This window comes from Cyclopterus lumpus, chromosome 11, assembly GCF_009769545.1.
Source record: "Cyclopterus lumpus isolate fCycLum1 chromosome 11, fCycLum1.pri, whole genome shotgun sequence".
Taxonomy (NCBI): Eukaryota; Metazoa; Chordata; class Actinopteri; order Perciformes; family Cyclopteridae; genus Cyclopterus; species Cyclopterus lumpus.
The window spans coordinates 16,432,428-16,493,375 of record NC_046976.1 but is presented as its reverse complement, the minus strand read 5'-3'; the positions used below and the strand labels follow the sequence as shown (position 1 = coordinate 16,493,375).

General features: G+C 41.6%; 2 protein-coding genes across 4 annotated transcripts; both read right to left on the bottom strand.

The window, feature by feature from the left end:
• Positions 1-971: 971 nt before the first annotated feature.
• Positions 972-25,043, bottom strand: LOC117739272 (septin-7-like). Of its 3 annotated transcripts, none has more exons than XM_034545581.1 (15): positions 24,878-25,043; positions 21,941-21,942; positions 18,464-18,566; positions 13,348-13,454; positions 8,312-8,412; positions 8,096-8,230; positions 7,468-7,585; positions 6,921-7,013; positions 6,669-6,765; positions 4,756-4,807; positions 4,348-4,473; positions 3,931-3,951; positions 3,157-3,292; positions 2,912-3,057; positions 972-1,933 (listed from the first exon to the last, which is right to left on the bottom strand). In XM_034545581.1, the coding sequence occupies exons 1-15, from the start codon at positions 24,909-24,911 to the stop codon at positions 1,897-1,899; spliced, it is 1,308 nt and encodes a 435-aa protein (XP_034401472.1). In that variant the 5' UTR covers positions 24,912-25,043; the 3' UTR covers positions 972-1,896. The 3 variants fall into 3 exon arrangements, with proteins under 3 accessions (XP_034401472.1, XP_034401473.1, XP_034401474.1); XM_034545582.1 differs by having other exon boundaries at positions 18,464-18,563; XM_034545583.1 differs by lacking the exon at positions 3,931-3,951.
• A 20,187-nt stretch (positions 25,044-45,230) lies between these two features.
• On the bottom strand, positions 45,231-58,938 carry lrrc3b (leucine rich repeat containing 3B). Its single transcript, XM_034545795.1, has 2 exons — positions 58,829-58,938; positions 45,231-48,140 (listed from the first exon to the last, which is right to left on the bottom strand). Exon 2 carries the CDS (start codon positions 47,992-47,994, stop codon positions 47,212-47,214), a length of 783 nt encoding a protein of 260 aa, XP_034401686.1. The 5' UTR covers positions 47,995-48,140; positions 58,829-58,938; the 3' UTR covers positions 45,231-47,211.
• Positions 58,939-60,948: the final 2,010 nt, after the last annotated feature.

Below are 60,948 nucleotides of genomic sequence, written 5' to 3'. Positions count from 1 at the left end.
CTTGGAATAGGCCTGCCCTTAACAAACGTACTCAACAATCCATTAAAATATCAGATAAAACGAGCTTACTTTGCACTAAAAACGTCATCAGTGCCAAGTTGGAAGCTATGAGCTCAGTGACTCTCAGACTTTGGTGCACTCTGCTCCTGATAAAGCCTAATCTGACTCGTTTTGGCAGTATGGCAGAAGATGCTTTCAGTAGGTGAGAGGCTATGACAACACGAGCCGAGGGTGAATCCTTCACGCGGAGCAAATGAGGCTTTTAAGTGCATTAGGAGAGAAAACAGCTGGGTCGTGGTTAAAGTCCAGAGAGACACCGATAAGGCTGATCAAAGGCTCAGGAAGTCCCCGAGCTCGCCATCAGGAGGCCGCTCAGCACGGCCTCCTGCTGCCACCTGCTGCACGGGACCTTTGGGCTGCTTTTGTCAACATTCGACGGGGTTCTGAATGATCATCGTGTCCACTCACTCGCATCAGTGACTCATTTAATTTGAGAAATATATGATTGACATGGGAAATGAAGGAACAACTGTCCTTGACGTCGTCATTGACATGCATTGTGTACTGCACTCTGTGGAAGCTAATTTAAGATCCTGTAAGTCATAATGAGATACCATCTCATAATTATGACTTACCGTCTCATCGCAGAGCTCTGTTATTAAAAAGAAACGTTCTGCTAATAATAGCGACGGTCTGTTTATTGAAACAGTTTATGTATAGAAACAGTCTGGGAATCATAGAAACGACCTGTTACTCATAGCAACGGTCTATAATTCATAGACCGTTGCTATGAATAGCAGACAGTTTCTATTATTCATAACAGTCTGATATTCATAGCAGAGCTGTTATTAAGCCTGAAACCGGAGGAGTGAAGGCCGTTATAGCGGCACAATAATAACACATTGGTGTAATATTTGGGTATACATATACCTGTAATGTAAAATTCTTTGAAAATGTGTAGTCATGTTTTGTTTTTTTCACCCCCCATCACAATTTTATTATGTAACTTCTTACAATAAAAACAAGACATTACAAATTACAGATGCAGAACACAAATGGTGCTAAATGTGCACACGCTTTCCACAACACCCCTCCCCCCCCCACGGAAAGATTAGTTTCTGTTGGAAATTATTCGTAAAATAGAATCTGCACAAAAAGTTCAAATAAATTCACGTAAAGCACTTCGAGAGCAGTTTCTAGACGTTGTTACACTCAGCATGAGTGAAGTCAGGAATACACGTTTGGTTTCCAAAAAGAGAAGGATGGAAAACACCGGAAACAATTAAACAATCATTTCTATACCAGGCCGATACGAAATGGAAAAAGAAAAGAAAAGAAAAGAGCAAAAAGTAAGAACATGTTACAAATGTTTGAAGTGGAACACGGCAGTTCATAGTTATACAATTTACATGACAGGAGATGGAAGAGCAGACCACTCGGGAGGAGTTTAAAACGCAATACCTAAATATGTGAACCGAAAGATACATACATATATATAAAAAAAAAAACAGTGCCTGAGGTGAGCTTCGGCCTGACACCGGACGTGAAAGGCCGACCTCTTGGTTTGGTTTTTGGCATTAAAAAGGGTGCAGCGCAGAGCAGCATCAAACATTCCCCAAAGTAGAAGAAAGACTGAACTGTTTGTCATTAAGTAAAAACACCAGTTGTGTTGTGTGTGTGTGTGTGTGTGTGTGTGTGAATACACTTGTTTTTTGTGAGCAGTGACCCAAAACAGGCCCGCACACTGGTTCTATACAGAGATTATTACAGTTATTTATTGAAGGGACATGGAGGATGAGCAGACAACACTGCCCCCTGGGCTTTTACAGGAGTATTACACAGTAATGTTGGCAGGTTGGCAAAAAAACAAAACAACACTGTAACGTCAAGAAGGTCCTAAAATATCTTCTTCTTTTTGTTCTTCTCCAAGGTCCTGTGAAAACCAGAGGACAGAAGAGCAGTCAAGACACAACTGGGCATGCAAGTACAGCATCTTTTAAATCCTTTGGAACGTAACATTCCAGTTATTTGCGAGGCATTATGCTGCGACTGATTTGATTCGTACTTGCTGAAGAGCCATGAAAAGATTGCCGTGGTGGTCAGGTTAGTACGAGTTTTTATATACGCGTGAACGACGTGAGCAAAGCGGTCATTTGTGTGCGTTTCAGTGGCATTTTGCAGGTGAATTACACCTTTTAAAGAGCTGGTCGTTCGTGCTGAATCCTAAAAGCCTGTCCAGACTTTACTGGAACGGATGAACTCTGACACTATGGATATTATAGAAAATACTAAACACTTTTTTTTTTGTGGAAAGATATTTACCCCCCGAAAATATATCTGTTTAAATGTGTACACAGATGTGAAATATCATACAATAATATTAGCAAATTGGTTAGTTTCTTTGTGTTTTCATATTTTAAATTATTATTTACTTCTATCTACGTGTTATAAATTATTTTTATACATCAACTTGTTTTTCTATTTCTTTTATTACCTATTCACGTTCAACCAATTCCTACTTTATTATGCCAATCTGCGATGAATAATATGATTTCACTCAGGAAAAACAAAAAAAATATAGTACAAAGTATAATGAAATCATAATAATTGCTTAAAAACATATTTGCCAGTGGACTTCCTGCCTCTTGCACCAACATGTCAAGAAACACGGCTTTTTGCTTGCAAACAGAAGTTTTTAGTTGCGTAAATCAATTTTCTTTACAAACTAAAACAATATTTTCAGTTTTTAATATTCACATTTTGAGGTGTTTTCTGGTTCTCTCTTAAAGTCTTCAGCCTTGTTCATACTCAAGCTTCAGGGCCATCTCCCGTCTAAAGTCTTGTGAAGCCAAGATGACCCTCCTTTTCAACCCTTATTGATCACACACGGTGATCAATAAGGTGCATTTACCTGGAGTTGTCTAGTTTCTGCTGGTCCAGAATCCTCTGCTGGGCCTCCCAGCGTTCCTTCTCTTCCTCGTGCTGGCGACGTCTGTCCTCCAGCTCTCTGTGCTGGGCCTCCAAGTTCTTTTTCATTTGCTCCTGACGCCTCTGGAGCTGCAGGGACACGGACACGTGGTCAAGAGGTTAACCAAGCATCAATAAAAAAGGAAAAACACTCAAAAGGATAGAAAAAAAAGAAAATGATTAATTTACTTCAGCCTCAGAGTCTCTGAGCTTCTGCAGCTTCTCTTTGACCTTCATCTCAAAGACTTGTTCCATTTCTTGTTCCATCTTCTTCATCTTGGACACGTGGTCCCGTCGCTCCTCCTCCATCTGGGCTAGAGGGCTCCTGGAGATACAGGCCAATCATCATACAGACAGCACACAGTGGCAGGTGGAGGAACACACTGCTGCAACATTGTGAACCCCCCCCCCACACCCCTCCCCATACAAAAGCTGACTCTGACTGCAGAGTGATGCAAAGGAGAAGAGGCAGGATCAGAAGAGGAAAGCCCCGGCTTACTTTGTTTATGTACAACTTCACTAATATGTTAATGTTAAATGTAAAGAGAGACGAGTGAAAGTATCTGTAACAAGTGCGTGTTACCGCGGGTGGTATCCCCCGAGCACAGAGACAGTGTCAAGTTATTAGTAATTTCTTCAACATGGAATAATGAGAAATGAGTAAGGAAACTGCAAAGCAAGAAGACAAGCCAGATGATGCTTGAGAGCGTGACAATGATTAGATATATTAGACGCCATGTAGAAACCCATAAGATATGACATTGTCACTACATTTAACGTTATTCTAATCGTTTCATTCAAACAGACGAAAGCATTTCAAAGCGTTGCAGGTGAGAGAAAATAAATAAATAAATAAAAGGAAGGGAGATCAAAAAGGGAAACATGAAAACGGTTAGAGATAAAAAAAAAAAAAGTGAAAATGCATTCTTTGGAGCGATGTTGAAGAAGTCGAGTAACACTTACATGCCGTCAGACGTCTCAGGTCTAAAAACAAACAAATGCACAGACTCTTAGCATGCCGCCATGAACCATGCATTAGCTTGAGAGAGGGTGCTGGTGGTTACTGACAGCTGCAGCCGGTGGATTACGAGTCAGATGGTGCCTCAGTTAGTTCAGTCAAACACAACAGATACTGGGGGGCCGGTTAGTGTGTGGGGGGGGTGGGTGGGGGGGGTTAGTGCTGGCTTGTTTGGGCCAGGAATGGGTTTAAAGGTTTTGCCCGCTTCAGTGACAGCTTGCAAACTTTAATCTGTAGGTCGCTGCAGACTTTGACCCCCGGTCCTGTAGTTCCCTTCATGAACAGTGAATCAGCAGCACTATCCTGTGAGTTCCCATCATAAATGTGCTTTTCAACAAACCAAACATCTCTGAGGGACTTACTTGGTCAGCTGTCCCTTGCTCTTATTGTTGTCCACTCCGTTGTAGGTGACCGCGGCGAGTTTCCTGCTTCGGTAGTTCTCGTAGTGGACGTTGTTCGTCACGTCCTTAAGGTCCTGCATGTGGGTCCTGCACATTTTTTTTTTTAAATAAGCAAGTGTTCTCACACTAGAAGCAGCAACTAGATTCGAGTGAACCTCCGCTTGATATTTCAACGCTTTAATATTTAAAATATTGCACTATGCTACATTTCAGCTCGGAGCCGAACTCCTCTTCTCACTCCTTGAGCACTGCATTGGAAATTGGAGAAACCTAAACTGTATCTCCGTCGAACCTGCACAGTTGAAGGTACGTTTTCTGAACTAAAAGCAAAACAAATTCTAGCCAGGTGCTTGAGATGTTTCTGCTCACCTGATGAGCATGTTCCGCAGGATTGTGAAGTCGCAGTGCTCTCCGTTTTCCACTGTAAGAGACAGACGAGAGCTGCGATTAGAACACGGGCCACAAGCGCAGCAGTCAGACGATAACACAAACAAACCATTTGGGGGAAATTAGCAAAAAGATTACATGGAAGGACAAATTGTGGGTATGAATAACTTTGAATAATCTTGTTCTTAGTTTGTCTAAAAATGTTCGTACGGTGAAACACCATGTCGCTGAATTAATACGTGGTTAATAATGAGGATTTCTTTCACACGGTTTTTTGATTTATAAAATGACACTCAAACACACTTAACATGTATGCCTTCTGGGAGGAGACCCTTTTGGGAGGAGGCTCTGGTGGCAGTGGTCAACGGAGAGGAGCTGCCTGTAGGAGTTCCCTTTGGAAACTCATCTCGTATCATTTGCCCTCAAGGATCCGTTTGTAATTTCTCACAGATCTTGGACTGATACATGCTCTCCATTGGAGCCATCTGAGAAGCTTGAGATATCTGTCGGTTTTCAACAATTATTTTCTAACATGTATAATATGTTCAGAAATATATCTCATATTTGAATTACCTAGACTTTGCAACATTACCCAATATCCTCTCATTTGCATGCTCTTTATGCGTACCATCAGGATTATGTATTTGTGTGTCCGGTTATATCTTTTACTCATGGATATCCTTTTATTGCCTTTTGTTGGTTTTAACAGACTTGATCAGGCTTTTCAGGGCCCTGTGGTGGCACTAATAGATGGCTGTAGTACCTGAACCCATCAGCAGGTGGCATCACACACACCTGTTTGTGTCCCTCCTACAGTAAAACTCACCACAGTCCTCTGGAGTTTCTCTGGACTGCTGTGGTAGAGTGACTTGCATAGCTTCTCAGGGACCTTGCCCTCTTTCCCTCTCCCCTCTCTCCTCTCTCCTCTCTCCCCCCCCCTCCCCCCCTCTCAAAAACAAACCTTCCAAAACTCACTCCCCACGGACAGCATCACTGGCGGCGGACCAGTTTTACGTAGCACTCCCACAAGTCATCCACTAGGCGGTACTGTACTCGGTTCTCAAGCTGTAAATAATCTTTTTCCTGAGACGACAATTTTCCACTTCACTGCCTCCAATTCACTACGGCTACAGTACATACCTCTGTGACGTTCCCACTGTGGCTGTGTGCACTCATCACTTCAAACTGACTATGTAGTCATGCTTCATACGTCTCACCACACAATGTGACAGCTACATCCTGCGTCAGGTCAAACAGGGCTCTCACATCCTGTGCTAAAGAGAGAAAAAGAGCCTCCGGTTTCCCCACTAGTGGGAAAGATGTTTTCTTTTTTCATATGATGCAGTGATGAGGATGAAGCAAGTCATAAAGCTTCATGCTCATCACTCCACAGAGGGACGTGCCATTTAACATATTTTGGCTCTTAAATCAGAAGTAAATTGAAATTAAATTAGTGTTCTTTTGAAAATAGAGGAAGGTATGCAGACAATTGTGTTAATTTGATCTTTGAACGTACATCCAATAAATGTAAATGTTCTCCTCCTTTTAATATGACGATAACATTATAATTATTGACCCTATGTAATATATTGGCATTAAAAAAAAAAATGTTATCCTTGTTTTTTTTAATGCAGTTCTCTTGTTAATGTTTAATTCATATGTGTAAAGAAATGGTTCTTAGGCAACATGTGTTAGATTGAGCACTGCTCTGTGTGCACATGGATTGTGTTACCACTTTGCAATCCATCGACACATGATGTCCGCTCAATAATCCAATACAACAGTGGAAATATTGGTGCGTTTCCATTTGTGTTCAAGAGAGAGAGAGAGAGAGACTCCATTTAGTTGATCAATGTACAGGCTGGGATCAGCCGATGGGACCGTCGACCCCTCACCGTCAGCCACACCCCAGGGGTACTGCCTCCCGCGCACTCGCTTTCCGTTGACCTCGATAATGGTGTTACTACCGATTACAGCCAAGGGTAAACGATCCTGCAGGAGAGGAGGGAGGAGAAACAACTGTTGCATAGCTCGTGCACATTGGCTAAAAATACACTGTAGGATGTGCGCTTCCATGCACAGAGACGACGCGTGTACGACATCAATGAAAACAGTTCAGTGCGACTTAAAAAAGGTATTAAACATACCTTGATTCTCTTGACCATCTTCATCTCCTCCTCATCATCCGTCTCTGGGAACTGGTAGATTCTGATTTTGTGCTCCTGAATTCCTCTCATTATCTGCACACAGCGGAGAGGAAACAGGGAGAGGCGGGTGGAAGGGGAAAACAGTGATGGTGAGCGAGCTGTATGTGGGACAAACAGGTCCAGAAACATCAATAGTCACACTGGAGGCTGGTCAATACGCACACGAGGAGGAAGCTACCTGTTTATCACACACACACACACGTGTCTGTGCATGAATACAGTGTGATGTGTACACTGAAATACAACATGCAAGTCTTCAACATTGGCGGTAAAGTGTGACGTGTACTTCCTGTTTTGTGGGGGCTTGTGATGGATAATAAATAAACAGGACTTGTTAGGGGGTCATAAACAAACTCTCGACAGCAAACCTGGCAATAAAATCAAACAATCCATCATCGTCCATTTTCCTCCCATCAAACACAACAACAAGTCCTGAAAGATGCGAGCCGACCAGAAACGTATACGTTCAGTCACTAGTGACACACACCTGCTTCTTGAACAGCTGACACTCCTCTGGGGTCATTGTGTCGGCTTTGGCGATGAGGGGAATGATGTTGACCTTTTCATGCAACCTCTTCATGAATTCTACATCGAGTGGCTTCAGTCTGAGGAAGGAGCAAAGAAAAGAGACACTTTAATGGTTAGAGTGTCAGTGAAGGGCTCTGGTGTAAGTGAAGCTGCAGGGCTGACACACACACACACACACACACACACACACTTTATTCAAGTTTTTTTTAAATGAAGATTTAAAATGTCTGTTCTAACTACAACAGATTTATTATTGTGCTCATACAACATGCAATTTATGGCACCGAGAACCAGATCCGTTTCGAACCTTGTTTTTATAGCCCATTACATGGAAGATGACATATAGCCCTCTAAGTTCCACTTTACTGCGTCGTGCTGCAGCATTTTCCTTCGTACATTCTTGCCCTTTTGTCCAGTTTGACACACAATCCTATTTAACGGCCCAATTCAACACAGCTGTCCTTATGGCCGAGTACAGTGAACAGATGTAAAGACCCCCTAGTGGCAGACAATTACATATAATATTGTGCATTTAAAAATGGCGTGAGTAACGATCCCATGATCAGTAGGATCCCTGTAGCACCTACCCGTGTCCAGACGGAGTGATAAAATACAGGCAGCACTGCACTCTGCTGTCCGGCATCAGCCGTCTGTTGACCCGGGACTCTGCATTGAGGTACCCCTCAAACTTATTATCAATGTAGTCGATGATTGGCTGCCAGCTGAGGACCACAGATCAAAGTCAGCTGCAGTGATGCAGTTATAGTGATATAAATGAGCCAATGCCAGAAGGCTGAGCTCACCAGTTGCTGTTGTCAATAGTGTCACCAAAGCCGGGCGTGTCCACGATGGTGAGCAGGAGCTGCACTCCTCCTTCCTTCACCAGAACCTTGGACTGCTCCACCTGCAGAGACCAAGAATGTCGACACAAATCGGTCAAGATTGTTGAAAATAATAACAAAAAGGACTGTATAATTATAGTAGTAATAGCTCTGAGGGCAAACGTGATTTCCAACAGGGTACTGAGTGGACTTTAACTCTTCCAAGTTACTGAAGCCATGATGATCCGTTTGATTTACAGAGACAGCGTTATTGAAATGATTGAATTCTGAAGGACGACACTGATCCTGGAACTGTGGTTAACCCTGCCGAGGTCAGCAGCCTTATGATTAAAATTGCAAAGCCACCTTTTGTAAACCTGTGAAACTTAGCAAATGCATCTAAAAAAGTGTAAAACTAGAGTACAAACGATATCAATGGCGAGGGCATTTACAACTCGAATTAATCATGCATCATAAGTTACATGATAAATAATTAATTACGTACTTTAACACGCATCGTGAAGTGACTCTGGACACCAAATTTAGAGTACATAAAATAATAAAATATTGTTTCACAGGAAACATGTCCTTTGACCTCAGCCGGATAGTTCTTTACTTATTCAATGTACTTAAACAAATACACAGACAAGAGCAGAACTAAACCAGCTCTGCAGAACAATTAGCCACAGTGAGCCTTTGATCAGCGTGGAGTCGAGGCAGAACTCGTGATGAGCAGATGAACTTTGATTTTTTTAAAAATCAGCAGATCTGCGCAGCAGTTAGCAGACACACATTGACATTGCGACGCTCCCTAAAATACACACGTCACCTTTGATTTCAGTCCAACCCGGGACCTAATTTGTGTCTCACGTCGTCAGCTCATGAGAAATCCATGAGAGCTGTAAAAGCGATGGCGTAGCTGAATTGTGAACATTTGCCACACGAGCTGCTACCTTACACTTAAGTAGCACCGCAGAATGCCAGTGGTAGGCTTAATGGCCGAGGCTGGGCTGCACCGACACCACATGTCGGTCACACAGCAGAGCCAGGTTCTCGCAACTAAACTTCTCAAACGAGGACAGTCAAAGAACGAGTCGTACGAAAAAGGAGCGCCGAGCTGAGAGTCTCTTTAAAAATAACACAAGGGCTCCGATTCTTCCTTCTCCACCTCCATCGTTTCTCCACCCGTTTTCTCCTCGTAGCGTTTGCTCACACTGTTTTCCTTCACAATCAATCACCCCAGCATAGCAGACCCTTACCCCCGTGACTCCCAGCCACCACTTAGCAGCATCCGTCACATACTGGAATGACTGTCTTTAAACTGACCTCTGACCTCTTGGTGCTGCTACTGGGGAGGCTAGGCTAACCAGACAGACACTACTCAACTGACAATTTTACTTTTTAAAGACCTTCTGAATGCCATTCAATATTATCTCTAGGGTGACAATGAAAGCTGGAGTCGTTCTGGGTCTACGCGGCTTCATTAAGAAAACCGTCTTCACCATATTTTATTAAACCCAAGTAAGTATTTAACCGGCTTTTATTAAACCTAATTTTTTTTAATTTCACCATCTTTTCCTGAACCTAACTAAGTATTTTACGATCTATTCCTCAACCCAAGTGTTTATCAAGTCGGACACAAATCTAACCGGCACGCGATCGGCGACCTTTCAAATGTAGCTGCGGTCTCTCTCTCTCTCTCTCTCTCTTTCTTTCCTTCTTTCTTTCTTCTCTCTCTCATCTAACCCTCTGCACTGTCTCCTCCCCCTTTCTCACGCAGGAGAGTGAGAGAGGGTGTGTCCCTCTCCCACCCCCTCTCCCCTTTCTCTCTCACACTCCTCACACGCACCCTTCAGGTGTCACCAGGTGGGAAGGCAATCTCAATGCAGAGAGATATCGAGACCAGCTTATTGCCAAGAAGCATCGCACGCACCAACACACAAATACACAAATATACAGAGAGTTTGGTGAATGAGGTCCAGCGTCTACACGACTGTAATAGTGAGGCTGAAACACAAAACTATTAATCTAGATGACGTGAAACACAGCGTTTGCTGAAAGTAGGAGAGTCATTTATGTAAAACATGTACATAATCTGATTATTTTTATTATTAAATCTCTAAAATTCCCCTGAGGAAGAAGAAGCAATTCTCCGTTATTAAAAAACAAGGCATGTCTGTGCATTGGCAGGACAAGAGCTCAGAGCACAACACAGTTGGCTGGCAAATCACCAAGTCCCTGTCCTCGTTTGCTCTCCAGCCCCATTGAGCCTTATTAACCAGGAACAGATTAATCTGTCGCGGTTTTATCTCCTGCAACAGTTAACACTTTTTAAAAAATATATAATTAATTGGACTCTGTTACTGTCACTTCCTCTGGGTTTTAAAGAATTCTTTGGCAAGACTTTATTTGGCCAGTTTTTGGTTAAGCGGGAGCGAAAGAAAGAAAGAGAGCTATTCTACATATTTATCGTCTTGGTCCTTTGACTGTATAAATAACAAGCAATAATACATATGCATATTGCAGATTTAATTTTAAGCATACATTCCTTTGGGACTGGAAACCTTGAGGAATCCTAAAGCATTCTGTTTGAAGTCATCAGACACACACACACACACTAAATTTCCTTTAAACTTTTGAGAAGAGCTAGGGAGGAGTAATAGGCAGGTAAACACATTGGAAGCAGTGGGAGGAGAGCAGACCGAGCCCCGCCGTGTGTTGCCAGGGATTAGGAGATTTAGAGTAAATTAGTAGATCACAAGGAACAGGTGACGGGAAGATCCTCATCGTGCAGCTGCTGATCTACTGTACACCAACCACAAACTGCACACGTACAACGCCCTGCTACAGGCAGAGGATGGGAGAGGGAAGCCTGTTGGAGCCCCCTTTCACACCAACAGTATCAACTTTCTTCAAAAGGAAGCTCCAGTAAAGCTATGCGTCTGTGGGCCAAACCCTGATCCTCTGCACCGGCTGAGCAGCGAAGGGCTACAAAGACTGAGGATTCGGGGGCATAATCCCTGAGCCTCGCACAGTCAGCATCGCTGCCGGTGGCAACCGCATTTTGGGGACAAGTGGGCTGAATAAGTCGGCTAACGTACAACGCAGAGGTTGCATTGAGATACATTATCTGCATTTTGGGGAATTTGTGAAGGGGGGTGTGTTCAAGTTACAACATGGTGTTAAATTGCTCTTTACAGCTTCGCTAAAACTCCTGAAATATTGATCCAAATCTTAAAGTATTCCTTCCATAACATTACATACTCATTGCTTAATGTGGTGCATCCTTAGGTATCATGTTTAACACTCCTAAATAGCTCCAATCAGATTTGATGAGTTAATGGACTGCACTTTACAGCGATTTTCTACCTTGATGGAGGGAGAGAGAGAGAGAGAGCACTTTACAAATTTGCCTCATTCAGCCATTCACACAGATGCGGATCGAACCTTCAACCCTGTGATTAGTGGATGCAGCTCTACAAAAACCTTGCCACTCATATATATATATATATATATATATATATAGCTAAAATCCTGATTGGTGGACAGGAAATCACAACTGTTTTCCGACTGAGCCTTATACGGGTCATACCCATCAAGAGACAAAAGGTTAAACTTTGTCCAGAATGAGGCGTTTTAAAACACTACATCAATGCATTAGCCAGTGTGTCACAACATGGTGACGCTCTCAGAGGAAGTCTATAACACACTGGCATTCATCATCTTCCAGTACACACGTAATAAATACATTTATGACACACACACCAAGAAAAGACGACAACCCACTTCCATGTCGCAATATGTGGAAATTAAAAAGTATACAGTCTGAAATCAATAGTGGCGATGACAAGGCAATAAACTATTTCACCAAAATGAAAAGCAATTACTCAAATGCCACAGTATATTACAAAGCTACGGCCTATTATGTCCATTTTTCCGAAACACGTCGCCTTTGACGTGAGGAGCTCACGTCAGTGTTTACACTCGAACCTTGTGGAGCAGAGAGAAGTAAATAGAGTGCGTTTACGGAGATGGTCGAGTCCAATCGAGGGTAGCCACTGACCATCTACACTCTATGCCGTCTTTCCATTCAGCTGTTGACATGACACATGCGCTGCAACTCCCTCAATCCGAATGTATACACAGTATAAACCAGCTTTCCCTGTCACAGTTTACCGTTTCCAATCAAAGTGTAAGAACTAAACTTCCTCTAATCCTTCCACTCAGAGCTCATCATCCATGTGATGCAGGCTGAGTGAAGCACAACCTGGTTCTGTCAAGCAGCATCAGAGAGAAGCCCAACAGTATAAATCAATACGGTAGCTTTTTCATATCACATCTATCTGTTGTTTCTAGTCCACGTCCTTCATCGAAACTCCAGCCCACATAAAGAGCTTCTTTGGAGGCTCACAAGCAAAGCCACACACACACACACACACACACACACACACACACACACACACACACACACATTAGTTTGAGTAATGCAATACATGTTCAAATAGGTATTCCATTTAAAAAAAAGCATTACTACTTAATGCAGGGGAGTGTTAAATGATTTTAAACCCCAATAACAGTCCCACTACATTGCCCAATTTGAAATATCACATAAGGATGTGATATTTCAAATTGGGCAATGTAGTGGGACTGTTATTTGGCACCCAAACTCTGCGCTTGTTGAAGCAGATAAACCGGTTTTCTCTGTCTCACACAAACACGTGGGAGGTTAAGACATCGTTAAGACATCGCCTCACAAAACTAGATCTCATCCAGAAACTATGAAGTAGACGTCTGCAATGCTGAGAGATATTGAAAAAGTAAAGTTGATGTCAGTCAGTGACAGTAAACGATCATGTTTCAATTAACAAGACACACATTTGGCCCTTTATGGGATTGAATTAGTGTCCGAGTCATGTCAACAGAAAAAAGGTAAATCCTCAGTGTACCAATGTGTTAAATAAAATCAGTCAACTTAGGAGGAAAAGGTGTGGCCTATTCCTGAAAAACAAAAACATTACCGTGACAGTTTTTTCAACTCTATGCGAAGGACCCGGGTATTCAGGAGAGTACAGATCTGTCAGAAAGAGGGAGTTGATCAGCGTCGACTTCCCCAGCCCAGATTCTCCTGAAAGACAAACACAGAGCCAGAGTGAGTGGGTGGGAGTGAACTCGAGAGGTGCGTTTCACACAAGACTTGTTTTCTAATCCCCCTTTTCATGCCAGACTGAGGCTCAACATGACACAATCTCCAGATGTGTATCGACTCCATTTCCTGTGCAGTCGTTCCCTGTTAAACATTCTTTACATGTTTTAGATTCAAGACTTTCTTCAGTACAGGAAATGGCTCTCCTTTAACCCCCCTTTTTCTTTTTTTTATAAACAGGCCAGCATTAACACGAGACGAAGGAAGAGGCAGGCAGGGTGGAAGTTCTGTCCTCCCAAATTATTTTCCTGTCTGCATTTCAGGAATCTAAAATCAGAAGAATCATGGGAAGGGAGGAGAGGGGAAGGAAGATTTCAAACTCCAGTCACAAGGAGTTTGAAAACTGAAATTAGAAGCCCAGATTCCATTGTTCTCAAAGAAATCCTCGGCAGAAGAAGCAAACCGAAGACTGAAACATTTTTGCATTTTCCACTCAAAATACTTTGTTGGGTAGCGCTGGGCATCAACTCTCCATACATTGTTATCAACCGAACTGCGTCTGAAGCATCAAATGCTGGCCCAGATATATAAAGCGGTTTGCTTATTCTGCGTTTATGTTTCTGCACTCAGGAACTGTAGTTAAGTAATCAGATACTCTTGGCTTTGGAAGTGATGCTATAGCATTAAGCAGTACGATAGTTAGGCAGGCATGCAAACTTTAGAGCAACTAATCGGTCCACATATTTGCTTGAGTTTTTGGAAGAGCTAAAAAAAACTTGAATAATCGATCGGCAAGACATAAATCTAGACTAATTTTGATATAGTCAATGAAACACTAAAGTCATTTCTGAAGTGAATATGTAATATTGTGGCTCCAGCATCTCACGTGTGATCATTTGCTGCTCCCCCCCCGTTTCATATCACAGTAAACTAAATATGTAGGGGCTGAAGACTGTTAGTCATACTAAAACAAGCAGCTTGATGAAGTCAACTTTAGAGCTGTAATAAAATGTTTAAATGCCTGCAAGAACCTAGAGGGACTGACTGTCGTAATCCAATACCATGAGCAGTGTGGCTGTTCAGATTGGGGTGAGCGGAGGGTAACAAGGAGCTGCCGAACAAAAGATTCAGTGTGCAAGAAGAGGCAGTCATACGACGGCCAGAACACTGCAGCCAGAGAGCCGCGCCTGACCTTTAAAAAGTGGCCGGGGCCAACATGGGCCACCGCTGCCAACAACTCACCCACTCAACGCTGCATGAATAGGGAGGACGGCGAGATGAAGAAAGCGCCACACAAAAGGATCCTTCACGAGACACACTCTCGGAGTAATACATATTTTCCTAAGAGGGTAGAGCCACATTTATCTTGCAATCTCAACAGAAATCTTTCAGCGATTATAGCTAGTCGGGGATGAAACGTGCAGGATCGCTGTAAACATTTCTTTTGGAGGCAACGAGGGAATGGAGAACTCTTGGGCGCTGAAGGCTGATGGCTACCAGGGGAAAGACGGTGGTTTTGTGTGCAGTGGGTGCAACACATGGAATAAAAACGTCAACTTGAATTAGAGACGCCAGGAGCGAAGAACAGCAGGACCAAGGAGACACAGCGAGATCCAGGTTCAAGTCTCGGGCCCAGTGTGTGGAGAGGGAGGATGAGAAGCTCTGGTTAAAAGAGAACCAAAGCTCAAGAGTGATGAAGGTGGTGTGGTGGGTTGAGTGGAGATGCTGGCCATGCTTGGTCAGAGCTGTGGCGGCTTGTTTTTAAAAAAGGGACGGCGTCATGAATCACAAACACTGAAGCATTACACAGAAATGGGGTTGGATGATAATTGTCTTTTACCGACCCTTTTGTGTTTTTTTTTTTTTTTTACCCTTTCCCCACAATTTAAAATATCATTAAAAAAAAAAAGGAGGCAAAAAGCCAATTGTTCCATTGAAGCAGACAGTGAACTAAGTTCCCTGAGCTTTACATGTCGGCCCTATTCTATCCATTATGTTTCCCCTTGGCATTTAACGTGATCTTTGAAAGAAATGTGAAAACATCAGATTTACAAAATGGAAATAATTGAAACAATTTGCATAATTCAGTAATAAAACCTTTAGTTTACAATCTGTAGGGCGCCTAACTTGCACTGCTGGACAGCAGTGGAGGAAGCGGCGCCAGAGATTCAGGAGTGGGTCAGCTGACCGGAGGGCGTATCGCACACCGCTCATTTTCCATCAGTATTTATATTACAGTCGGGTTTTCCAGTGCACTTTGAAAAAAGATGTCCATTGAAAAACAAAGTGTAACGTGCCATGCTGGGATCTCGTCTCGTTCAGTGTACAATGGCAAAATGCATTTCTAATTTCCATGTGTCAAAGTCACTGGGTTTATTGAATAGGTTTTTGGTTAGATGCCTGAATAAGGTCTGCGATTAACACAAGTTACAGAGAGTTCAACATTTTGTTCTACACTATCAAATGTAACACATTACAAAACATCAGTTGTTTTTTGTTTTTTTTTACTTCCGGCAATTGCGTTTAAAAAGTGCATCTGTGAAGATCATCTTAATGAACAAAAAGGGTATGTATCGTGTCGCAGAACTTATTTGCTCCAAAAATCCTGTGAAATAAATCCCATTGCATTTTTGTTTGAGAGAACCAGTGAGATGCTAACATCCACGTTTGCTTACAACAATACATCATGCCTGAAGCCCTCTATTAGATTTTTGGACTTTAAAAAAAAAAACGGTTAATTGATTGTTCTTTTCTACAAGCCCAGTCTGCTGCTTCTCTCGCAGCGCGTCTCGTCGACCAATGAATGGATGACGTTTCCTTGCCATTACATGGTTTCATTCAAATCTGCCATATTGCACCGGGATAAATAGAAGAAGCCGCTCTCTGTCGTTCCATCCGGGCATCCCGACTGCTGCGCCAGAGGAAAACCACTCTCAGCGAGCCCCGCTGGCTAACTGCTCGGCAGCCAGCACACTTCCTTTAAAGGACATTTTCCAGCAGCTGTGTAAACCAAAGGGGGTTTATTCAAAAAGGCACTTACCACTGCATACAAGAGACTGTATGCAGGGGAAGTGGGAAACATTTGGCTTGTGAGAGGGCGCCCGCGTTAGGTTAATTCATTCATTTGATAGGGCTTCCAAGACAATGAGCAGGTAAAAAGAAAAAAGTGCTCCGTTCGTCTGCGAAAGGGAAATTCTGCTCGATCAACATTATCCCTTGAAAGCAGTCGTCTTCGCTCCACCACTCTGCGTTTATGACGGGGACTTTCCCCATCAAAAAAGGGGCAGAAGACAGTAAAAGTTTAACAACGCGAGAGCATGACAATGATATGGAGTGCTGCACACCATATCTGTTGGCAGAGCCATCAATTTCCTTCTTCTTGTGTCAGATTCCGTCTCCTTCTCCTAAAAGCCCCTCTTTTTTTGTTTATGCAAGGGCATTCTTTCCAAAAAGGGGGTACGAGAGAGCTCATTTAACTCTTTGTCAACCAGGACCAAACGCTGCAGCGGCTCACATCAAGGTCAGTTCCTGCAAACGTGCAAATCACTGCCAAATATTGACTTTGACCAACAAATGGCTCTGGGCCACTTTCGCGTGTCACGTGTAACAATAGCTATCCCCCCACTAAATACACATTGAAAAAAAAAAAAACACATACTGGGTTATATTCAGGGTTCTCGCCATGGCTCGGACATTTAGTTCCCACTGCATTTGCCAAAAACACATTTAAATAAAATAGTATTCTGGTACTCTGCAATTTATTTATGCTACTTTCTCTCATTTATGTAGATATTTTAAATATAAACGATGTCATAGGATTAAATGTCAGGATGACCAATCAAACATTTGCAAAGGAGACTTTCAAGCAGTAATTAAATTACTCTTTGTATTAATAAGTATTAAACCATTTACAGATTCCCTTTCGTCAGACCCTTTACCTTGTAGTTTTTTATGTGATGGGTGGCCACTTGGTGTGTACTAGTTGTATATGTGGTATACGCCCATATTAAAAGACATTAAAAACAAATAAATTCCTGTTGTGTTCATACTTTCCTGAGGGCGTGGGGCCGCATGGTTTTCACCCCATTCATGTTAAATGCCTTTTTAATGCTGTAATGTCTAATAAAGTAAGCACTAAAATAGGAACATAAATACTCCGTCTCTCTGAAATATAGGTCTTAAAATTACATATCTCATGAATTCCATAACCGGTGGGTCCCCTGTCAGTAAAATGTGTTATATAACACGACAACCCCCCCCCCCAAAAAAACAAAAACAATAAGGAAAAGCACATGCACTTTGCCAATTACACTTCTATTCTAATTATACGCTGCACACAAAATTGACACATAACAGCCTCTTTCCTGAGAAAGCACAGCAGGGGGAAACTCCATGACTACATTGAAGCCAGAAAGAAACGGGAGTGATCTGGTTGCCATAGAGACGGGCCCTTTAGCCCCGGAGGCAGGCAGGCGCTGATAGCTTATGAACCCAGGGAACAGGATGTGACATCGCGCAGGCATTCAGAGCGACTTCCTGCTCAGGTAGCGCTGGATAACGTGCAGCAGAGCGGAGCGGTCCTATGGGTGCGTCTCCCTTTTGAATCAGCTGCTAAGGTTTTAACTTTGGCTGCATGAATGGAATGACAGGAAACCTCCTCCCAATCACAATATAAAAGACACACACACACACACACACACACACACACACACGCACGCACACACGCAGCAGTAGTAGCCAGCTGCCGTCACTTTCAGCCGTGACGTTTCTGTGAAACTAGGTACTGCGCAACACATGAATATACATGTACAGTAGGAACTACAAGTTCTAACACAGACAGAGGTTTACTTTATGTAGAGATAAATATCTTTTAAGACCTTCACACTTGATTAAGCAAACAGACTGAGAAACCATTACCCTGTTTGACACATGTATCAACTGTATGATAACAAAGACTGAGGGGGAACAAAAGTAACAAGAGAACGACTTACCCACAACCATGAGCGTGAACTCGAATCCTCTCTTCACAGATTTTCTGTAAATTTGGTTGGGGAGGTTTGCAAACCCCACATATCCCTCCAGGTTCTTTGGCTGCTGTGGACCAAAAGTAAACATACAGGAAAATGAGCTCAGGTTGTGGCACATTTGTATCATTTGCGAGCTCAGATTTCAGACGGCACTTGTGAGACCGCTTACTTCTACTGTAGTGCCACAAAAACTAAATAAATACACCGTGCCTGCTTAACCAGCTCATTTGTATTTGAGCAAGTTAAGACAGAACTAATCTAACTTTGAGTGGATGCACATAGCCAAAGAAACCGGCGATTATCTACTGGGGGAATAACACATCTTTAAGCTTGGTATAATGGAGTGAGTACACCCAGTTTGGAAGACTGAGATGTGGTTAAAAGCTCCAGAATAATCTAGAAAGTGGACTTTGTGTTTTACTGCTGCTACTTTACTGAATTATTACTACTTAAAAAGGGGAACATTGCACAATTTAAAATAAACTAATTTATTTGAGCTGTAGTTTTTACTCGATTCGAACAAAACAGATGGAAAGAAAGCTAGTTGTTGAACAATGACGTCTAATATGAGCGGATGATGTATAATCTTTACAACCCAGAGGCCTTGCAGGCTGATGAGAAATAATTAGAGTACTTACAGCTGGGTTGGAGAAGGCCAGACAGGTTGGTGAGAAGACAATGATGATGATATGGGAAGGCAACGGTCAAAGGCACGTCCATGAGGCATGAACCAAAACCAGAGAGAAGAAAAATTAGTAAAAGTACACACAGCATGATCTTTGATACATCAGTCTGGCTCACTGAGTTACTGTCGGAACAATGGAAACACTTAGAAAGGCTTGGATATGGTTTTTCAGTATTAATGGATCACGAGCCAAAAGAAATGGTCAGCCAGTTGTTTTTAGTGCAAAGTGTTTTCACCGTCGGATGCTGTGGGTTCCCCCTAAGCGCGGGCATTTTATCCAGTTGGTTTATGTTAGAAGCAAAAGGGTTTGATCCTGACCGGTTAGAAGATGAAAGGGGGAAGTTTTAAGTTTTGCATTCGCCCAGCTGGACATTCATATTTCATAACCACATCTGCTACAATGAAGAACCCAGGTTTCTGGTGGAAACTCTGAAAAACACAGTGCGAGTCTGATTAACAGCGTCAGTGAGTGAAGATGGTTTGAACCGACTGTTAGCACATTACTGTACTATGGGTCAACAAAGTCAGACCTACGGTAGAGCAACTGTACAGTTTCAACTAGATGTCATTTCCTGTGTGTTTATAGGAGCAGTCGCCAGTTAATGTGAGAGTTTAAGATGATGCATCCTCCAAACACACACGCACACACACACACACACACACACACGCACTTTTCCCACTGCTTCCTGTGTTGGAGACTGTTGACGAAAAGCAGAGGAGTCAACCGATCGGTCTGAAACACGCGAACATGGCTGCATACATCCCCTAATCTCCAATGTGATGGGATATGCTTAAACAAAGACCAGATACAAATAGTGACAAGAACTTTAAGTCACACTTTTTGCATTAAGATGATGCTCCAGGGCAACACTGTGTACTTTCACATGCTGTGCTAGAAATACCACATGCACAGAAGAGCTCATATACCGGGTACTATCCACAACTTTTGCAAATGGAAAAAACAAAAAAAGAAAGAAGGGTTCCAGTCGAGCGGTGCCGTACCACACAGGGGAAACAAGGCTTTACTCTTTTACTATAAATCACAGAAAGAAGAATTGGAGGCCACGTGTGGCAATTACAGTGCTTTTACACAAAGCCAATTAAAAAGTAAGTAAAGCAGTACTCATTACATAGTTATAATCGGCAAACGTGGAACAAGTCCCACTCTCTAGAAGAGCGTCAACATCTGTGTCTGCGGCTGAAGCTTCAAGCCAGTGTCACCGACAAATGAAATCAGTGCAGGAAAACAAGGCTCCAGTAACTGAAAGAAGAGTGCATGATGCATTTAGCCGTCAACAATGCAGCGAGTCTCCAGGAAGCTGCGGTTTACTAGCCGGTGCAACTAGCTCAGAGGCTCTGCATGTGAACACAGCAGCAGAGAGGATACGGATGCGTTCTGACAAACCGCTTCCCACGACCTCAGGAGAGCTCAGACATTTGGTGCATCGTCCCACACTGCTATTCTTTTGCTCCGATCGCAACGCTTCGGTAGAAGTCCCAAGTTAGATTTTTCGCCTTTAAAATCGAGTTTCAGGAGATTCCTATAAAATGTCAAAAGGCAGGTTTAAGCGTAGCTATTTCAACACTGACTGTTAGAGGGCTATCTCAAGGACACTTCGACATGCAAACTATGGGGAGAGTGGGGATCGAACCGGGTACCTTGTGGTCGTCCTGGAACCACAAGGTACCCGGTTCGATCCCCGCTCTCCCCATAGTTTGCATGTTGAAGTGTCCTTGAGCAAGACACTGAATCCCCAGTTGCTCCCCGGGCGCTTCACTGCAGCCCACTGCTCCTTAATAACTAAAGATGAGTCAAATGCAGGTAAAAATTTCCTAACTGTGGGATTAATAATAATAATTATAATATACCAATTCCTATAGTGTGCCACTTTGACTTGTGGTATGTCTGGTGTTCTTTTGGCCGCTAACTTGACATATTCTTACCGACAATGATACGTCACTGCTGTGTGCTCGTAAACACAGCATGCCACTTGTGTTGCACTGACAGATGCCACTTTTCATCAGCAGGTACCGAGTTAAATTGTTGGCTTATGCCGCACTGTTACACCAGAAGATAAACACTCATTTGGTAGCTGTTGCCGATGTGATGAATGTAACTTTTCTGGTAGCCAAACTAGTAAGACTAGTTGTGGCTAATTATCAGCTCTTTGTGGTAGGAATAGCCAGCGTATCCTTGGACAATGCTAGCTACATGCCATGTTTATTTAATGTAACAACAAGTATCTGCCAGTAGAACGAGAGCCACATAACCCAGAAGAATGGCTTCATGGCACTAAAAGAAGAACGGCACCATCAGTACTTTGGTGAATTATCTGAAAGTTGAACACAAGTAACAATATATCCTGAAGCTGCCAGAATTGAATCGTCAATAATGTATCCTCTTCAAGATGGCAAACAATGCAAAACTCATGAGTTCCTCTATTCATAGAAATAACTCAATTTAGTCAAAGCTAGACCACAAACAATTGACCAAAACAGATGCTACACTTAGTCCTTGCAGCTTTCTTTTTTTTTTAACATCGCTGTAAGGATAAAAGGCAGATTTTAATTAGACCTGTGGTGTGATCGCAGACACACAAACCTGAAGCAGACCACCGTACAAGGCTTTCACTGCATATAGAGAAAGGATAACAACATATCCCCCATTGATGCCGTTTACAAATAATTAGGCTGAACTACATTACACCAACGCCAGAACAAACTTGGAGCAGACTCACACACACACACACACACACAGCTCTGTCATCACAAACTTCCCCTCTGGTATTTGCCTGCCACGCCATCTGACACCCTTTCTTATTGTCTGGCTGAATGCCTGACCTGCCCATCTATGCTATGTCACGGCCACTATGCAAACAGGGCAAACCATATGCCACTTGGCTCTGGCTGCAAGACGCCAAACAATTGTATTCCCTGTGTGATAGCCTTAAATGTTTAGGATACAGGCTAAATCAAAATTGGATTTTAATATTAGGGAGTAGGACTGCAGTGGGTGGGCTTTACTTTGATCACAGATTAAATAAATGACGTTATAACCCACAAGAGGATTGCTTGTGATCTAGAAATGTGACCTGCTTTTAGTAACTTTACTACCTGGGAAGATAACACTGACCGATGCAGCCAGTTCATCCCTTTCATCCAATTTTTTTTTAAATCCATTGTAATGAGCAGGCTTCTTTGTGTGAGCCGTTGACGAGAAAAGGAGACGTTGACGTTACGTTACGTTTAAAAGCTAACTGCTGGACGTTGGCTTGGCAACCAACGTCGAAAACAACACGTTTACAGACACGAACATATTAGGCACGCGTTTGTATAGTCTGTCCGCCCCCCTTTATGTTCACAACAACGTTAAATTACACAACAACACGGCGTGGTAGTGTGAGCGAGGTGAACAACTTTTTAAATTGGCGAAATTCACCAGGGAAAACCGTAGCTCTTCCCACTGCGGTGAAGCCAGCCTCCACTTCGAAAAACACAGTCAAGTCAGCCCGCACGGTTTTTTTCAGTACACGTATATATTAGGCATTACGGTACGAGCTGTACAAATTGACTTCAAAATAAGAGCAAACTTCCGGTGAACGTGATATGATGAAATACGCCTTTAAATACAGATACAGTAATAGATTAAACTAATCATGAATTGTATGAATGATGAATAGAATAGAATAGGAAGGCAACTCTTCCAATATTGGGACATTTGGATTTTGAATTTCAAAATAAAAGATATAGAAAATCACATTCATGAGCAAACGTGTCTCTAATTTCAGACTAGATTTAGAAGAAAATGGTGCATAGTTAAAAACTAATGACCCATAGTTATGACCTCATTCCACTTCTGATGCATAGTAGACCATCTCAGGATGTCCCTCAGAGACAATCAGGACATTCTGATGTTTCATTTTAAAATAAGAGCCTGTCAAAATCTCCTTTCTGCGCTTACTTCAAAGAAGTTCACGAGACCATTTATGGCTAACTTTAGATAATATTTAAAAAGAAATGGTCCATAGTTATGAACTCATTCCACTTCTGATGTATAGTAGACCATCTCAGGATGCCCATCAGAGACAATCAGGACATTCTGATGTTTCATTTTAAAATGAGAGCCTGTCAAAATCTCCTTTCTGAGCTTACTTAAATTCAGTTCACGAGACCATTTATGGCTAACTTTAGATAATATTTAAAAAGGAATGGCCCATAGTTATGAACTCATTCCACTTCTGATGCATAGTAGACCATCTCAGGATGTCCCTCGGAGACAATCAGGACATTCTGATGTTTCATTTTAAAATGAGAGCCTGTCAAAATCTCCTTTCTGAGCTGACTTCAAATAAATTCACGAAGCAATTTATGTCTAATTTCAGATTGAGATTTAAAGAAAACAGCACATTGATAATTGAAAACAATTGAATTGAATATAAATATTACTATTTAATCGAATAAAATATAAAAATATATAAAGAAAATTCTAAGAAAAAAACAACTTGACACTATGACATATACATTTGAGTTTCAAATAGATTAATAAATAAAAGAGAAAATATATTAATTACATAGTATAAAAAAAAATGAGAACATATGTAAATTAAATAGTAAGAAAAAAACATTATAACTTTTACATAATAAAGTCATTCAGTGAAGATGTGAATTAAGGGCACAAAGGCTCTCATCTTGAAATGAAACATCAGAATGTCCTGATTGTCTCTGAGGGACATCGTGAGATGGTCTACTATGCATTAAAAGTGGAATGATTTCATAACTATGGGCCATTCCTTTTTAAATATTATCTAAAGTTAGGCATAAATTGCTTCGTGAATTTATTTGAAGTCAGCTCAGAAAGGAGATTTTGACAGGCTCTCATTTTAAAATGAAACATCAGAATGTCCTGATTGTCTCCGAGGGACATCCTGAGATGGTCTACTATGCATCAGAAGTGGAATGAGTTCATAACTATGGGCCATTCCTTTTTAAATATTATCTAAAGTTAGCCATAAATGGTCTCGTGAACTGAATTTAAGTAAGCGCAGAAAGGAGATTTTGACAGACTCTCATCTTGAAATGAAACATCAGAATGTCCTGATTGTCTCTGAGGGACATCCTGAGATGGTCTACTATGCATCAGAAGTGGAATGAGTTCATAACTATGGGCCATTCCTTTTTAAATATTATCTAAAGTTAGCCATAAATGGTCTCGTGAACTGAATTGAAGTCAGCTCAGGAATGAGATTTTGACAGGCTCTCATCTTGAAATTCAAAATCAAAATGTCCCAATATTGGAAGAGTTACCTTCCTATTGTTTTCTATTCATCATTCATAAAATTCATGATTAGTTTAATCTATTACTGTATCTGTATTTAAAGGCGTATTTCATCGTATCACGTTCACCGGAAGTTTGCTCTTATTTTGAAGTCAGTTTTACACGCTCGTACCGTAATGCCTAGTATATACGTGTACTGAAAAAAACCGTGCGGGCTGACTTGACTGTGTTTTTCGAAGTGGAGGCTGGCTTGACCGCAGTCTCTCTCCGGGGTGCGTAGCTCCGCTACCCGGGGGGAAAGCTAGACGATCGGATTTTGTACATGACGTTTGGCGTGACATGTCCCTCCGGGAGCGAACGTCAAACAGCCAACTGTTCAACAACTTTACCCACGAAAGAGGAAAATGTTTAAACTTACCCATTATTCCGCCGTCTGTTTCGGTTGGTTCCATTGCCTCCTCTATCGCGCTATGAAACTCAGCACTCAACTCCTTAAATATAGGAGTAGTTGGACCCAGAGCCGTTTAAAGAGAGTCGCGTTATGCCAGTTCGCTCCGGTGGACAGCAATGGCGACTCGCGGAGCCTCTCGATGGTTCCCCGGAAGTTAGGTCAATGGGTCGTGTGAAAGTTGTGGATGTAGGTAATGGAATAAGCACATCAATTCTGGAGTACGAGGCATTATAATAAAGTTATTCTAAATTAATATTTTAGTGGCATGTGTCATAGTAATATTAATTTAAGTAATCATACTGAATATGTAATAATCATAGGCATCATACTGTAGTCATGCTGCATGTCAGGAGTTAAATGTTAAATGTTTTGGACTATTGTTGAGATTACTTTATATTACTTTAGATATTTTTGTTTTTACAATTATGTGTTTTTTTTTATTTTTTAAATGTTGTCATGAAAATTAGTATTGATGTATCTAAATACGTATGTTTCTATATAAGAATATTGTTAATTTATTAATTTACTGACTACTTATTAGCAAACAGCAATCCTGAGATTTCTACCAATATCTACGCATGCAAGTGACCTAACGTTTACGCGACTTACTCTTTTAATAGCTCTGGTGATGCCTAACGGCGTACGTTCTTCTGGGAGAATACTGACTGCGATACCTCGCGAGTTTGCACAGAATCAAATGTTACTTACAATTATGTCCTCGTGCTTGAGTTATTTATTGACTAATACCATATTCATAATATTAATTAGGAAATAAAGACTATCTGATGATACTCTCTCTCTCTCTGTCTCCTGGGAAATTAGACAGCAGTGCCATCTAGTGGATATTTACATTCGTTACAATTTCCAAGACATTTTCGAACTAACCTGGATAATTATAATCACAGAGATTTGGCCAGTCAAAAAGTAGTCCATCATTTTTTGTTACATTTAACTGTTTGTAAATTTAGGAGAAGTGATGGCAGATAGTTGGAAAGCTGATTATAGTTCTGTTCTGCAAGGGACAATGGTTTATTATCAACTCACTGTGTGCATGGCCTTCATACAGTTAAAAAGAACCAACTGTGCAGAGCAGCTTGCCTGAAGAGAAGCAACACTTGATGAATTTTGGGACATCTCGGGGCTCAGCTGAACATTGTCAAAAGAACACCTGATGCTGAACCGAACCATTCCTAATGGAGTATCTAATCATGAACAAGTTGGACATGTGAACCTGTTGCTGGTGCGAAAGGCAAAGTCAGAGGATCAAGTCGTTCTCCCTTTGTGTTAATGTCTGTTCCACCTTTAGACGTAGAATAATACAACATTGAATGTATAGTAACTCGGATAAGCACAGTGTTTCATTCAGTAAATCCACAATGAACCGTGTGTGAGTGAGAGTGTGTGCTAATGGAAATCCATCAGTCCATCCCGTTGAGATATTTCACTCATGGGCTGAAAGCGTTGCAACAACAGCAACACGAGATGCTGCACAGTAGATCTACAGAGTGCTGCACGGGATTCTGGGTGTTTTTGGTTCTATCAAAGAGCATAGCAGACATGAGCCATCCTACGCAAGGCAGCAGTAAAAAAATAAATAAAAATCAATGCTTGGAGCCTGAGCTGCTTTCCCGAGCTGCAATGTACACGACAACAACAACAACCTCTGGCTGTGAAATAAAATGAAATGGAGAGCGGCAATAAGAGGAACCAGCGTGTCACATCCCATTATATGAAGCTGGCAGCTGATGTCCATGCGGCTGACGTTCATGTACCATGTGTCTCTGTGTTGCTCAGTGGCTTTACATGTACAACTGATGGGGGATGCCGTGCTGCTCTTGCAGATGCTGGAGTTTTTAAATATGCTCAAAGATGCTGTAAATTATATAATTACACTGACACAAAAACAGCTATTTTCTTTTTGCTTGATTAATATTCTTCATGGTTTCATAGTAATAGTAAAGAGGAAATATGTGCGTCCATTTTGTCAATGGAGCTTGTTATCGTCTACAAATAGACTTTGTTTTGACAGATAAACATGGAATGTGTACCGGTAAAAATAAAAATAAAGTCAGTCAAGAGAGTTATTGTATGACAATACGTATTATGTGTTTGACAAATACTAATAATGTGTGCTCACATGTTTAATGTGTAAGTACATGTCTCTTCTTTTCGTGCTACTTATCTATACTTTGTTCTGTTGTATCGCCTTTTTATTGTTTTATTGTATTCTAATAGCATTGCATTTGATTTGATTTCACAGGTGCACCTAATAAAGTGTTAATCATTTTGGTCTTGCAGTTTATTTGATATGTTCACAGTTCACTTGATTATTATTATTGCTTTTATGTTTGGCTTTTGTAAATAACACAGATTTCAATAATATTTGCAGAAAGCATCTGGCAGAATGCCCTTCTCAGAGTGATATGTAATTGGATTTTTATGAGGTATAGCTGATGCATTACTGTGTCAGCAGCATTTTAATTTTGCTGGTTGAGGTGGAAATACTTTATATATACTCTTGGGGAATCAATCTATAAAATATGTTTGCATTGAATTTTCATATATTTTGCATGTAAAATATTGGTAGCCAGTACATGTAGTGGAGTAAAAAGGTGTAACAATTGATTTGAGGCACTCAAGTAAAGTAAGAGTATCTTAAAACTTGTCTTAAGTACAGTATAAATGTACTGTGTATATGTGCTGTTATGTCACGACAGAGCCTCACTGCTGCCCTGCTGCTTGGTCCTCACGTTATGGCGTAACGCGCACACAAGGTGTCAGTGTAATGTAATAACAACGGGCCTGAGCCTGCCACGTTTATGTGAATAATGAGGTAGTTATACAAGAAAACTCCGGCCTCATGCTTGATTATGTTTTGCTGAGACGCCCATATAATGTGTGCTGAAGAATCCCAATGAATGGAACTGTTTAGTGAATGGAAACCACCGCCATGATGGAGCAGCACGAGACTTAATACCATGCAGCAACCAGCATGAAATGACTGCACGTGACAAGGCCATCTGTAATCCGAAATAGTCCTTTTTTTCCCCCCATGAATCTAATTTAAAATTGAAGGGACCGTCATTATCTTTCGGCGTCTATTTGTAATGTCATCGTCGAGGAGGTCTTTTGATTTCTCCCATGTTTTTGGGGATCTCCTTGGTCGGGATGAAAGAGGCCATGGTGTACCTGCCCGCCTTGACGTGACTCGACTTGTGCAAAAATGCTCTTGTTTATTTTCTCCGGTGAATTATTCAGCAGTTCGTTCATCAACACCTGTTGTCTCCGTTGGGGACATAAACAATTGTCCCTTTGCCAACTCAGTGTGTGTGTGTGTGTGTGTGTGTGTGTGTGTGTGTGTGTGTGTGTGTGTGTGTGTGTGTGTGTGTGTGTGCGTGTGTTTCCTCAGCGCTCACTTTACTCACTGTAGCTATTTACTGCCCTTTCGTAGCAGGGTGTGTGGAGGGGGCGGGCCTGCACGCGAGCGACCATGGGCACGCGCGGGGTAGTCCGCGAGAGATAATGAGTGCAGCTGTGTGGAGGAGCTCATTAGGAGGCAGGAGAACGTGGGCTCTTCCTCCTCGAGCCGGCCGAGGGCTCGCTGGAGGCCCGCAGCAGCTCGACGGCCCCTCTCCCTTTAAAGCGCATTTAAATATACATAACCTCGAGAAGAAAGGCGGCAGGACTTCACATCTCATTCATTTGATTTAATTTGTTGTTGTTTTTGTTGACACACGGTCTGCAGGCATATTCGCGTTTTGGTACGCCCGAGAAAAAAGTACTGCGCGTGGAAAATATTTCAGATAATTAATTGAATTTCTCGGGTTAGTTTGAAGGACACACAAGTCGAATTCATCGAGCAACGGAGAGCAAGAGACGACGGGGAAATAATCCTCATAACGTTTCTTAGAAAATATCTTAAAAATACACAACAAGAATTTGTATAATTCAGTTGGGGTAATGTATCGTACTGCAGTGAGTGCATTACTGTGCAATACCGTGTTTCAGAGTTTCCCCACCATTAAACATCACTGGTAAATAAATTATGCAAACAGGCCACCGGAAACCATTCATATTTTCAATAAATCATTGTTTTTTTGTGTGTGTGCCACATGCTAACGATTTAGCATCACTGATTTTTAAATCAGGAAGAATCACAAACGTAACTAATAACATGAACCAATTCTACGTTATAGTTATGTTATACCTGGGCACCCCGAAGTGGTAAGCTGCCATCAATAATGGCATTGCTAACTCCTGTTCTATCACCACCATATGAAACACGTCTGTTGGCCGTACTCAAGTGGGAAGCCAGTGAGGGATTTGTCAAACATTGATGTTTGTTCCTTTCGATCCAGAAATGAATATTATGCTATAGCCGTTCCCGTTGTGCATCAACATTTACTTCATAATGATACGTTGAAGCAACAATGTATCCATTGCCACTTTAACATTACATTCCATAAAGCCCGTTTCATTCATGTGTGAATCATAGACGGTATATGGTGTGAATACATGTGTCACCGCGCTTTCAATCTCTCTTTGATGTCCCTCCAACTTTGACATAAAAGCCCCATTCACATAATTTATTTCCATCTGAAAGTGCGTTTCTGTTTCATCTCCCGTCCTCCACAACACAAAGCCACGAGCCATGTGCTGCTGTTACAGTCATAACCTTTTTCCCGTTGACGAGGAGCCATCAAATTCCCAACGTATAGAAGGACAAAACCAAAAACACAACACAAAGGGCTTGCCTTGAATAACTACACAGCATTATTCCAGATTTATTGTAGAAATAATTGAACACATCCATTATTTGGGGAGATGTATCGCCTTTTCTCTCCTCCTCACTTTTATCTGCAGGCTGATTTGCTTCAGTGTGGGAAGTCCAATTACTGAAAAGTGAAGATTTCCAGCCCCGCGGTTGGAATTATAGTTCTTTCACAAGACGCCACCATCAAGAGAAGTAAGCAAGAGCTACTGAGCGGCTCCATTTATCAGCATCCAAAATGAACAGGGAAAAAAAATCACGTATGAACGCAGAGGAGAACAGACGCGAGGCCTGTGTGTGGTGATAGTGTGTGACAAATCCCTCACAGTCTTTTCTCCTCTTTGTTCACATGTGATAACCAGAGCTCAGTTGCCCCATCTGTTGCCACACGGTGTCAGTCCCCACGGCAATGTGAGCAACGCTCACCGAGAGCCTTCTGTCTGCGCTCGTATATATGACGAATGTTCAAAAACGACGTTATCGGCGTCAGATAAGAAACATGAATAATACCCGGGTCACAGCTAAAACCAAGTTAGGAAGGGCTGTATTTTAAATTAAACACGATCTCAAAGATTTATCGGCATTTGAGGCGGTTAATGTTCCTATAATTGGATGAAGGAATCAACCAAATGGGCGACAGCTGAAAGGTACATGCAGAGAACATGGGGTAGTTATTGGTTGGAAAGAAGCATGTGCTCTGTTTACTGATCGAACCATTAGGAGGGAGTCGAGGTGGACAGTAGAAGAAAGGAGGATGGAAGGAGGATGGAAGGAGGATAGAAGGAGGATGGAAGGAGGATGGAAGGAGGATGGAAGGAGGATGGAAGGAGGATGGAAGGAGGAGCAGCTTTGTGGCGAGAGGGAAGTGTTGAACACAACAAGGTGGGAGAGTGACTGAATGAACCTTCGCTGTATACACTCCATTCGTATCGTACATGTTGAGATGCGTGTGCATGTATTGACACTTGATTGTGTGCAAAAATATAATAAGGGATGTAATGCTAAATGTGAGGAGACCCCATGTTGGCCACTGTAATTCGTTAAAGTTAAAAGAAGGATATGCCGCATGCATAAACAACCTCCAAAACAACATCCAGATTTGGGCTCAATCAAACTCTCTGTCACACTCTGCTGATTGGGTAACCATGAAAGCTCTCGGCTAACAAGCCTCCCAAGTTACACGCACGAAGCAAGCACAAGTAATTACTTCCACAGGATTACAGAAAGAACAACTACTGGCCCAATTTTCATGGTGGAAGTGTGTAGCATGCGCCGAGGAAGAACCCATTATATTTTAGAGCGGATCCGAATCACAGGGCCGATACTGTAGAGTCTATATAGGCAGTTTTTTTACTAATGGAAACAGTATTGGTGGAGGTCCCGTTCATGCTAATGAAAGTTGCTCAGTGAAGCAAAATAAAGTTTGACTTCCGGGTACGAAATTCAGGTGAAATTACCCGGATTTTTGCACGATCTTTCGTACCTATGGGTTTCCTTTAACCCCGCCTCCCAGCCCTCGACCCATCCTCGTTCTTGGGTTCATTCGCGTGAGCGGAAGAAGGAAAAAACTTGTGGATTTAGCTTTTAGTGCATTTTACAACTTTCAGGACCTCACGATTTAAAATTGGACGATTGAAGTGTTCGTATACCAGGAAGTTGATTCATCTAAAATAAATAATTATTCTTGGGCCCGATAGCAACATCAGAAGATGTAATCCCACCGCTTCGCCTCTATGTAAAATGTGCTTCAAAGCTCGGCGCTCTTCCTGTCGGCGTGATTGAAACAGGACAGACCTGTTCGCGAATATTGTTAACCTCCAGGTTTGACCTCCAAAAAGAAAACAGGATCACATGATCACAAATCTATCTTGTCAGCCTTCAAGTGCCGATCGCGTTCACATAAAAAAAAAAAATTCATTTGTGAAGATAACCTTGCTGAACAAAATGTGTATCATAAATACTTGTTGGCCAAAGAGCTTATGTTCTGCAGAAATCCAAAATCCAATGGAAATTGGCTTTTTGTCAAACCTCCAGAATAACTGTCAAAGCTGTGTCCTTCACTTGATTCAATACATCCTTTATGCATCCGAGAGAAACTGCCATGTTTTCCTTGACTCCTTTCACTCTCAAAGCTAAAGAAAAGCAACCAGAGCTCAGTTGGTGCTGTTGAAAAGGTGGGATTTCTTTGAAACCACCTACTCAATCCTACACGAGAGGAGGCTGCAATATAGAGATTTTGTGAGATGGTAGCAAGTAAAAAAAAAAAAAAAGAAGAAAAGTCTGAATAATAGTATGAGGCATCTACTTTCCCACAAAGCACAACCTAAAGAAAGAGCTCTTTAGTGGAAGTCGGCTAATAACTCGGTCTGTTGGAGGCTCACTGATAGGTAAACACATTTTTAGAGGGCTTCAAAGATCCAGATTCTGAAACTTTGTTGCACACATCCAATGTTTTCCGTCACCACGTATGTGCCTTCGTTAGCTGCATGCGTTTTTGTTTTGTTTTTAGATACGGTGAACAGAAAAATCGTTAATCCAATTTCAATCCGGGAACGCCAAAGCTGTGTGGCGTCTGATTACTTTGATTATCGTGGAGACATAAAAGGAGCAAGTGTGTGTGTCGTCGTCTGACTCCTCTGTGCACACAGTTTATTCCTCGAGGGTCAGGAGGTGAATCGTTTCCAGATCGTCGACATCCTGCGAGCGTTTCCCTCATGAACACAATGCAGTATACAGAAACCGTGGAGAGAACTCGCCTCCTTCAGCCCGTACGCCGCTGTGCATTTAACGCAAACAAAATGTCATGTTTTCCTTTTTGCAAACAGCCAGCAGGAAATGAATGTTAACGGAGCGAGAGAGAAACAAGTGAGTGTCGACAGTCGTCAGGTGTGAAAGTGACTAAAAACAGATTGTCTTCACAGGCGCCGGGCTCCTCCGGGTCAACCCACATACTGTACAGCAAACAAGAACAAGAGCTGTGACCTCATGTGCATGTGTGTAGTGTTAAAAACAACTGTGGCAGCGGCAGAGGTAAAAGCAGAAGCATTGTGGGAGTTGTTGTGGCCTCAACTTCTCAGACTTGACACAGATGTTTGAAGGCATCACCTCCATTTTACATAATGCTGACACCAACTGTGAGAGAAATACATGTGTGTGTGTGTGTGTGAGAAAATTGTTATTTTGATAGATGTTAGGCATCCTATATGTTCCTTAATGTTCAATTAATGCTGTCTTTATTGTTCAAATGACCAAAACTGAATATTCTAATCATACAGTATTTATTCATTTTAATGACTGCCATTGGATTTTATTTGATTCATTATGATCTGTATTTTTGTATTGAACAACCAGGTTAGATGCGTCAAATGAAATTGTAACAGCTCTTACGTCACCGGAAAAAATATTCCACAGCCATCGAGACCGAGTTAGGAAGCTAAAAACCCAGAATTCAAACTGCTCCCATGATCGAAATGTCTGGTTTGTGAAGTTCGGTTGTCGGAATAAAATATTCCATCAGTGGATTCACGTGAGACGGAGTCACCGACAGAATCACCAGCGCTTCAAAAGCAACTGGTGTTTCAGTCCTACGAGTGACCGCGTCAACTGTTGACTTTCAGCCGATTGCGTCGGTGGTTGCGGGCGGTAACTCGAGTAAATAGAAAAATCAAATCACACGAGTGTGTGTTTAAAAATGGACGAAAGGCAAAACAACTTTACAATCTTTTTTCTCTTGCGTTGTGTTGATTCGTACAAACGGTTCGCGTCGTTTTCTGGGTTCTGTGCTAAATTTAGCCATCCCTTATGAAGGGATCGTTGTCAGAGCTGAGTAATCCGGCCAGGAGGTAATGATTTGTGTGAGAAGGAATTGTGCGCTTCATTACATCCTCGACACATTAATATTTCCAGATGGTCCATATTGTCCCTTTGTAAGGCCGACAGGGCATCTCTGCTCAATATATCATTGTCGACAGTGCAGAGAGGGAGACTCTCTGTCAGAGGCCATGAATTGATAATAATCACGGCGAAGCACAATACTCTCAGACAAAACGCAGTCGGGTGGAGGCAGAGCCCGAAGCCATTCAGAAAATCTAAGAAGCATATTTTCAATGTGGCCACGACGGTGTTCAAAGACACCCTTTGACTGTGTCCGCTGAATCACGGCTGCCAGACGAAAAGCAATAAAAATCCCTCTGACTTCCTTCCTCAGTTTGTTTCTGACCTGCAGCGCGTCTGTTTTTGTTCCGTGATATTGGAAGTCTTTGGTTGTAAATGTAGTCGAAAACATCAGGTCAATACTTCCATCTCTTGAGTCACTTCATCGTTTACATTTTCATTCAATTTTTCAGTCATCGCATGGCCGGACTGTCATTACAGCGTGTCTTACAGACGTCTTCTCAGCCACATCTCACGGCCTTCGTCGTGCGTTATCACGTAACCACGGGCATACATGTGAGGGGATTAGTGTAACTAAGTAACAAGGGCCTCAACACTTTAAATCAATGTTATTATTGTACATTTTGAGAGGCTTGTAATGGACGTTTCTCCAGTAATAATGTGTGAAACACATAATTGCTTTAGCGAAATACCCCTTCAGCAGAACCAGTACAGTTCAATATATTATACTTTTATATTTAACAGGATTGTGATGTGCTATGAAACTGTTGTAAACTAGCTCTTGTTAGTGATCGTTGGAAACCGATCCACCTTGATTTAGCAAATAAAACATTATAATAAATAAAATGTTGACTCTCTGTGGTCATTTTGTGTCCTTGTAGTCATTTTGTGTCTTTGTGGTCATTTTGTGTCCTTGTGGTCATTTTGTGTCCTTGTGGTCATTTTGTGTCTTTGTGGTCATTTTGTGTCCTTGTGGTCATTTTGTGTCCTTGTAGTCATTTTGTGTCTTTGTGGTCATTTTGTGTCCTTGTAGTCATTTTGTGTCCTTGTAGTCATTTTGTGTCTTTGTGGTCATTTTGTGTCCTTGTAGTCATTTTGTGTCTTTGTGGTCATTTTGTGTCCTTGTAGTCATTTTGTGTCCTTGTAGTCATTTTGTGTCTTTTTGGTCATTTTGTGTCCTTGTGGTCATTTTGTGTCCTTGTAGTCATTTTGTGTCCTTGTGGTCATTTTGTGTCCTTGTGGTCCCTTTGTGTCCTTGTGGTCATTTTGTGTCCTTGTAATCATTTTGTGTCTTTGTGGTCATTTTGTGTCCTTGTGGTCATTTTGTGTCCTTGTAGTCATTTTGTGTCCTTGTAGTCATTTTGTGTCGTTGTGGTCATTTTGTGTCCTTGTAGTCATTTTGTGTCCTTGTGGTCATTTTGTGTCCTTGTAGTCATTTTGTGTCCTTGTGGTCATTTTGTGTCCTTGTGGTCCCTTTGTGTCCTTGTAGTCATTTTGTGTCCTTGTGGTCATTTTGTGTCCTTGTGGTCATGTTGTGTCTTTGTAGTAATTTTGTGTCTTTGTGGTCATTTTGTGTCCTTGTAGTCATTTTGTGTCTTTGTGGTCATTTTGTGTCCTTGTGGTCCCTTTGTGTCCTTGTGGTCATTTTGTGTCCTTGTAGTCATTTTGTGTCCTTGTGGTCATTTTGTGTCCTTGTGGTCCCTTTGTGTCCTTGTGGTCATTTTGTGTCCTTGTAGTAATTTTGTGTCTTTGTGGTCATTTTGTGTCTTTGTGTTCATTTTGTGTCCTTGTAGTCATTTTGTGTCTTTGTGGTCATTTTGTGTCCTTGTGGTCCCTTTGTGTCCTTGTAGTCATTTTGTGTCCTTGTAGTCATTTTGTGTCTTTGTGGTCATTTTGTGTCTCTGTGCTCATTTTGTGTCCTTGTGCTCATTTTGTGTCCTTGTGGTCATTTTGTGTCTCCCTGTGGTCATTTGTGTCTCTTGACCCTCAGGCCCCTGTCCATGCTCAATGTGTTGCCCAACTGTATGAACTCAGTCATTCAGTGTGCTTTAAAATTGATAAGAAAAACTGTGCGCATGAAAGTAAGTTGTCACACGTGAGGTGTTGTGATATTGTTCCAGGGAGGACTTTACAGCGTTTGCTACGTCGTCTTCATCCAGCTGTAGCTGCTGTTGCATGTCGGGATGTTCCAGGCAACAGAGGAAAGTGGTTGCCACTGACCTCCGGAGACGAGAGGAGATCCATCTTCAAAGTGTTGTCTGGCTAACTCTCATAAAGAAGCCTGCAGACCACACTGCCCACTCTGTGTGCTGCCCTCACTGCCATGAGGTGGAAGCTATTGTGCCATTACAGTAAGCACTAGCAAGAAGGTTCTTACCCATAACTATATGGATCAAAACTGCACGTCGAATGACATTTTATGTGAATTCTTGAGTCCTTCGATTTCCATTTGAATGCTTTAGTTGTTATTATTGTGTTTTTTTTAATTATTTTTATTGAAATGTAAAAATGCTTTGCACACAATTATGTTGTAGATCATTATATTAGCTTGGCTCTGAACTTTATAATTCCAGGGTGGCTCATCACACAGCGAATACACAGACTCATCCTGACTTTACTGTCCATAAAACGCAGATGAAATCATCAGCAGAGGGTTTTCCCACTGAGCTGATGCTTCTAAGGAGGCTCGCTGGGTGGAAACTACCCCATCTGGTTTGGTCAGTGCATTCGCTTCTTTACAGTCGTGATTAAGACAGCGTTCGAATATTAAACATGAACTTCAGTCATATTGAATGAACTGACGTTGGCTGAGAGGTAATTATCTCACAATCATCATTCATAGTCTCAGTCTGTCAGTGGACAGTTTTGCCTTCCCCGGAGGCCGGCTCACGTCCTCCACCATGCTGATGGATGGAGGCTGCAACTGTTCATCACCAACTGACCGATAAAAGGCCTCAATATCACACCATGGAGTCAGTGAGTCACGGGGGTTTAATATGCATAGAGCCTCTATACATACAATAACCATAGCACCGGTTTCTCTGTATATACTTTATACACATTTATATACACATATATATATATATTTCATTTTCTTTATTATTTAATTTTCTTAAATTAATATGTCTGACTGTATTGAATACAGTTTCTATCTATCTATCTATTATCTATCTATCTATCTATCTATCTATCTATCTATCTATCTATCTTATCTATCTATCTATCTATCTATCTATCTGTCTATTATCTATCTATCTATCTATCTATCTATCTATCTATATATCTATCTATCTATCTGTCTATCTATTATCTATCTATCTATCTATCTATCTATTATCTATCTATCTATCTATCTTATCTATCTATTATCTATCTATCTATTATCTATCTATCTATTATCTATCTATCTATCTATCTTTCTGTCTATCTATTATCTATCTATCTATTATCTATCTATCTATTATCTATCTATCTATTATCTATTATCTATCTATTATCTATTATCTATTATCTATCTATCTATCTATCTATATACATGCAATATATACATTGTATGTCAATAACTTTGTTAAGTTATTACGATTCATCGTGAGTGGAACATGAGTGAACCCATATGAGTGACAATACATCTATTAGTTGCTGACACATTCCACGGAATCTTTTTAATTTATTATTTTAAAAATTATTTTAAAAATAAATAAATATTTACAAATACAAAACGAATGTCAGACAGAACGACACTATTTTGTGTCTTGTGCAGAAATCCTGTCAGGTGACTCCAAGCAACCAGCAAACAAACTGGGAAGCAGCTGAAAATTCCCCAAATAAATCAACAACAACACAAAACAAACAAACATCAATCATGAAAAAAAAATAATTTAAATAATAATTGATACATTTTACAAATAGATAAATTCAATGTCTAATTAATTTGGGGGAAACGGAAATGGGGTGTCAGTCTCTAACGAATCATGAACTCACTATCTTACTGTAGCAATTAGTCTAACTACGTGTTTTATTAAAATTGAAAACACTTACGTTTGGTAATTATTCCGTCTGTTGTTCAGACCATGAATGTCTGCATAGAAATGAATGGAAATCCATGCAATAGTAATATAAAAAAATAAATAAGTCATTTCAATCTGGGTTGCCTGACACAACATGGGTTAACATGTAATCCATGATATTGTGAAGGGCTCTGTGTTACTAGTTGTCGCTGAAGGTGTCACGGGAACATGGCAGCAGACGGATGCAGAGCTCCTGGTCCTGGGGCTCCTGGTCCTGGGGCTCCTGGTCCTGGAGCTCCTGGTCCTGGGGCTCCTGGTCCTGGGGCTCCAGGTCCTGGGGCTCCTGGTCCTGGAGCTCCTGGTCCTGGGGCTCCTGGTCCTGGGGCTCCAGGTCCTGGGGCTCCTGGTCCTGGAGCTCCTGGTCCTGGGGCTCCTGGTCCTGGGGCTCCAGGTCCTGGGGCTCCTGGTCCTGGAGCTGCTGGTCTTGGAGCTCCGAGAAGAAAAAAAAGAAAGGGTTATGACACTTTGTATCTTCTGTCCCCTTTTGTTAAAGCATGACTTTTAGTGAGTGGCTATAACGTCTAATTAGGATAAACCAAAAAATATCTGTCTAATTGTAATAAAAGGTATTGCATTGCTCTGTGTCGTTATTACACATTTGCATGAATGATAAGAGTCAATCAGTGTGATTGAGATCGACTCTACATCTTAGTGGCAGATCTAAGTGATCAATATTGGCTCACATGGCCACCACGAGCCAGAAAAGCTCCTTTCATTTAATATTAATCTCTGCGTTGTTGACATCACATACACTTTAAGTTTACATAGTCACGCTTTACTTTTTCTCCGTCTGTCTGGACATTTTTGATAATTTTTTTTTGTTGTTTTTTTCTACTGTCAGGCAAAGCTTTCCAATTCTAAATTAGGGTTTGAAAATGACAAGTGACTGTTCTACTCGGGTGAAATACCTTGAAGTGCGATTACAAAAATAAATAGACGAGCATATTCTGTCTTTACCGTGATGAGGCAAAAGAAGATTAAAACACAGGCGAGAAACGACTCTTGAGAGTTGAATGCAGGCCCTTATCTTGTTGGCTTGGTAGACACGTTTATGTGTTTCAGAGGGATTTAAAGGTAAAAGTAAGGACTATATTTTAGAGTTCCATGAGTACAGGTTTTACCTTAATGCAACACTGAATACAACAGGAAGTTAATTGCTTCCTGTTACATTGAAGAACACAGTGCACGGTGGTGAAGGTCACCGTTTCCAACACTTGCCGTCTGAATACGTTTTGTTCAAATATTTCCGCTTTCAAATGATTCTACATTAGGGCGACTTTTAGAGCACATTCATTTCCTCCTGAAGCTGTTTGTGTTTGTGCCTTCAAGGGAAACAAGACACGTCGTACAACCACGTTCTGTTTTCTCCTTCTTGATGGGCATTTTAATTACAAGTCAGGTTGTTACATAAACTGTGTGATGGACACAGGGGCTCAAATATCTTTGGAAAACATAATTTTCTAACATTTAATGAAAATGTAACACGTCAGACATGCAGGGAAAAAATAGACTGTGCATACGTTACCTAAATGTGTGCACTTCAAACAGAACTAATGTACTGTAAACAATACTAAATAAACCACGAGTGAGATAAAGCACATTTTATGTATCATCTTTTATTCGTATGCTAAAGTACAGCCTGTGCACTGTGAGCGTGCAGAGCAACAAACTAAACGAGGAGAAAGAACAATGAAATGTAAACTATAAATAAAACTTGAGTGCAGGAAGGTCATCTGAATCAGAAACGTTTGATAAGTATTTTTTACTTCAAACGCGGCATTGATTAGCATCGTCACTATGAATGCTTTATTTATGATACTTTAGAGATTTTCTGGCAAGTGACAAGAACAATATCTGAATTGCAGACTAATTTCTCAAAACATAAATATTTGCCTTGAAGGAAAATGTATGTGCGATGAAAATACAATTGCATTGAGGCTAACAAGACAAATATGTGTTATTTGTTTTTTTAACCACATATATTTCCGGGGTTGATGTATTGCTTGTTGCTCACCAAAAAACAATGACTATATAATACTTTACTTTCTGTCACTGGTTTGTCAAAGGGGCCTTTAAACGACGCCAAAGCCTTCACACCCACATGTCACGCCGTCTGCATTTAATAAATGCAGGAACAGAATGTGAGACATTGCAATTTCTCAACTGCCAGGTAGCCCACAGTTTAGAGATATTAATCACCATCAACATCTTACAAAATGTTGGCAGATTGATAGGAACCCTTTTACTCACACCATTTCCCACTGAAATCACATTTAGTCATCCCTATTTGTAGTTATAAATAATGTCAACATGTTTTGGTTTTTTAATGTATCGTTAATTGTTTTTTATTATTTAAAGGAAGTAAAAAAAAAAAAGGTTGCTTTTGGGAAATATCAGAAATGCAAATTTGTTGTCTTGGCATGTCGGTGTTTGTTAGTTGAGTGTGGAGCGCTGGACACTTCTCACCCTCAATGGTCGCCATCTTGGCTACTTAGCGGAAGAGAGCGAGAAGGTCAGGGGGTCAAATCCCGGAGAAACCCCTATATGTTACAACCCGGCTCAAAGGAAAAACATACACCACACGAGTTGAAAGTAATAAATAAGCACATTTATTTAAAGGACAACGTTAAATAAACAAAACAAGCACAGATACTCAGTATTCAGTAATGTCAGCATGCGTGGATGTGAGGAAATGTCTGGAGCAAACTAAAAGAAAGAGCCGTCCGCCAAGGAGGAGACCCTCAGGGTTCAGGTGGAGAGACTTTAAAGCTGGAGCCACACCAGGCTCAGGTGTGGCTGACGATCAGCATCCTGAACAACGCTACCCTCTTCAAATTCATGCACTTCGCAGGTTACATGAGTGGAAGTGTACTAGCCATTGAAATATAATAATAGGGGTGGAACGGACATTGAACTGTTTCCCGTTGTCATTTGACTAGTACCAAAAGTAAATGGCGATTGTTGTTATGGTGACAACCATGTCAGTGGGGGTTGTGAACTGTCGCAGCTCTTGAGACTAATGGCTGGCTAGTTGTAGATACTGTAGGTGGTGGTAGATACGTAGCTTGTCCTTCTCCAGAGCGGCGGGGATATGAGCCAGAGGCCCAGCACTGCCGGCGGCCACCAGCCCCGCCGTTCGGCTCATTTTCTGTAACCAGTGTAGCGTTAAGAGCGTGGTGGAAATAGCAAACTCACAAAAAATAAGCTGAACAAAGTTGTCATTCATCTGGCGATAGCAATGTGACAAGAGAGTGAGGACGAAGCATAAAGTTGTTAAAATTGCTGCTCGTGTTAGTTGACGCTGCAAAACCTTTAGTTTAGTTTAAGTTAGCTAAGTTAGCTAAGTTTAAGTTAGCCCGCTATCACGGTCTTAATGGCAACGGTGGACTAACGCTCTGACCATCCTTTATTTCTATGGTACTAGCACAGTGCATGGCAGTAGCCGACATGCAGACAGCATGTTGGTGGTATTCTTTATGTTTACAGGTACATTTATCTGCCGTTTAATGAGCTGCAGCTGAGCTGCTAATCCGCTACCCGGCCTGAAAACGTACGTTAACAGTGCACTTTTGTTTGGATGCTCGTTGAACAAGTTAAAGTGCGGTACAACACGTGTTTTTGTTAGATAAGAGGGAGACTTGAGCGGGAGAGCTGTGGCTCTTTTGTTGTCAGTGTGGCCGCATGCTTTGCCTCTGATAGACAGCCGACCTTCACCAATGAAATGCGATTGCAGACTCTTTCATAGATGAAATGTTGCTGTAATTGGATTCAACTCAGTGCAATCCCCGTCCGTCTATTAACATTTCGTATCTTTCTGCACAGTGTCGTTGCCCTACAGTTAACCTTCAACCATTGCACAGTGCATCTTCTCGTCTCACAGAGAGAGGCCTTTTAGATGGCGGTTGACCTCGTGGTACTTAACTTTCCCCCATGATGAGAGCTTCGTTGATTTTATAGTATGTCTGGGCAGATATCTAAGGATAAATATGTAAGATCATGACAACCAAAAACAAAAAGCATCTGAAAAACGGGGCTCGTGCAGACAGAAAGGTCACGTTTGATACCTTGTGTGGTGTAACACTACTCATTCCTGAAAGCTATCACATTCCCGTACTGCAGTACTCATTTATTGCCTAAAGCTGTTCGTTTTTAAATCAAGCGAGAGAGAAAAATGAACCAATGAACCAATGCATACCTCCTTTATTTCATTTTCTGTATGTCATGCTATTACAACACAACCATGATAGTCAGTGCTAACATGTTCATCCTTAACTGTGAGTTTGTCTATCACATCCTGTCTGTGCACGAAAAATCTGTGATACGGTACAGTATAGTTTAGTTGAACAGCTCTTTACATCAGCGTGGTTGAGTCCTGTTTGATTTTTTTCCGTTCTAATTTGCAAAATAAACCTAAATCCACTAAAACAGAGATAATCCTAAACTAAAGAGAGGCTTCGGAACAAAGACAAGAGTTGGAGAAAGAAGACGTAAATAAAAAAATAAAATGATGAGAGAAGTATTCAGGCACTTAGAAATACTCTCTGGTCCTTGGCTACACTGTGCTTCATTACATCGTACATGCATTTTATAGCCTATCCTGATCCTGTCATGAGGAGTATGAGGTTGCCTCTACAAGACAAGGCTTTAGCACATTCAAGAACAACTAATTAAAGGGATTTCAAGTATTTCACACAACATCAACGTTCCTATTTACATGTGATCCTAGTGTTCTCTGCCTACGTATTCTCATTGCATATCCCCTAAGACGTTTTTAACAACCATTATTCTACAAAGTCTGTGACAAACAAAACATGAAGCGAGAGGAAATTTCACAAGATATCAGCAACACCCAGTATCCAACATGTCACCAATCATGTGCAGGAATTCTTTAAGGTTATTATTTAAAGTAGTAAGTATTTATAAAATGACCCTTTTTTTTGGTGAAAATCTATTTTCCTGTACTTTTACATACCACCCTTGTCTTTCATGTGGCTTTCATTGGATTTCTCTTAGCACATGTTCCAGTGGCCATGATGGAAAGGAAGCCATTTGAGAAATAACAGCATCAATTTCTCTTCACCCACTGACGGGAACATTACTGTACACATTACTGTGTTATTAAAGGTAAATGATGCATGCACTTGCTGCTCGCCTTGAATAGGGATAGTTGTGTTGATTTGTCATGACTGAGATGATCGCATAGTCCGCCATCCCCCAAATTTGAGACATCTGTCCTCCCCTTGAAAGGGCCTGGTAAAAATGAAATTGAGTGAAGGCAAACGGTAACAATAAACAGTAAACAGCATTGACTCTGAATGACTGAAGTAACCACAAGACATCAACAAGAGGAGTTCACTGAAACTGACATTTAGCCTTGTGCTTACTCCTGATCAGTACAGATATACAAAGACGGACTGACGACAGCTGACTGAAGACAACAGAAACATAGACTTCACAAACCGAGGGGAGTAACGTACAAGACGACACAGCAACAGCCTGTTCACCATTCCCCGAAACCTTCGACTCCAAAACATCAAATAAGACACACTTATATTCTTTGACACAATAATCTCAACTGGCTAGTTAACATCTCACCGTCTTCGTCTGCAGAGAGAGTTTGGTTTGTATGGACCTTCGGCCACGTGATGACCATTCATTCATACACGGGGGCATAGACTCAGACTGTGTTCAGGGACATTTTAACAGCTTGTGCCAATGTTCTCACGTTCAACTAAATCTCCACACGGCAACCACGGTATGGTTAAGGGTTGGGAACGATTGTGGTTATGGCAAATGCACTATGGATTAATAAAAAAGTGAACCTCCACACTTTTTGTTTCCAACTCGCAACCTAAAGGACACACAACTTCCAGTTAATAAACTGAACTAAACTGCTGTGACTACCGTTTTGGATAGTGATGTCCTTGTGGTTTCGCCAATATAGCATTCCTTACTAACGTTGCTTTGGGAGACATTCACGAGGGTCTTGTCTTGGTGAACCAGCAGAGATCTTAAGGTGCTGAATGGTTTCCAGTGCAGACTCCCATTGACTTGAATACCTTGGCTGGATCCCACTTGAATGCTTCTGGTGGTAATTAAGCGTCCATCTTGGTCTTAAACCTCCCTTCTTGTGGGCGTCATAATGACCACTGGCTGTCACATGATTGAGGTTCCTGTTCAAGTTTGCCATGTCAAGTGAACACACTCCATCTGCTGATGAAGACTAGAGATTAAGTACAACATTGTGAAGTGAGTCGAGATTATTTGTATGTAAACTACAATTCCCAAGGTCAAGAATGAACTGCCTCACTCATTCAAGTTAAATTTTTAAATGCCATTGGAAATCTACTGTTCGATACCTCTTAACATTCAGGGTCTTCATTAATTACAGTTTGTTTTTTTGCTAAGAATATACCGCTAAGAATATACCGTAGTTACCATAGTTTAATTTTCAAAACCAATATATATACTGGATACCATCTCCTTTGAGCTAACTGTACTAAGTTTGTTCATGTTTTAAGGCATAAAGAAAAACATTTTAAATGCATGTGTTCATACAAGCAGAGTGGCCAGTTTGAAGCACAAATAATGGTGGTAAATGTTAATGTTGAGTAGCCCAAAACTGACATGTAACTGAGGGGATGCTGTAGAGGGCAAAGCATTGTCCTTCAAATTCTGGGGGAAAAAAAAGAAAGCTGTATCGGCCAAGAAAGCTCTTCTCTAAATCTGGAGCAGCTGCAATGACATATTTGTTCTTATGAGAACTGGTGTTAAAATGGTGTACCCTGGTGCTCTTCACTGCTCTATCTGCTTGACACGGTCACGCCGGCTTCACCTCTGACATGCACACTGGTGGGCGTGGTCAGAGGAGGCCACGCCCACCCCCGGGATGTCCCGCTGCGCTGACACACCCGGGTGTATCACTTGTTCAGAGTTTGTGCAGTTCAGCTGTGATTTGAAGTGATATCAGATTGTGTGACAATGACTGTAGATATTTCTGTGTTTCTATGCAACTGGAAAGAGGGGGGGGGGGGGGGGGGGGGGGCAATGCTGCACCAAGAATAAACTGATGATTGCTACACACAGCACCGTTACCCAAAGTTATATGACATGTACTGCGCTGTAGAATAATGTAAGTATTAAAATAAGATTAAAACCCAGGGCATTGATTAAAAACATGCAAACCTGCATGGATGCTTTTGTAGAGTGAGGTCTCTGGGGATATAATTAAATAATTACAGTGTGACATATTCCTCGTTCGATAAATGTACAATTCGTTTTTTCTAATAAAAATGAGGTTGTTTAAAAAAATATGTCATTGCACGTCAGATGCATCAATCTTATATAAATAAACATTGATCTTAAATAAAAATCCATTAACGTGATTTTAATTGTTACTTTGCTTTCCAGGACAACCTTTCAGGGCATGTGGATCTTTAATTATGTGCCTTGATGTGTTTGGGTATAGTTGTTAATGGAGACTCACTCGATTGGCAGGTTGTGTTGACGTCGTTACAAAAACTATTTGCCCAGCGTCTCATATCAAAAAGATATTATGTCGTAATGATGTATTTTTCTTGTTTTTTTTAATACAAACCAATTTATTAAGTATGAACAGGAAACATTTTTGTTTTCAATATCACTTCATCCAGAAACATTCTCGTTAGGAGGTGGAGCCGCTTGTCTGCCTCAGAGGCAAATGTGGGGTAAAGAAAACCCAGTGCATTACAGTGCGGTGTCTGTAATTCACTCACTATTGCCTGTAAAGCTTATACGCTGTGAGTGCATAGTGATAAGCGAGGGTGACCATTTTAACATTCAGATCAGAGCTCCTTCCATCTGGGTTTTGGTCTTTGGAGAGTAAGAATGTGGTGTTATTTTATGACCGTGAGCTCATGGTTTGGTTTGCTACAAATCACTTTAATATGTAGCAACGAACTGATCTCTGTCTTCTTTTCAGGCTTTTTCTCATGACATAATATTGGCTTTAATGAGCTAAAGTGCTGAGTCGTTATAATAACAGAAGGTTGCTCGTTTTAATATAATATACTGATATCGTGTAACAGTTTCTTGATATGACGGGATAAAGTGATACGTGGCTATAGAAATTTCCTGTTGAAACTCAATCTTTTTGCATGTAGTAATAACAAAACATTATGTCTTTCTCATGTCCACCATCAATACATTCTTCTCATGAACTCTCCTCATAAAATCTCCTCAATGATTAATCCCGGAGCTACTCGGGAGCCACCAATTTACCCTGTAATTTTAGCTAAAAAGCCTTATTCTCAAGCCTAAGCACAAATCATAATTTGGATAAGCCTTACAACTATTACATTTCTGTATACAATGCATACTCCATAATGCCATTATTGAAAAATAATGCATGCTATTGCATGGGCTATATGCACCAACATTTACATCCACAGAGTGCATTATTGTTCAATATCTGCACACAAGTAGATTATCCTGCTGACACCATGGCCACTTGCTACATTTAAAATATAAGTATTGTTTCTCTAATGTTTTGGGCAATACATTCTGTAAATGTAAACTTTGTATTGCCACTAAAGCTAGCTATAATTTTGACTCACTATCACTTAATTTAATTTAATCATTTAATATATGATAATTTTGAGTGGGAAAGGAAAACCTTGTTGAACTTTGCCAAAATATTGTTCATTTGCACATTCCACCCACATTGCAACGATACGAGGAGGATTGAAAGGTTTCCCTTTGAGAGGTCATACATTTGACACAATATATCTTAGAATTTGCACTTAGAAAAGTCAAAATATTTCATAATGTTGAGTAAATTGTACATTTTTAATAATTTCTAAACCTTTAATTAGTTTCGTTACAGAAATGGGCTTCCATAGATCCAGTATTCTCTTTACCTGCGACATGATTTACTAAATAAAGTTTTTTTTTCATTTTGAATTGTCTGAATAAAAAGCTCAAGGCAAGCAGGGAGACTACTTTATATCCGAATACCCCAAAACCAAGGCCTTACTGGTCTAAAATATAACACAATGTACAGGTCAAATGGTCTCCGTAAGCAGGCAATGGCCTCAGAAATGCTGTCAATATAAATATTTGAGTTTACAGTTAATTTGAAGGGGAATGAAAGAAGCAGTTGGTTTAGCAAGTGTTTGCAAAAACTGTGTACATTTTAACGTGGAGCTTTGAGATACCAAAAATGAGGGCTCTGGGAAATGAAGTTTAGGGTGTCAAGTCTTACAAATATATTTCTTTTTATCAGATATTCCAAATTTTCATCTAGAAAAAGCCATTATCGTGTCAATGTTTGAACCTGAGATTAAAATGTTCAAAGCTCTGTATGCAATTTTTGTAGAAAAGACAATGTTGGTGTTAGACTATTAGACTCTCTGGCCTTCCTTCTCATCTCATCTCAAACATCAACAAACTGGTAAGAACATAAGACAGAATCCCTAAAATACAAAGATTTCTCAGCAGATTTGATGCTCACGTCACCTAAAAGTTTGAAATAGTAAACACTACAAATGTGGGTCCTGTTACAATAAACATTGTGGTGTTCATTCGATCTGTCAGACAACAGTGCTGATGTCGTCAGCCTCGTCCGGTTTCTTGGGCTTGCTGGGCAGAGACTTGAGGTACTCCAAGTGGCGCCGGGCGTCCTCCTGGTTCTGACGGACGTAATACACGACATAGGAAATGACCATGGCAAACCAGCCGAACATGGTCACCAGCATGGCGTAGTCTGTGGTCCTTTTGGCCAGGTTACAGAGGTCAGTATCCACCGCCAAGAAAGGTCGACTCTCATGGTCACGGAGCTCCGAGCTCCTGCAGAGGACCCGGGCGGCGGCCTCGTGGTTGTGGGCCATCCCACCGATGGCCTGCTGGAGGGCGCAGTCGCAATGCCAGGGGTTATCGTCCACGATGACGCGGGCCTTGAGCCGAGCGAAGGCATCCTTGTGTACGCTAGTGATGCGGTTGTGGGAGAGGTCCAGCACCTGTAACGTGGCCTCGATGCCACTGAAGGCACCTTCCCCTAAGGTCTCCACCGCGTTGTACGAGAGGTTGAGTTCCCTCAAAAGCCTCAGTCCGTGGAAGGCTTGATCCGGCACGGCGCCTATCTGGTTGTGGTCCAGCCTCAGCAGGACGGTGTCGACCGGGAGGCTGGGGGGGATCTCTTTGAGGCGGGACTGACTGCAGGTCACGTTGAGGCCGTGGAGGTGGAGGTCGCGTTGGCAGATGCAGCCCTTTGGACACATGCTGGCCGAGGGGAAGCACAGGGCCATGAGGACAAGGCTCTGGAGGAGCAGGCACATGGGGATGGAGCGCGACAGCCACAAGTCCAGCAGAGTCATACTGACCGGCCGTCAGCAGCATCCCGCCTGGGGCCGCAACACTGCCACTGGTCCCTCACACACATCGCATCGTGGCGACTGGTCCTCACTGTCTGACCACTGGAGATCCTGGAGTGTGAACGGGTGTTAACATGCTGCGTTGAGGCCTGAAATCAGATTACACAGAAATACAAGGTGAACAAATAAGCTTAAGGGGACTTTTTATGCATTTTATTTGTTGTTTCATAATCACCATCATCAAAAGACAGGAGCCCATAGTTTTAAGTAATGATGTCCAAATCAAGTTCTGGCCCAGAGTGTGATCCAAGCTTTTTTACATAGAGAGCATGTGCTGTCCAATTCAAAACGTATATTAACTTAAATATCGATTAAATCTGTGTCTGACGGATTTAAATAACAGCTATAGCCTACCAAATCTGACACACAGATTTTTTTACAAGCTACTTCGCACAGGACATCTCCATTTCAAAAGGTGATACGTTGTTAGTTGAGTTGTGAACTGACATGGTAAATATATTTTGGTGGAGCCAAGATCAGTATTGGTATAATTAGAGTTTCTGTTTTTTAAAAAGGGTAATACGTACTCTTTTATATACACGTCTCTATTCAACAAGATGCTTTTGTGTATGAAAAATATAAATGTAATTGAACAATTATGGGCTCTGTACTTACTCGGAGAATCAATTTGTTAATTTATGGGACATATATATTGCCACATGACAATTATAAAGACAATTTTAGCATCTATAGTGGCAGAGCTTCATGCATGACAATGCTGGTACTTTTTTGGTCCAGACTAAATATCTCGTCAAATATGGGGTGGATTGATTTTTTTTCCAGACGCTTTCATGGTGTTCAGAGGATTATTCTGAGTGACTTTGTGCCACTATGAGGTTGACAGCGTTGGTTCACGGTGAAAACGTCTCAACAACTATTTGATGGATTACCGTGGATACGTCCATGGTCCCCACAGGATGTAATCACTTGGGGCCCAATGACATTTCCATCAGCCTCAGCTGCCTTTAGTATGCTAATATACTACGTTGATGAATATGGTAAACATTACCCAACATCAGCATGATAGATGCATCATTGAGAGTATTTTAGCATTTCTCCACAGCACTGTGCCTAAGCATGCATTCAGACCCAAAAACACCACAAGGGGCTGCTTTGGGTACTTACATTTTACATCATACTAACCTGGATTAGAGAAACAAGATACAAATGATGTTAATTGGATACACGTCTCCCATCTGCATGAGTTTCAGAGGCAACAGTACGAAGGTGAGACATTGAGTACAGTTTTATATTTTTGTGCAAAAATACCAGTGATTTTCCATTTGAGTACCATTACTGGCCTTCACACTGAGCAGGATCAGACATTTTTGCCGTTTGCCATCATTCACTCGGTTTTATTGCCAAATAATTAATTTAAAAAAGATTTTAATCCAATTCAACTTCACTCAGTTTCTGGTCTGTTTCTCACTACAAACGATGCCTCGTCTGTCAATACGTATTGTACTTTGTACAAGCATACCACTGTCCCCGTTATGTTTTGTACATGCATACCACTGTCCCCGTTATGTTTTGTACATGCATACTACTGTCCCCGTTATGTTTTGTACAAGCATACCACTGTCCCCGTTATGTTTTGTACATGCATACCACTGTCCCCGTTATGTTTTGTACAAGCATACCACTGTCCCCGTTATGTTTTGTACATGCATACCACTGTCCCCGTTATGTTTTGTACAAGCATACCACTGTCCCCGTTATGTTTTGTACATGCATACCACTGTCCCCGTTATGTTTTGTACATGCATACCACTGTCCCCGTTATGTTTTGTACATGCATACCACTGTCCCCGTTATGTTTTGTACATGCATACCACTGTCCCCGTTATGTTTTGTACATGCATACCACTGTCCCCGTTATGTTTAATAAGTACAAACTCATATTAGGCCTATGCTATAGGAACGTGTATTCTCATCTCTTATCCAGATACTGATCCTCTGTCAAGGTTTCTTTAACTCAACAAATGAGTCAAATGAGAAAAATCACCATCAGACATTTGTGGATGTCCTGACCACTTTTTATGATCAAATATTTAAATCAATGTCTTTAAATTATAAAGGCTCACGCTCAGCTGTCAACAGGCCTGCATAGAAATTGATGAAGCAACTTTTATGTGTTTTCCAGCTGAATCTATTCCACATTAGGAAAAGATGACCTGAAGTTTTCCCTTAATGCCATTTTTAATGTTGTATCAGGAAAGAAGTGGGCATTTTTTGACAGCTGTCATTCACAGAGCAATCATCTGCCTCCATAGTTGAAAGCTAGGCGACATTATTTAAAATGTATACTGGATTTCCTCCGATCCCGAGCCTACGGTTCTCCACTTTTATTTTAGGATGTCGATCATTAAAACCTTTATCATTTAAACTTTTGTTTAACTTATGAACAGGAGTTGACGTTGTTGAACAAATGCTGCACATGTACAATATCCTGGTTTGGCTAATATATGGGATTTATGTTTGCATGGAACATAGTTATGTAGTTATAATTAATTATAATCTGGTTGTCAATGTCTCCGAGTTGTGTGCAAACTCGTAAAATAAACTGCACGGTTCACAAAAGCGACAGCCAGCCGTTTCAATTCATAACACGACAACGAGCATCAGAGTCTGCCTGCAGAATCCTCTCAGAATCAGGTGTACAGTGCAGCGCGACCATTATCTCCACTTAATGTGATGCACAGACGTCTGTGAGACAGACTATTTAAAAATAGATTAGGCATCGGAGAGATCAGGTCCATAAAAATATATATTCTCCTTTTATTTCCTTCCAACTGTCTAGCTCACTTATACCTAAAAATATTATGCATACTAAATAAACACAGTTGTAACTTTCTATCCGCGAAAGATGTAGGAAAACTAGAAGTATCGCCTCGCGGTTGTGTCTCTGCAAACCAGTCAAGTTTCACAAGTCTTTCCAAAATGTCATCATTTTTATCCTGTTCGACGTCGGCGTGAACTTGTCATAAGTAGCGTATACATTCTTGAGTTATCCATCCACAAAAAGTTTGTGAGGCCACAGCTTGACATTTGACCACCAAAATCAAATTTATTTTAGTCAAGGTGTGCATTTGGGCCAAATTTGAAGAAATACCTCACAATAGCTTATCACGTTCACAAGAAGGGAGCGGGCGGACAAAATAATAATAAGGCCAGCAGATAGTATCTCCACAACAACATCGCGTGCACTTAACTATTTTTAAGGATGTAAACAACATGATTTATGATGTGTGGTGAACAAAAAGTGACTAATTCTACATCCTCCACCTCAGACACATCTCGCTGTTGGAGATCGTAAAGAGACAGCTCATCCACAGAAAGACGCACACACTATTCTCTTCTCGTGCTTACTGCAATGATTTCACCATCTCTTCTCATTAAGCCCGGCAGCGCTTTTTTTAAAAAAAATTTTAAAAAGGAAGACGTAATCGTGGACACAGAAAGTTTTACAGTCCGAGTTCGTTCACGATGCATTGGGGGCTCGGCAGAAAAACAACCTTTCACGTTATTTAATGTTCTGTAAACTAGAGGGCATTGAGACTTCTCTAAGAGACCTTGAGGAATAGACGTAGAGGTTTCATCATCACACACACACACACACACACACACACACACAAACACACACTCTCTCCCTCATTCCAGCATCTTTCATTCCCGCGTCCCGGCTCAGGACAGTGCAATAACGTGCAACAGCGGCCTTGTGTAGAGGAGGCGAGGGATCGTCTTTTTTGTGAGGGCCTGGCGGCCGTATCCAGGCCCACAGCAAGCTGTTTACCCAGCTGCCGCTCTGCCACGAGAGCCTGCTGTTGTGTAGAGACAGGCTTCGTCTGTTACGCCTGCACGGGGCTAATGGGAGGCATGACCTTCTGACACGCGTCCTCATTATTACCGTTGGCCAACACCATCTCATAAATGACTTGCTGCACACGGGGAATAACAAAAGCTGCAAGTGGCTCCACACAGAATGATCCTACTATACAATTTAAATATTTATAAATATGACATTTTGTTGAGATGATTTTTCTGACAATTTGCTAGTTCTACGTGAACAGTGTTCAACGGATGAAACGCAAGGTGGCTTACATTGTGAAGCAGTCCAAAAGGAAACAGCGATTATTCATAGAAACGCAGACAAAACAAGAGAATGGCTATTTCATGCTTTGCAGGTATCTGGTCATACATTTTTGGCCTGAGGAAAAGATAAAAAGTCTGAGGATCAACAGATTTATTACAATTCGCCCCGACGGAAACACAAATGTCCGTGCACAATTTCACGGCAATCCATCCGAGCCATTTCACTCAAAACTCTTTCAACCTAATGCTAGGAAACAATAAAACATTTTTTATTTTTAACTCAACACAATCATTCATCTTCGGGGCAGCAGAGATGCGTGTACAAATGTCAGAGAAATCCATCCCATGCTTTGAGATATTTCAATCTGGACCAAAGTGATGGACCGCCAAAGTATTTCCATCCCTACAGCCGGCGTGACTAAAAACAATTGAGCTGTCAGATAGAATTTGAAGCCATTAGCTCGAGATGACACGAATGTGCTGCTGCGTGAAGCCTTATTTCTGTAAGTTTAACCAGCAGTTTGGTCCTAAACAGCTTAAGGCTCATAGACATCTATTTTTTTCTCTTTTAAAATTCTTAGTTGTTATTTAAGGTCTGGTGATATTCTAATCATATAAAGTTCTGTTGATAAATTTCATGAAAAGACCCGAACCGACGTCCTTGGTGCGATAGAGCTCCATTGTTGTCCAAAAACTATTAAAAACACATCAATGAGCCACACGGTTGCTCTGGATGACATTCATTACCACGAACGAACGAACGAACGAACGAGCACACACACACACACACACACACACACACACACACACACACACACACACACACACACACACACACACACCACACGCACACGCACACGCACACGCACACGCACACGCACACGCACACGCACACGCACACGCACACGCACACGCACACACGCACACGCACACACACACGCGCACACGCACACGTGATGCCGTTTGAGTGTATCAAATAGAGAGGATTTGCATTTAGGTCAGAAATCAATTAACTTATTAGCTGGTGCCCAGTGATCCACTGGCTGAATGCGCTAATCCATTTCCAACAGCTCTAAAATACACTTGAGTGGAATCTGCAGACTGTATCTGGAGATGTTGAAGAACGTCTTCCCACTTAACACTATTCTGCCCTCCATCAACGGGTTATTGTTGGTTTCTTTTATCCATCGCCACGGTCTTGTTATTTATACCGAGTCGTTCCTTAGTAGACTACTTTTCAAGGATCTAAAAAGGTAATTCAGTCCTTAGTATACTAGTCTACTAAGGACTGAATTACCTTTTAAATCCTTGAAAAGTAGTCTACTAGTCACTAGTAGACTATTTTTTATGGCGCTGAAAAGGTCCTTTTCAGCCCTTAGTAGACTAATAAGACTACTTTCCAACCAGGATGCAGGTGGGGAAACTTCAAAAGCCAGCCGGGACTGAGAGAGAGTATACAACCTCCATGACCTCTGAAATTAATACATTTCTAACTGCCTGCCGCTGTTCCAGGTAGCTTTTATTTTGTTGTCTGCCAAATTTGAACAAGCACTTTTTAAAATCAATTTAATAACGGGGTTCGTGGGAAGGTAGCGGGACACATGCACGCATCGCGTATACATGGATGCACCCGCCAGAGTGCAACATTACACCGTCACTACATTTCAATTCATACAGAGAGCAGTTAGGCCGGGACGCCGCCGCCGCCTCCCCGTCGCATTGTTTTGAAGCAAGACGTGGGAACTGGAGCGGCTTCGGTGTCTAGAGCCAATAGCAGCGCTTCCATCCAAACGTGGAGCTCTATCCAGTCACACGCTGTGTGTTTTCTCTGAGGAGTTACCCACCGCTGCCAACAACGTCCCCGCGTTTGGCGGCTGATCATTTCAGACCCTGCTCTGTTCTATCATATTAAACATTAGACGTGAAAAAAATTTAAATAACAACGTGTCCGTCTGTGCCGGCCGAGAGAAGTCCTTCTTAATTTCCCTCCACCCGAGACATGATTCCACTTAACCTCCAGAACTAAGCGGTCTCCCCTCGTCTTCTGCAGTATTTAAAACTAACTCACGTTTCAGCCTGTGAAATCCTTGGTTAAACCCCAAATTGAATGCAGCAGGGTAACCAGTGGATTCCATACACATACGGGATTTGTATTATGCTCTGAAATCGTACGTTTTTAGAAGGTAGAGAGAAGTTGGTGTTTCTGACACAGAATTTCAAGCAGTGTGTGGAACCGAGATGTTTCCTCGTCGGGTCAGAGGCTCTTGAGCAACACCTCCGCAAGAGTTAGATTTTTTTTTATTTCCAGTGTTTCAAGGATTCTTGGCCTGGGTTATGAAACCTCCCACTATTATTCATTGATTATGTAGCAGTACATTAAAGGTGCTTAATGATTCAAGGCTGGCATGAGAATAAACGTCCCGTTCACAGAGACGGAACAATGCTTTAGTTATTTAAAAAGCTTGCAGGGGATGGCAGAACTTTCTCCATTTAAGATATTAATTGTTTTTGATTGATATGAATGTTGGATAGACACAGACTTAGAGATGACACGGAGCCTTGGAGGGGGGTTGAGGGGTTGTTAATGTTCCACATTAAGGAGGGGTTCATGTTTACTTTCGTAGTTGAGAACTTATTTTTCGGATTATTCCGACATCACGTGAATGCAGCACAAAGCCTTTCGCTATGTTGCTGGGTTTTTTTACACCAGAAGTGTGATTTTTAGGCGACTAAATTGTTACGATTAACTTCCATGAACTAAAAAAACACACTGAGGAAGGGTTAAAGTTCGAAGAAGAAAAACACGGACAACTCCCAGACCGGTAGAGACCTGTCAATCACAGCGTAGCCACGTTCTTTATCGGGACCATAATTCACTGAATGAACATCATGCCGTATTGAAGAAGACTTGATACTAGCAATTAAGACCATCAATTCATGTTTACTGAGGAATTAAATCAAGCGAGGAGGAGTCATTTTCTCATCGACTTCTATAAAATCGCACAAAAGGAGACGCCCCCTGCTGGCCATTAGAAAGTGTGCACGTTTAGCCTAGCGGCTGGCTGAACTCTCCGTGCTCACAGCTCTTCTACTCTTACTCGGTTTAACTCACTGCATCTCCCGACAGAACACGTCGGTCGAGTTTCAGCCTGCGTTGCACGTTATCTTTGCGGACTGACGGGTTGAGACAGAGACTCTATTATTGGTAACTGTCGAGTGTTTGAATGCCGTCTCACGAGGGTGAAGTGGGCTGGAGGATTTGTAGAAACGGGGGATAGCAGTGCGCACTTTCATACAGTCGCTCCTCCAAAAGCATTCATAGTGGACGGACGCAGCCGTGAGACGAATGAACAGAGGAGCACTCGTGAGTGAAGAGCGCACGCTTGTCGGATTGTCCATTTTGTGAGGTTCATCGGGGATCCAACAAGGATCTCATCTAAAGCACACTGAGGCCTTAACCATCGTTTCTGCATTTCAACAAGCATTTTCACGACTATATTTCAGTGTTTATCGGGTTGTTACTACACAACTACACACACACACACTTGACTGCATAGCCATTGAAATGCTGTTGGAACCGTATGCGATCTTAACATCTAAACAATTAGTCACTTCTAGTCTCCTCTCTGATGGATTAAGAAAACTTCTTGTGGAATAAGAAGCGCTTTGAGATCTTTGGGCTAATTTAAGCATAGTCTGCTGGATGTGTAATTTGGCAGATCTTTGATAACTTGTCAGCCATAAAAAAATGTAATAAGATAATTACATGTGAATGGACTTGTCTTTGGACCTCTCAAAGCGCTGTACACTACCTGACAATATTCACCCATATGCATACGAGAAGAGGACGTAGTCGTCTTGACGTCGCCCGTTGGTTTTGAAGTTGCGTGTTCGACAATTTGGATTTAGCGTTACAGTTTATTGTACTCTAAATAGGACCATACTTTACGAAATGAACATGTCTTTGCAACCAGAGGCATCGCCCCCTGCTGGCCAGTGGAGTGAATGCAAGGAACTTCCGCATTGGCTTCTTCCCCGTCAGAACCGGAGATTGCCACCTGTCACACACACCACACCACACCACACCACACACACCACACACACCACACCACACCACACCACACCACACACACAGACAGACAGACAGACAGATGGCAGAGGCTGTCATGCAAGCTGCCACCTGCCCATCGAGATCTAAACTAACACACATTCAAGCACAGAACCTCTGAACCACAGTCGCTTATACATGCTAACAGCATGGTCTGCGATCCCCATGTGGCCAACAAATTAAACCCTTAATGCAGCTTTAAAGCATAAAGCTTGACATTATTGTAACAAAAACATATAGATCGGATAGAAAACAGTAAACTCAAGGGCTCAAGATTAATATGTCAAACTGTCAATATGCCAGAGCTGATGTCACTGTTAAAACTCCAACATCATCATTTGAACAACAAATTATCAACGTATGAAAATGCTAATAAATAGGTGTGATTCATACACTGCCTCTGGGTGACAGCTGATTAGTATAGCTCTGCCTTTAAAAAAAAAAGAGGCCTTTTTTTAAGAGAATAAGGTGACTTCTACCTGCATCAAAATGGCCTTTTCCCCAGGAAAGAGAGGAGCTCGCAAATCCAGTGATTATTAGCCTACTGGTGAGAAGCACTTACTGTCCCTCTGTCCTTTTTCAGCAAGACGAATCACAAGGCCGGGCTGGCAGAGCAGACATACCTCAACGAGCTCACGGCGAAGAAGCTGCTTCGCTGCCGCTCCAGGTTAGATTGCGAAAGGTCAGAATCGCTCACCTGTGAGAATGAGGGGCTTATACGCTGTGAATCGGCTAACGGGCTAAAATAATAGGTGATCATCTGTGACCCCGCTGGTCTCGGGTGATCCGGCAAGTGGAAAGCTCTACGTACATGTGTGCATGCACTCGAGCAGAGTATTCTTGTGTCGTTTCTACTCTTAAACTGGTTGTGTGTATATATATATATATATATATATATATATATATATATATATATATATATATATATATATATATATATATATATATATATATACATACATACATACACACACACACACACGCCTATTGTTTTCTTTCATCGTATTCTCACTTTTTTCATCTGTATTTATATCTGTGTGAAATTGCACAAACTGTATTAGAGGTAAAGTGCCTTCCAGGTTGGTGAACATGCTTAGACACATTTCACAAGATTTAACATCAAATATCAAATACAAGCATTAGCTATTCATTCGATGTACTTGAGGCATTTCGGTTCCCTTGTTATTCCAACGATGTTCTCCTACCAGAGTAAAACGCCAGGGTCCATAAGGATAAAAAAAACAGCTATTTCTAGAAGTTGTTTTGGTTTTGAATATCAATTGACACTCACGCCCAAACAAATAAACACATTAGGCCTGAAGCTGCTTGTCCAAGACGCGTTCTCTATTCCAATGAGACAGGAGTCCATAATTGGTGTGGGGTTTTCCTCGTCTGGTTGCCGCCTTGAGAATGTGACAGGCGGAATAATAACCAAAATATGAATCAACGCAACACCCTCTGGGCCGGGATGCACCTTCCAGGTTGGTGAACCACAGCAGGGACACACAGAGCATCCTTATAGGGAATCCAGCTGTTGCCTCACATGTGGAAAAACCTCCCCACCTCAACACAACTATAATGAATTGTCAAATGCACATTTGATTTGAAAGCTCTGCTCTCATATGACAAGACATGGCTCTGCAAAACACAGCCTGTCGTGTCTGTTGTGCCCTGAGCAAACAGCAGCGGACAACAGAACAATTAGCATCCCAAATAGACGCAATGTTTGATCAGCGGTTGCAATAAAACTGTGGCCCCGATGCGCCTCATAAATGGGGAAAGCACGTCACGCAAAAAAAAAAAAAAAACTTCCATTTAAAAATGTGGTATTTGAATGCATCAATCTGCACTGGCGAGCAACAGCGAGACCTCTAGTGAAATGAAACACAGCTTCTCAATCCGTAGGGGCGACGTTACATTTCGGCATACAACGAACACACCGAGCAACAATTATTCCAGGAGCATTTTTAAACTTTTATAAACGCTATAGGCCGCGGTGCATTTTATTGGGGGAAAAAGAGACCCCGAAGAAACTGCAGGGGAGAAGCAGGACAAAAGTTGGACTTTTGCACACACAAAACAAATATATGATAACGCATTGAGGCTTCTTTACACGCCGAATGAACGCATGGCGTTTACACATATTTTGTTTAATTTTTATATTGTGTGCATCTTCGGTAATAACCATTAAAAAAAACATTAAATTGCCTTTTCTTTAATGGCGTTTGGCGCGACGAACTCCCTCTGAAAGCATCACGCATCAGCCCACCTGAGCTGCCGACACCACATCAAAGCTTGATGATGTCTAATTGTGAAGGGGGGGGGGGTGCAGAACGCAAACTACCAAGCACGAGTGCACATTCATAATCATACAATGTCTACACTATGTATCAATATATATATATATATATATATATATATATATATATATATATATATCAAAAACACATTTTCCTGCATGCACAAAATGACATTTTTTTTTTTTTTTAAAGGCAGCCACCGTAGCAGAGGACAGACGGCGCAACATAACACGGGGCAGATGGGCAGAAGAGCAACAGGCGACACGAGCCTCCTCACCTGCAAGGCAGCAGAGTCATCAGCCGGTGGAATGGCAACGTTCATGTCACGCGAAGCGGTTCAGACCGGCGGTGGAGGCGGCAGCCCGCCCGCCGAAGTATCCGCTCACTGACGGTGAACAAGTCGCAGTGTGAATTCGCATCTTTTTTCTTTTTTTTCTTTTTACCTTTCAGTGTAAAAACACTGCACACAAGGAGTGAATGGGTGAGAAAGGGAGGGGGTTTCTCTCTGTGTGTGAAGTGGCAAAGACAATCCCCCACGTCCGGTCTCGACCTTCAGTGTAAAACCTGAATGCGCGTTGATGTTTAGCGTGAGATAACTGCGAGGTAATGTAAAAACACGAACCCACAATGGAGGGAGGATTACATAAATGTAACTACGCGTGTATTGAGGGTCTTGTTCTGGGTCTGGATTGATCATAGTGTTTGTGTTTTCTCAGCAAGCGACTGAAAACCAGTACCAACCGGAAAAGATTAAGGAACGAGGTGCAATTTCTCAACTCATCTCCCTTATGCAGGGCAAGGATAAACCTGTTTGGAGGCTCCACAGTAAAAGTAAGATGCTGAGCCTGCTGTATGTAGCCCGGCTCCAAGCTAATATAGTGCACGCAGCAAAACAGTGCTTCAAAAATATAAATAAAAACTGGCACTAATGAAATGAATACATTTGTTTTATATTTAGGCTCAGAAAGTGAAGGGAAATATCATGGTTGGTATCCCTATCTTTGCAAGTTTGATTAGCTGAAGAAGGCCATGGGATAAGGTCAAAAGCTCCAGGAAAAAAAGCTGCTATAACATTTGGGTTAAGAATGCATTGTCAAAAGTCTTAGAAATTAAATTTGAAAGCAGGCAAGATAAGGTTTGAGTGGCGGAAAGACAACATGATTTGATATAATAATGGTGGGCATGTCCATTATAATTTGTTCATCTCATTTTATACATGCCATTTAATGTGATTTGGTTTATTTAAATTGTGACAGAGACAGGAAACGGGAAAATTGACAGAAAAATATGGGGAGGAAGAGTGTTCTATGCATTTGTCGTCTTTATTTAATCAATTTGAATGACATCTGTGATTTAAAAACACAAATACACCTGTCTTACCTTGCATTCCTCAACAGTACTGCACTTTAAAGGCCCAACCACATGCAATCAGTCACAGTGTCCTATCAGCAATATGAGATTAGACGACATACAAGATAGCTAACCTGTCAGATAAACAGTGTAGAAACGCTCCCGAAGGTGGCTCACGCTGTACTTTTATTTTGAAAGCAGGATCCCGTGGTTTCCTGGTCGCGCCGTGGCTGATTGCAGCAACTTGGTGCAGCTGTGGCGTTCGCCATGTAGAGAGCAGATCAAATGAATGGGGAAGTCATCATGTGGCACGCAGGCAAAAGATCTGGCCTATGCGTGTGTGTGTGTGCGTGTGTTAATGCCAATTAATTTCCAAAGGACAGCTATTGTCCTGATCTATTTTTTTTTTTGTTTTTGTTTTTTAGTATTGCTGTCAGTGTCATGTGGTTGCTGTTGGGGGTGGGTGGATTATTTGAAGGACCAACAGCTGCTGGTGCCCAGCAACATAACATAGGATTACAGACAGACTTTCTATATGATCCATACACGCTGTATCTATCAGATATAGAATGTAACATTTTACAGCTTTTATTCCTGCCGCCGAATGTGAAACCGTGTTGTGGAAAATCAATAAAAAGTTATGAGTTTTTATTTAATTTACTCGTGAAAATGGTCAGCGGGTCACACCGACCCAAAGAGAACCGGGTCACAGCGCCGCACATTCCTGCCAATCGTGGACACGGCACATGTGCCTGGCAGCCAATCATTCTTCACTCTCAGTCAAACACGGCACACGCAGTCTGAATGACTGTTACACAAGTGGTGTCCACCTCTGATTAAAAAAAAATAATGCCAATCATACTACCATGTGCACATTATGGGCCCCTGAGCACAGACATGGAAAAGGCCCCGTGTCTGAGCATGACACACAGACTTTATAGCGGTTTAGCCTCTTTTTTATCGTTGTTTTGTGTCTCTTTGTAATCGTTACGCACCTCTCTGTGGTTGTGTGTCTCGTTGTTGTCTTTTTGAGTCTCTCTGTATGCA

Excerpts from the sequence above, each read along its gene's own strand:
- lrrc3b (XM_034545795.1), bottom strand. The coding sequence starts at position 47,994 with ATGACTCTGCTGGACTTGTGGCTGTCGCGCTCCATCCCCATGTGCCTG.
- LOC117739272 (XM_034545581.1), bottom strand. The coding sequence starts at position 24,911 with ATGGAACCAACCGAAACAGACGGCGGAATAATGG. Across the intron at positions 7,014-7,467 it reads GTCAGCTGTTCAAGAAGCAG|ATAATGAGAGGAATTCAGGA; the intron begins GTGTGTGTCACT and ends CGCTGTGTGCAG. Across the intron at positions 4,474-4,755 it reads CTGCGGAACATGCTCATCAG|GACCCACATGCAGGACCTTA; the intron begins GTGAGCAGAAAC and ends AAAAATGTGCAG.